Source organism: Sceloporus occidentalis, unplaced genomic scaffold, assembly GCF_023333645.1.
Source record: "Sceloporus occidentalis isolate IW3139 unplaced genomic scaffold, rSceOcc1.0.p SCAF_85, whole genome shotgun sequence".
In the NCBI taxonomy this organism is placed as follows: domain Eukaryota; kingdom Metazoa; phylum Chordata; class Lepidosauria; order Squamata; family Phrynosomatidae; genus Sceloporus; species Sceloporus occidentalis.
In genome coordinates this window covers 1,723,283-1,795,371 of record NW_028317065.1, presented here as the reverse complement: position 1 = coordinate 1,795,371, position 72,089 = coordinate 1,723,283, and the positions used below count along the sequence as shown (strand labels likewise).

Below are 72,089 nucleotides of genomic sequence, written 5' to 3'. Positions count from 1 at the left end.
CTACCACCAGCCTTTGCCACACTTTGTGTTAGTATTTTTTTGGTATTTTTTTTTACACAAATTGTACTTTGGGTATACATTTATAGCTCCAGGTATACGTCACTATCAAACAATACCCTAATATGTGTTCAATAACATCTCTCGAGTACAGTGATACCACCCATGCATGGGTTTGACTGCTGTTTGGGGTTAAAAGGCCACATTTGGGAAGTGCGCTTTTTTCCCCCTATTTTGGTCAGTCTGTGCCTATGCCCTATCTTTGAGCCTGGCCACTACAATTTACCTCATAAAACCATATATTTTTGAAAACTAGACACCCCAAGGTACTTAAAATGGTAGTATTTAACCCTTTCCATGCATCAGATTCTACCACCAGCCTTTGCCACACTTTGTGGTAGTATTTTTTTTTTTTTTTTTCTCACACAAATTGTACTTTGGGTATAAATTTATAGCTCCAGGTATACGTCACTATCAAACAACACCCTAATATGTGTTCAGGAACATCTCCCGAGTTCATTCATACCCCACATGTATGGGTTTGTCTGGTGTTTGAGGTTAAAATGCCACATTTTGGAAGTGCGCTTTTTTTTCCCCCATTTCGGTCAGTCTGTGCCTATGCCCTATCTTTGAGCCCGGCCACTCCAATTTACCCCATCAAACCATTCATTTTTTTAAATTAGACACCCCTTGGGTATTTGAAATGCTTTTATTTAAATTTTTCCACGTCAGGATTTTTGGGAAGATACAGCGCTAATTTTAGCACTTGCTCATAATAATAAACTTTATTTTTTTATTTTATTTATTTTACTCTTTTTGGACTTTTTTTTTACATTTTGCTGGAACTGGATAGTTCCTCTAAAGCATAATAATTTTTAAATGTTACCATGTTTTTTTTAAGCTTTTTCTTTTTTTTTTTTTTTTTTTTCTTTTTTTTTTAAAATATTTTACTAATCACATAGTGATTAGAAAGCTGGCCTCCATTGACTTGTATGGTTGAATGCAGTACCTGTATTCAACCAGCAAGTGGAGCCAGAGTTCTCTAGAAGGTCAGGAGACCGTCTAGCGAACTTTTTCAACTTTATTATTTTTTTTCCCGGACCGCCGCCATCTTGCGGATGGTGAAGACTGCGTGCAGCTGCGGCTGTGACCGCTCTCCGGAGCGGTCACAGTCCATCAAGAGGTAAGTGTTTGGTGTCGCTGGATGCCTCCTGATCGAGGCATTCCAGCGACACCATTGAAGTTTAGGAGGTGATCGTTGATCGCCTCCTAAACGCTTTTAAAACGGGCGTCCGCCGCCATACAATGTATGGCGGCTGTTGACGCCCCGGGGAGGGGCCAGACATGGCCCATCATGCCGATCTCGGTGTTGCTGAATGCCTCGACATCGAGGCATTACAGCAACACCGTTTAAGCTTAGAAAGTGATCATTGATCACTTTCTAAGCTTGTTTAAGTCTGATGACGTGTCAGGCACGTCATAGCTCGTTAAGTGACCGTTTTGCATGACGTGCCTGACCCGGCAATGGACGTTAAGGGGTTAAATCATAATGATCACAAATATCACCCAAATGGCCCTGATCAAAAGTTTACAAACTTGAATGTTTGGCCTTGTTACACGCACACAGTGACACACACAGGTTAAAATGGCAATTAAAGATTAATTTCTCACACATGTGGCTTTTTGAATTGCAATTAGTGTCTGTATAAATAGTCAATTAGTTTTTTTAGCTATCACATGGAGACTAGATACGGAGCCATGAGGAGCATAAAAGGACTGTCAAAAGACCTGCGTAACAAGGTAATAGAACTTTATAAAGATGGAAAAGGATATAAAAACATATCCAAAGCCTTGAAAATGCCAGTCAGTACTGTTCAGTCACAGAAGTGGAAAATTTGGGGATCTTTTGATAGCAAGCCAAGGTCAGGTAGACCAAGAAAGATTTCAGCCACAAATGCCGGAAGAATTGTTCTGGATACAAAGAAAATCCCACAGGTAACCTCAGGAGAAATACAGGCTGCTCTGGAAAAAAGATGGTGTGGTTGTTTCAAGGAGGACAATACGATGATACTTGAACAATATAGCGAAAATACCGTATTTGCCCGAATATAGGCCGCACTTTTCCCCCCCGCTTTAAGTCTTTAAACTGGGGGTGTGCCCTTTATTCGGGGTCTAGCGCCCAACGCCCGGGACATGCAGTTCCGGGCGCCGGGCAGGCAGCAGGGTTAGGATACAGATCCCACTCAGCAGTGCAGGGGACCTGCATCTTACCATCTGATACCCTCAGACAGCCTCCCCTGCCAGCACTTCCCACGGGGGGGGAGTGCCGGCACGGGAGGTTGCCTAAGCGCATCGTGCAGACGTGCAGCGGCGATGCGTGTAAACAGCCTCCGCTGCCGGCACGTCTGCACGAAGTGCTTTAACAATCCCTTGCCGGGAAATCCCACGGGGGGAGTCCCGGCAAGGGAGATTGTTAAAGCACATCGTGCAGATGTGCCGGCAGCGGAGGTTGTTTATGCCCGCATCGCCGCAGCCGGTGAACGTCTGCGCGATGTACATTAACAATCTTCCTTGCCGGTACTTCCCACGGCGGCACCGGAAGTTGAATACGTGTACTGCGTAGATGTCCCCACCGGCCCCACAAGACCCCGTGCAGTCTGCACCAGTAAGTCTGGCGGGGGGGGGCATCTTGGGGACAGCATATCTCGGGGGGGGTAGAGTGGCAGCATATTTCGGGGGGGATAGAGTGGCAGCATATCTGGGGGGGGCACATCTTCGGGACAGAGTGGCAGCATATCTTGGGGGGGGCAGAATTTTTTTTCTTTAAAAAAGCACCTAACTTTTAGGGTGCGGCCTATATTCGAGCCAGTACGGTAATTCCATCCCCACTGTTAAGCAAGCATGGTGGTGGCTCATGTTTTGGGTGGGTGTGAGCTCTAAAGCCACAGGGAATCTTGTGCAAATTGATGGCATGATGAACACAGCATGTTATCAGAAAATACTGGCAGACAATTTGCATTCTTCCTCATGAAAGCTGCTCATGGGATGCACTGGGACTTTCCAGCATGACAATGACCCTAAGCACAAGGCCAAGTTGAGCCTCCAGTGGTTACACCAGAAAAGGGAGAAGGTTCTGGAGTGGCCATCACATAATCCATAATATTATAGATCCACTCTGGGGAGATCTGAAACGCCAGTTCATGCAAGACGACCAAAGACTTTGCATGACCTGGAGGCATTTTACCATGACGAATGGGCAGCCATACCACCTGCAAGAATTTGGGGCCTCATAGACAACTATTGCAAAAGACTGCACGTTGTCAGGGGGCAATACACAGTATTAAGAACAAAGGTAATGCAGACTTTTGAACAGGGGTCATTTCATTGTTTTCTTTGTTGTCATGTTTTGCTTTACGAGTTTGCCGTTCTGTCGTTTGCCTGCTCACTCCTTTTTTGGTACATTGGTACATTAATTACCAATTCTCCAAGGGCATACAAACTTTTGATCACAACTTTTTGTTGGGATGTACAAATTTTATTAAAGGGGGGTTTGCTTAATATTCAGAGGCTTTTCACTAATTAAAGCATATAGTAAATGGTTAATAGATGTTGGAATTGCTGTACATGCCTGTTGCTTTTAGTCTGACCACTTTCATGGATTGCATCCATTTAACATGCTTCATTGTTTTGTGTTCATAAAGGGAAATTGTCCATTCTTGTGTTCTTCCCACATTCTTGTGTTCTTCCCACATTCTTGTGTTCTTCCCACATTCTTGTGTTCTTCCCACATTCTTGTGTTCTTCCTTAATATACTGTTCTAACATAAAACAGCTTACTTAACCCTGAAATTCACAGATACTCACTAAGCTGAGTTGCCAGTAAGGTTGTAGGGGTAACACAATTGACAACTGAAAACCACTTGAAAACATCCAACTAAGCCAACTTGCACAACAAAAGATATGAGTTGAGTTGATTGCTCTCTCTTTGGGGATTGTGTGCCCATGATTTTTGAACTTGCAGGCAACTGTTGTTATTTAGTATGTCAGTCATGTGAGTGGTTGAATTGATCGTCTGTTCTGTCAATCCATTTGAGTTTAAAGGAGTTCTTGGAAAAGTCCCTTCTTTGAAGGAATTGAGCTGATCTTGTCACATTGGAGCCCTTTTCATCTCTGCTAAATCTGTGCTTTTATACTTTGCTTAACTTTACTGGTTGTTGTACTTTTCTTAGTAAATCTAGGAGAGTTGGCAGTTGTTACCTAAAATTATTCTGTAATAAAGAATTTGTGCCTACTTTGTGGTAGGGATTGGTATTTTACGGAATTTATTAAAGCCTCTTTCTTGTTTCTTGGCATACAACTCTCATTAACAGTACAGACAGCAAATGTAAGTGCAATTATCTACAGTATAAGTAGTTTTTGTGATCTCCCTGCTCAGTTTATCCATCACGGATCTTGGCAGTAATTCTTGCCAATGGTAATTCTTGGTGACATTGAGAGGGCATTTCACATCATATCTTTTGGCATAATGCGATCCTTGGTAGTGGGACCCTTTTTTTTTTTCTTACCAACTTTAATCTGTAAAGTTTTTCTCACCACTTTTTTTTTTTCTCTCTCCCTCTTAATTTTCTCCTCCTTTATGTGTCCATATGTGTCCTCCAGTCTGATTGTAGCACGCGCACACACACACATATCATGCATGTACACTACTTGACCCCCCCTCCCCACATTTTGTTCCAAAAAATGTCCTTTATTTTCAGACCCGTAGGCTGTCATTGTCCATTGTTGCTTTCGTTAGTCAATGTGTCTGGCTCGGTGATTGAGACTGAGCCATTCTATTGTTTACCGCAGGCAGTATGATAAAGAGTCACAGGGTTTATCTAGGAAGTTGGGTAGGTAACGCAACTGGAATACTTAAAAGGACCAACATGCATCTGTGCAAAAAACATTATATTAAAGACCAGAACTGTTTAACCCCTCCACGTAGATGTAGGGGATATGTCACAAACAAAATGATCCTTGAGGATCAAAGAAGGTATATCAAGTTATGAGTGCATGGCCCTGAGCTGTCTGATTGAATGTGACAGTGCTGCCCTAATTAAGTCTTTACATTTGACAGGCATTTAATCATCAGTGATGACCTTGCAGGTCAATGCACTTGATAGTTTGAAAAAATTGACATTTACCCTATAACAAACAAAATAGAGGAAAATCCTAGGAATATAGGTTGGTTTCTAAATCAGGGCTAGTTAATGAATATATATTGAGTATTTTCTTTTTCAATTGGCTCTAACTCTGTACAAGTTATATACATGTAAATCAAAACATTTGGGTTTGTTATTTTTATTTTATTCATACAAAATATGTCTTGCGTTTTTAAATATGGATTCTAAAGAAAGCCTTACCTGTGCTGAAAAAACAATATATATTTGTGAGAAAGACATTATAGTTGAACAGAACCGTTGTAAAAATGTGAAAATTGTTCTGGTCCTGTAGAGTAAAAAATGGTCTTTGGGGGATTAAAAAAATAAAATAGCACACTACATTTCAAGAATTATTTTTATCTGTCCTGGCCATTAGAGTATTACAATTGAAAACTTTAGTGCTGTCAATGAAAACCTCAGAACACATGTTATAATCCATGTATAATAATGATCACTTAAGTAAATATGACAAATAATTTATATTGCTTTACTGGGATTTATTGCAGAGGCTATTTATTTATTTTGTTTGTAAAACATTTTAGAAGTCTGTCGGCATAACAAATCATGTTTATTGATTATTCTCTGTGGATTGCCTTAACCATTGGAAATCAAAAGTAATATATATATATATATATTTTTTATTGTCCCAACATACGTACATTCCGGAAAAATGTAATATTCATAGGTGAGAACCCATGGTGCTTTTCTAAGATACCTTCAAAACACATTCTCTCAACAGTACCTCTGAATTCAATAGTAAACATGACTACTGCTACTACTGTAGGCTTCCTTACTAGACTTGTGCATTCGTCTTCGGGCGAACATGAAAACGAGCACGAAGAGGCCGTTTTTTTGTTCGTTCCGAAGGAACGTAGAACAGAATACAGTGCCGGCAAACCGTAGGCGAAGACGAAGACTCACAATCATGAAGAATCGAAGATTCTTCGTGATCGTCTTCGTTTTTGCCGCGCACAGAGCCGGCCTTAGGTGTTCTGGCGCCCTGTGCGGACTACTCCTCTGGCGCCCCCCCATCCCAAAAAAAGAAAGGAATAAAAACTTGTAACAAAACTTGTAACAAAACCCCAATCACTATATACTATGCCAAACATTGATGTGGTCTAGGCCTACCACTTAATTGTCTGGCTTAGTAGTAGGGATGCACCGAAACGAATTCTGGACTGAAACCGAAAGTGCAGCATTTACCTGGCCAAAACCGAATATGACCCCCCCAACACCATAAAAAATCTAACACTTTTATTTAAAGTAAGTAACACACCAAAATAGGAGAAAACAATTAAATAATATTATATATAAAGTCCAAAAATAGTTACCGGCACTCCAGGGACTTTCCAAATAACCACACAAACAACTTCGGTTTTCAAGTCTATATATATCATATATATATGATTAACAGCAATCACATTCCTATCATGCCCAGGCATACCCAGATTCCAGGATTTACTCGCAGACTTGGCACGATAGGAGTATGATGCCCTATCTACCCCTTCTCACTCCCTTCTCCCTATCTACCCTCTTTCCCCTGTCTCACTCCCTTCTCCCTATATACGCCCTCCTAACTATCTACCCTTTCCCTCTTTGAGGTTCACTTACCTTTCAGGAGTCCTGCGGTGGGGGTGCAAGGCCTCTGCCTCCCAGCTCTGCCACTGTATGGAACAGTATAGAATGATGGGAGTTATGATGTACTTTTAGAGCATAATTAGATCATATACACCAATCCACACGTATACACCAATCCACACGTATACACCAATCCACACGTATACACCAATCCACACGTATACACCAATCCACACGTATACACCAATCCACACATATATACCAATCCACACACATACCAATCCACTCTCACTGAATGCTTTCCTACCTTTCCTCTTTTCTCCTTACAGCTCCTTTTCCTGCTCTTCGTTCTTCTTCTTCTTCAGTTCTTCTGTCTTCTTCCGGGTCAGAGGGCACGGACAACGGTGGGCGCGGCTTCAGTGTTGTGCGCCGGGATCTGACAGCAAATCCCGGCGCACAGCAGCTGTTGCCGCGCGGATCACAAGGGAGCGGTATCGGAGGTCTTTAACAGACCTCCGGCTCCCTTGAGTGATGTTAAGCCGGGTTCAAGGAAGATCCTTGAACCGGCTTAAAGTCACTCAAGGGAGCCGGAGGTCTGTTAAAGACCTCCGATATCGCTCCCTTGCGAGCCTGCTCCTCCAGCGGCGGACATTACTGTCCGTCTCTGGAGGGGTGCCGCTCGCCCCCCTGATGAGCGGCACCGGGTGCCGCTCGCCCCCCCCGCCGCTAGGTACGCTGCTGGCGGCAGCGGCGCCCCCTGGAGTGTGGCGCCCTGTGCGGTCGCACAGGTCGCACACCCCAAAGGCCGGCCCTGGCCGCGCAACCGCCAAAATTTCAAACAGGAGTGAGCTGATCCTCGTCTGTCCAATCAGCTCACTCTTGTGACGTAACGCTAAGGGTCTCGTCCAATGCCTGTGCTGCTGTTTTTTGAATTCTGAAGGCGCCTTTATAAGACCAGAGCTTGCCTGAGAGATCCATTCATTTTTCGCTGTGACTGCTTTGGCAACACTGCTGTGCTGCATCCGAGCGTTACAGAGAGAGATTGTTCTGTTCTGTGTGAGACTGGTAAGCCTTAGCCTGCCATTTCTCACTGTGTACTTCATCCTCACTTCAGTGCTACTTAATTAATATATTTAATAATAATAATTTGATTAATTTAATTTTTTTAAAATTAATTTGTCATCAACTTTAGTGTAAGTGCTGTTGAGTTGACAGTGCACCCAGTGCCTCAGTGGCACTGGGGTGCCCTTGCCCTGGGCTGGCACTAGTGCCTATTGCCTGTCCTGCTTAAATAAATTAAATAGAATTTATAAATTACAATTTAATAGAATCTATAATTTAATAGTTCATTATAATATTATATATATATATATATTTGTCAGTCATATATATATATATACTATAGTATACTAGTGTAGAGTGTACTGTAGACATTCATCTACTAGTGTCTAATTTAAAATCAGTAATATTAATTAATATAATTAATAATTGAATTCATTATAAAATTATATATATATTTGTCAGTTATAGTTAGTAATAGTATACTAGTGTAGAGTGTACTGTAGACATTCAGAACATCTACTAGTGTCTAATCTAAAATCAGTAATATCAATAATTCTCTAATTCTTTCTTATCTTAATAGTTAATTAAATTAGCTATAAATAAAAGTAATAATATTAATTAATTACTACTAGCGTATAGTTCAGCTAATCTTATTAGTACTGGTGCTGCAGCTCTATAGTTTGTGCTTTGTTTTAGCAACAGTAAGAGACCAAGTCAATTTTTCTTAATTAATCTTTCATTTTATTTCATTTGTTTTGCTCACCTCAGTCCATCAGTGAAGTGAACTTGTTGGGCTAGTGAGTGCAGCCGCATAAGTGCTGTGTTTTTTTTTGATCAGCAAGCAGTGACGTTAACTGTTTTGCAAAGATTTTCTCATTTATTTTACATTTTATTTCAATTTTATTAAAAGTACCCTTAGTGTTTTGCTCACCTCAGTCCATCAGTGAAGTGAACTTGTTGGGCTAGTGAGTGCAGCAAGCAGTGAAGATAACTGTTTTGCTGTGACATTTTATTTTATTTCTAATTCTTTTCAAGAAAAATTGACTGTGACGAGCTGTACTAAGCAAAGCTTCAAGCTACTAGCTGTAGTACTAAAATAATTCTAATCTTCTTTAATCTTAATCTATAATATATTATAAATAATAATATTCTAATTCATAATCTATAATATAAGTAATTCTAATTCTAAATTCTAATTCATAATCTATATTCTTCTATCTATAATACATAATATATAAGTAAATTAGTTCTAATCTATTAATATTATATAACTTAATATTAATTAATAAATCATATACTGAATCTGATTTAACCTCACTTTAGCTTAGTGGGTTTGAGAGCGTCTGCCTAGAGGTAGACTTATAGTAAGGAAATATAGCTTTAGGCTAGCATAGTGGTAGGCTAAGCTCTTAGGCCCGTGTAAATTCAAATTAAAAATAAAATACTGCTAGTTATTAAATAGTTAATCTTGAGTTAATAATTTCAATAACTTTAGGATTTTGGCAGATTGCACACAGCACAGTGCAGTAGTGCATAGTTTTACTTTTTAAGCAGTAGCACTGAAGAGAACTTCCTCTAATTTTTTTGTCTTTAATTCGTTTTTCCTTTTTTTTATTTTTATTTTTTTATTTTTTTTTTTATAGTTTTTTAAACACTACACTACACTACACTACACTACACTACACACACAACACAAAATTTGAAATGGATCCTCCTTTTGGGACTAAGGAGGGACAAGCTCCATCTACCACCACCACCACCACCACCACCAGCACCACCACCAGCACCACCACCAGCTCTAAGATGCAGCCTTTGCGTCAGTCTAGTCGGCCAAGTAGGCCAAGCTCTCGCTTATCATTTGGGGAAGCATTGCTTGAAGGATCATCAAGTAAAGGAAAGGCACCAAAAGCAGGCAGTAGTAGTGCGGCTAGGCCCACAAGCTCTATGGTTTTTTACGGAAAGCCTAAAGCACCAGAAGCACGTTCAAAGTTAAAGGGTAGCACAAGTAGTACCAGCCCAGTGACTAAAAAGAAGTGCCTTTTGCCCCAAGCAGCATCTTCCCCATCCACCAGCAGCATGCAAGGTACCAAGCAGAGCCAAATTAGCAGCAAGACTCAGAGGGGTCCCAAACCAAAGCGATCTCATTCCTTTGTAGGGAAAACCACCACCACCACCACCCCCGCCTCTACCACCACTAGTGCTGCGCCTACTGTTCCCACTGGTACCGCCACGCCATGTCCTCCTAGTACCTCTAGCAAGCCACCAAGTCCTTACAAAATTTTTGTAAAGACAGTTAGAGAGAGGGCTACACATAGTGGAACTCCACCTAGCGAGGTAGCAGAGGAGCCTGAGACTGAGAGGCCAAGTGCAGAGTCTATTCTTCCTGCTCGCACTACTACTAGTCACGAGTCTCACGACGATATCAGTCTTAGCTCCAGCCTAGCAGGAATTCCATTCGATCTGGCTAATGAAGAGCTAGACTATGAGCCAGAGGAAGTAGAGGAGATGAGTGGTCAGGAATCAGATTCCTCAGGGAGCAGTGTCCAAATGACTAGTGCACAATTTTCCCCTGAGCCTCCACCTTCTCCGCTACGATCATCACCATCACCACCACCAGCAGCAGCAGCAAAACCTAGCAAATCTAAAGCAATTAGCAGTCCCACTATGGCCAGTACTGTTACCACCAGTCCCACCACCACTAGTTCTGCCTCTGTTCATCCACCCCGAGCAGTAAGAGCAGCACCCAAGGCACACTCCAAGGCTATGCGCGCCCCAATTTGGGAGCACTTTGAAAATGTTGAAGAAGGGCGCTATGGAAAGTGCAAACATTGTGGGAAGCTAATAAGCAGAGGGAAAGTGTCTGGCCATTTTACCAGTGCTAGCATGAAGCATCACCTCAGCACTCAACACAACGCTGTGCTATTGGGGAAAGATGCAGAGGTAAAACTTAGTGCAGGCAGCATAGCTGGTGGCCGTGGAAAAACCCCAACAGCTTCTTCTTCTGAGCCAATAGCAGCAGCAGCAGCAGCAGCAGCAACTAGTGCTGGCAGCCAGAGACCAAGGCAGGTTGGAGCACTGCATGCCCAGCCCACCCTGGAAGAATTTGGGGCATTCCACTCCAAGAGAACGATGCCCAAACAGCAGGCCAATAAAGTAACGCGACTTATTGGTCAGTTCATTGCTGTTGGAGGGGCATCCTTCTCCATGATTGAAGGGGAGCCTTTCAAACAATTGATGGCGGCTGTGGCTCCACAATACACAGTTCCGTCACGTTCCACTTTCAGCAGGAACATTGTCCCCTCGCTGTATCGGTCCTGTGTTGCAGCAGTGAAAGAGGAGCTTTCCAAGGCTGCTGGTCAGTGTGTTCATTTCACTACAGATTTGTGGAGTGCACCTAGCGCCCAGCATGCCTTTCTTTCTTTGACAGCACACTGGTGGCAGCCCGGTGTGTCTAAGGAAGTTGCTGCAGCAGGCTACCGATCATTCCTTCTCCATGCAGAAGTGATGGATGAAAAGCACACTTCCCAAAATATTCTGCATGCGATTAGGAAAATGTTTAGCCTTTGGGTGGGAGCAGATGCGGGCACCAATGTTGAAGTTGGTTTTGTGGTAACTGACGGAGGTGCCAATATGGTGAAAGCGCTGCGAGATGGTCATATTGTTGGTGTGCGCTGTGCAGCCCACATCATCCATCTTGTAGTGAAGGCAGCAATGTCAGAAGGAACTAATGTGGCAGCAGTAGTTCTGTCCCGCTGCAGAAAGATCGCTGGGCACTTTCACCATAGTGTTAAGGCTAGCCAACTTTTGAGGGAAGAGCAAGAGAGGTCAGGTCTTCCCGTACACTGCCTACGTCAGGATGTCAGTACACGGTGGAACTCCACGTTAGACATGCTAGAGAGGATTTTGGAGCAGCAGAGGGCAATCCATAATCTTGCCTCAGAGCACAATATTGGGATTACCTCTCCATTGAATAGGGAGGATTGGACAGTGATCGCCCAGCTAGTGGCAGTCCTTAAACCATTCAGGGATGCCACAGAAAATTTAAGCTCAAACACTGCCAGTCTGGCCCAGGTAATCCCAGTGTTCTCCCATCTAGGCAGCAAGATGGATGTGTTCCTTGGAAACCGTGAGGCTGTTCAAGGTGGCACTCTACATCCTGACGTAGCAGCCATAGTCAGGAAGCTGAAGGATCTGCTAAAAGTACACCTTCGCAAGCGAATGGAAGAGAGTCCCGAAATGATGCTAGCGTGCCTTTGTGATCCAAGAATTAAGGGAAAGCTAGCTTTGAAATTCAATGTTCTCAGTAGCTACCGGGAGCAATTGGTCAACAAGGTGCGTGACTGGCAGCGTAAAATGGGAATGCTGTCCGAGGAGGGTGAGGTGCAGGAGGAGGAAGAGATGATGTGGTCTGCTACCCCTAGCAGCAGCATCAGCAGCAGTGCCACAAGCAGCACAACACAGCTGAGTGGAGCAGCTGCGTTTTGGGAAGAGGCACTTGGCAGTATAGTTGGACCATCTGACAGAGCTAGCAGCAGAAAGGAGAGTAGTGCTGCTGAAATGGTCAAACTTTACCTCTGTGAAGTTCCTTCTGCTCCTAATGTTGATCCTCTTAGCTACTGGGATGAAAAGAAGAGTGTGTGGCCTGCACTCTCATGGGTTGCGCAGCAGCTTCTATCATGTCCGCCAACCACTGTTCAAAGTGAGCGCGTGTTTTCTATGACTGGAAACATACTGAGTCCACAGCGCTCACGCATGGCACCTCATCTGATGGAGCAGATTGCCTTTCTTAAATTCAATCTGCCCAAATTGGGTTACCCAGCTCTTAGCTTGGAAAGTTAAATTTTTTCTCTCTAATGTTTAAGGTAGTTTCTCCCCCTGGTTGCACTTGCTGCGGTGTGGCAATGCCTGCTACCTCCGCTGGTGTAGCCAATTTACGCTAGGGCCTAGTGTCTGAGCTCTGTAAGTCCGCTCCCAAACGCCTAGGACTGACAGTCTTTGGATGCTTTGCCCTGGGGTGAAACAGGTGAGTGGGTCGTCAATTGCCCACTCATTCACCTTTTTCCGTTTCCAACGCTGCTGCTGGTGGTGGTGCCAGTATCTTTTGCCAGTTCGCTTCCTGGCTGAAATCATGCCTCAGATGTCCCTAATGGAAAGGGTAGTTTCTCCCCCCTGGTTGCACTTGCTGCGGTGTGGCAACGCCTGCTACCTCCGCCGGTGTAGCTAGCTTATGCTAGGGCCTTGTGTCTGAGTTCTGTAGGTCTGCTCCCAAACGCCAAGGACTGACAGTGCTTGGATGCTTTGCCCTGGGGTGAAACAGGTGAGCGGGTCGTCAATTGCCCACTCATTCGCCTTTCCCAATTCTGCTGCTGCTGGTGGTGGTGCCAGTGTCTCTCTTCAATGCCAGTTCGCTTCCTGGCTAGTGTCATGCCTCGAATGTCCCTGATGGTAAGGGTAGTTTCTCCCCCCTGGTTGCACTTGCTGCGGTGTGGCAACGCCTGCTACCTCCGCCGGTGTAGCCAGCTTACGCTAGGGCCTTGTGTCTGAGTTCTGTAGGTCTGCTCCCAAACGCCAAGGACTGACAGTGCTTGGATGCTTTGCCCTGGGGTGAAACAGGTGAGCGGGTCGTCAATTGCCCACTCATTCGCCTTTCCCAATTCTGCTGCTGCTGGTGGTGGTGCCAGTGTCTCTCTTCAATGCCAGTTCGCTTCCTGGCTAGTGTCATGCCTCGAATGTCCCTGATGGTAAGGGTAGTTTCTCCCCCCTGGTTGCACTTGTTGCGGTGTGGCAACGCCTGCTACCTCCGCCGGTGTAGCCAGCTTACGCTAGGGCCTTGTGTCTGAGTTCTGGAAGTCCGCTCCCAAACGCCAAGGACTGACAGTTTTTGGATGCTTTGCCCTGGGGTGAAACAGGTGAGCGGGTCGTCAATTGCCCACTCATTCGCCTTTTCCAATGCTGCTGCTGCTGCTGCTGGTGGTGGTGCCAGTGTCTCTTCGATGCCAGTTCGCTTCCTGGCTAGTGTCATGCCTCAAATGTCCCTTATGGTAAGGGCAGTTTCTCCCCCCTGGTTGCACTTGCTGCGGTGTGGCAACGCCTGCTACCTCCGCCAATGTAGCCAGCTTACGCTAGGGCCTTGTGTCTGAGCTCTGGAAGTCCGCTCCCAAACGCCAAGGACTGACAGTTTTTGGATGCTTTGCCCTGGGGTGAAACAGGTGAGTGGGTCGCCAATTGCCCACTCATTCGCCTTTCCCAATTCTGCTGCTGCTGCTGCTGGTGGTGGTGCCAGTGTCTCTTCGATGCCAGTTCGCTTCCTGGCTAGTGTCATGAATCAAATGTCCCTAATGGTAAGGGCAGTTTCTCCCCCCTGGCTGCCTCTGTCTGCGGTGTGGCAACGCCTGCTACCTCCGCCGGAGTGGCCAGCTTACGCTAGGGCCTTGTGTCTGAGCTCTGGAAGTCTGCTGCCAAACGTCTAAGACTGACAGTGTTTGGGTGCTTTGCCCTGGGGTGAAACAGGTGAGCGGGTCGCCAATTGCCCTCTCATTCGCCTTTCCAATTTTTCAATGCTGCTGGTGGTGGTGGTGGTGGTGGTGGTGGTGCCAGCATCTCTTCTCTGCCAGTTCGCTTCCTGGCTAGAGTCATGCCCAAAATGTCCCTAGTGGTAAGGGCAGTTTCTCCCCTCTGGCTGCGTCTGTTTGCGGTGTGGCAACGCCTGCTACCTCCGCCGGAGTGGCCAGCTTACGCTAGGGCCTTGTGTCTGAGCTCTGGAAGTCTGCTGCCAAACGTCTAAGACTGACAGTGTTTGGGTGCTTTGCCCTGGGGTGAAACAGGTGAGTGGGTCGCCAATTGCCCACTCATTCGCCTTTCCCAATTCTGCTGCTGCTGCTGGTGGTGGTGCCAGTGTCTCTTCGATGCCAGTTCGCTTCCTGGCTAGTGTCATGAATCAAATGTCCCTAATGGTAAGGGCAGTTTCTCCCCCCTGGCTGCCTCTGTCTGCGGTGTGGCAACGCCTGCTACCTCCGCCGGAGTGGCCAGCTTACGCTAGGGCCTTGTGTCTGAGCTCTGGAAGTCTGCTGCCAAACGTCTAAGACTGACAGTGTTTGGGTGCTTTGCCCTGGGGTGAAACAGGTGAGTGGGTCGCCAATTGCCCACTCATTCGCCTTTCCCAATTCTGCTGCTGCTGCTGGTGGTGGTGCCAGTGTCTCTTCGATGCCAGTTCGCTTCCTGGCTAGTGTCATGAATCAAATGTCCCTAATGGTAAGGGCAGTTTCTCCCCCCTGGCTGCCTCTGTCTGCGGTGTGGCAACGCCTGCTACCTCCGCCGGAGTGGCCAGCTTACGCTAGGGCCTTGTGTCTGAGCTCTGGAAGTCTGCTGCCAAACGTCTAAGACTGACAGTGTTTGGGTGCTTTGCCCTGGGGTGAAACAGGTGAGTGGGTCGCCAATTGCCCACTCATTCGCCTTTCCCATTTTTCAATGCTGCTGCTGGTGGTGGTGGTGGTGCCAGCATCTCTTCTCTGCCAGTTCGCTTCCTGGCTAGAGTCATGCCCAAAATGTCCCTAATTGTAAGGGCAGTTTCTCCCCCCTGGCTGCCTCTGTCTGCGGTGTGGCAACGCCTGCTACCTCCGCCGGAGTGGCCAGCTTACGCTAGGGCCTTGTGTCTGAGCTCTGGAAGTCTGCTGCCAAACGTCTAAGACTGACAGTGTTTGGGTGCTTTGCCCTGGGGTGAAACAGGTGAGTGGGTCGCCAATTGCCCACTCATTCGCCTTTTCAATGCTGCTGCTGGTGGTGGTGCCAGCATCTCTTCTCTGCCAGTTCGCTTCCTGGCTAGAGTCATGCCCAAAATGTCCCTAATGGTAAGGGCAGTTTCTCCCCCCTGGCTGCCTCTGTTTGCGGTGTGGCAACGCCTGCTACCTCCGCCGGAGTGGCCAGCTTACGCTAGGGCCTTGTGTCTGAGCTCTGGAAGTCTGCTGCCAAACGTCTAAGACTGACAGTGTTTGGGTGCTTTGCCCTGGGGTGAAACAGGTGAGCGGGTCGCCAATTGCCCACTCATTTGCCTTTCCCATTTCCTTTTCCATTTCATTATTTTCCTTCTGATACACAACCAACCAAACATAACACACACAATAACACATATAACACATATAACACACAGTGACATCACACATAACACACATACACACACACTTACAATGCACAAAACACAAGGACCTTTTCCTTGTTATTTGCCCTGGCCTTCACTCACTAATAGCATTACATTAACACTATAACTCACACTTCACCCTATAACATTTTTCCATCCACATACCTGCCAACAGACCCAACTTTTTCAGGGACAGTCCTGCTTTTTTCCAGTCCTGTCCCATCTAATTTAGCTAAACTAGGTATGCAAAATGCAAATACACATAGGTAGTTATAGCTCGGTAGGTAACGCTACTATAAACATTTAATAAATATAATCAAGTACTAAATAATAAATCTAACTTTAAAATACATTTAAATAAACCCCTATTTTTTTTTAAAAAAAAACATTAAAATTAAATTATTATTATTTAGACATAATCCATCTTTAACCAAACCAGTGCACTGCTACTAATCTTAAACATAACCGTACATTAACCCTAAGCTATTTTTTAGTTCTTGTCCAACATTTTTCCATCAGCATACCTGCCAACACACCCAAGATTTTGGTGGACAGTCCTGCTATTTTCCAGTCCTGTCCAATAAGTAAGTTGGGTTGTTGCAAAGTATGCCATTGTAAATAGGTAGCAAATGTTAGGCATGTAAAGTGGTCCAAAATCAATTTAAAAATGTAAAATATTCCCTATTCTTTTATTAAACATCTATGGACAGTACACCTCGGTATGTGTGTGCAACTCTATTGGTCGTTTCGGCAGGGGGCTCGCCTGCCATCAACGAATGAAGTGCATTCTGCAGTTCTGCAATTCACTCGTTGATGCCAGACCAGCCCCCTGCCGAAACGACCAATAGAGCTGCACACACGTACCTTCACGGCAGCTGCTGCTGCTGTGATGTGTTATTAACCCCGTATTAACCCCTGCTAGGCAACCAGGAGGAAAACGAAGATTAAACGAGCACGAAGAATGTCCGCGAATATTCGCCCGAAGAGAAGACAGGAACGGGCGAATATTCGCGGAATACGAAGATTTTTTTTTCCCCGAAGACGAGCACGAAGACGAACACGAAGAGCCCCCTGGTGCCCAAGTCTATTCATTACTCTCACGCTCTCTTTTACGCTCTCCCATAATGCCTCACTACCTTCACCAGCGACCGCTTACATATCTTTCCACAGCTCCTCTTCTTCTCTTTCCTTTTCTTGTTCTTCTAACTGGTATCAGCTTCATTGTCAAAGTACTTCTACGAAATTGCAGAGACTGTCCCCGTGGTGCTCAGTGTCTCCGCTCCTTTGCGGAAGTACTCCAAGAGGCCATAATATTGAAGACCGATTCACAGAAAAAGAGAGGTGCTAATAGGTTTCCCTTTCCAAAACGCACAGCCTCTCGCCTGTTCCTCAAATCAGGGGAGGTGGTGTGCGTGGAGGCTCTGCCCTTTTTGCAAAAATTCCTGAATAATGGAGCTGATACCTGGGAAAAGTGGGCGAAGAGAGAAAGCAGGAGAACAAGAAGAGGCAAGGAAAGGAGTGAAGCTGCAGAAAAGGAGACAGGGGCACAGATGCAGTCGCTGGAAAAGGTTGGGAGGCATTTGCAGAGAGTGTCTGAGAGAATGAATGAGAGTGTGGTTGCAACAAAAACGTTTGTTTTGGTTGTTTGTTTTTTTCTTATATTCAGGTCTTTATTTCATTAAGGTTCAAATTTTGGGGGGGATTGTCTTATAATCAATAAAATATATTACTGTAGTTTCATTTGGCATCATTGATGCACAGGTGATTTCAGATTTGTTTTTCTAAATCCAGATTTGCCCCAAATGACATGTTTGTTAGTGTATAATGCTCCTGTTAATTATGGAACCCCTTCAAAGTCAACTGTAACTGCATATAACCGCTCAAGATATCTCGTAGGAGACCTAGCAACGCCTTATATTGATGGCAGACGAACCCCTTGCAGGTGACCAATAGAGTCGTTCGTACAGACTTTTAAAATCCTGGTGCCGCAACTTGGCTCCAAGAGTTAAAGGTCTGTAGAAACAACCAATAGAGTCGCTCGTACAGACCCTTTAACTCATCTCCCTAGGCCAAGTTGCGAACCTACGGATTTCGACTCTTGGAGCGGGGAGACCCCAGGCCAAGTTGCGCTGTCAGGAGTTTAAGGGCCGTGCATGTGAGCCTATTGGTAGCCTGCAGGGGCCTCCTCTGGCATCAACCAATAGGCTCACCCGCACGGCTTTCAAAATCCTGGTGCTGCAACTTGGCTCCAAGAGTTAAATGTCCGTACAAACGACCAATAGAGTCGCTCGTACGGACCTTTTAACTCGTCTCCCCAGCCCAAGTTGTGAACCTACAGATTTCTGCTCCCGTTAACCCCAGCGATGCTGCGTAGATAAGTTAGGCTAGATGGGGAAGGGACCAGAGAGATTAGTAGATGAACGCAGTGGCGGAACTACCGGGGTCGCAGGGGTCGCGACTGCGACCGGGCCCCGGCGGCAGGGGGGCCCAAGCCAAGGGGCCGCCCGAAATCTTTTTTCCGTTTTTTTTTTAAATAAGGCAGGGGCGTCCAACATGCGGCCCGTGAGACCTCGAGGTGCGGCCCGCGTAAGATCGGCAGCCAGGGCAACCGATCTTACGCGAGCCGCACCTCAAGCCCTGCTACTTACTTGTGGGAGGGTCTTCTGTGCTTTAGCAGAGAAGGCAGAGGGAGGCCGCGCCCCCTGCTGAAGTCTGTGAGCGGCATCGAGGAGCTGCAGTGCAGGTAAGGGGGTGGGGAGGGTGTTTGAATGAGTGTGTGTGATTGAGGGAATGAATCTGTGAATGAATGATTATATGAATAAATGAGTGTGTGTGTGATAGCATGGATGTGTAAGTGCTGGAACCTAGGCATGATGGGACTGTGATTGCTGTTAGCAATCACACTCCTATCATGCCAAGTCAGCCAGTACATGCTGAAACCTGGCCAGCTGCACCCCTTGTGTAGTGATGCTCCCAGCAGTATGGGGTCTGCACTTACAGCCACCCTGTACCAGCATGTACTGGCTGACTTGGCATGATAGGAGTGTGATTGCTAACAGCAATCACAGTCCCATAATGCCTAGGTTCCAGCATTTACTGGATGGATGTGTAAGTGCTGGAACCTAGGCATGATGGGACTGTGATTGCTGTTAGCAATCACACTCCTATCATGCCAAGTCAGCCAGTACATGCTGAAACCTGGCTAGCTGCCCCCCTTGTGTATTGATGCTGCCAGCAGTATGGGGTCTGCACATCACTTACAGCCACCCTGTACCAGCGTGTATTGGCTGACTTGGCATGATAGGAGTGTGATTGCTAACAGCAATCACAGCGAGCACGGTCCCATCATGCCTAGGTACCAGCATTTACCTATCATGCCAAGTCATATTGCTAATTTTGTCCAATTGTGTGTTACCTACTTTTATTAAACATGTGAGTTTTTATTATTATTTTTAAAGGTGGGGGTCATTTTCGGTTTTGGCTAAGTGAACCCTGAATGTTTTGGTCCAGAATTTTCATTTTAGTTCATCCCTAGAATAAATCTAGGGAATCCTGAATTTGTAGTCGCAAAACTTTCAAGGCCCAGAAATCAGTGAGAGGAAGAGTAAAGGTTTTGTGTCATTTTACTTTATTTTAATCTGCATATTTTATTAAAGGCCATGTTTTTTGTCACAGTAAAAAATTAGTGCGGCCCGCGCACGTATACAATTCTGATGAAGTGGCCCACTGCAGAAAAAACTTGGACACCCCTGGATTATGCCCTTTGTACATGCACCCCTTTTTCTTTGATTTTCTTACAGATATGATTCAATATGTACATTGAATTTGTTGAATTTGTTGAAAAAAAATTGTTGGGTAAAAATCATGTTTTTTTGAGGGGGTGGGGGGGCCCTTAACAGATTCTCGCACCCGGGCCCTGAGGCGTCTAGTTACGCCCCTGGATGAACGTGAATATTCTTCGTGTTGTGTGTCTTCGTATACGTTTTGCCGCCGCCGCCGCCGCCATGCACTTTTCGTGTTCATTTTCATGTTTGCCTGAAAACGACTGCACAAGTCTAGTTTCTACTATGACTGCTCAAGAACCTTTTCACCACTAGTTTTCTGGTGTGTGTTAGGTAGCTAATTTCTGGCGGTGACTGAATACTAAGAGGCTCAACTGTTGCTGCACATCCTAATACTAGGGTCCATCTAGACACAAGTATGTTGCAGTGGGGTGTAGTGCATGCATTAGAGGTTACCCTATAATTTTGTACAGTGTTATTTGTATGATGAAGGCAAAACCCTAGTGTATGTGGAGCTGGAGCAAATGGTTTTATGGTTCAAAAAAAAGAATTTAGACTGAAATCAGTCCTTTACAAGTACTGATTAAAAGGGTTAATCCATTGAGTGCAAGGTGTTTACTAAGGTGTTAACCTAAACTGTCGTATAGGAAGATGTTTAACCAGGGTTTCTGCAGATATACTGGTTGTTTTTACTGTGTTTGGAAACAGAATGAGATGCACATATGTTGCCTTTCACATTCACTATGATAACTATGAAGGTTGCATGAAGTACCTGGAGAATGATTAAAAAAATGTTGTTACACTGGTAGCGTTTACAATGGAGAACTGCAAGAGCGACAGTGACTATTTTTGTCCCTATCTGTGTAGACAAAATTAATGATCTAATAGGCCATTTATCAGGACACATACATGAGAGCACAAGCAGCATCATGTTCATTAATACACCAAGGTTTGTAGCTTGGCAACCTGCCTGTTATTCTTCTGATATACTAGCATGGATGATTGTAAACATGTCAAAATATATATATATATATATATATATATATATATATACGCTTTAACATTGCAAGCAGACCATCGGCTAACTAATGATGATCCATGGAAAATGTCTATAATGAAAAGAAAAAATGTGATGCCCAAATTCTTGCACGAATTAGGCACAAATTCATGGATTTTATTAGAGAATAAGTTATGTTCTGGTCCCCTTCTCCGTGGCCTTCTCTTCTGTTGGGCCCAAAGAATGGGTGCTGGTTGACAGACAAATTACAACTGTAAGATCTGTTAGAAATGCTGAAGTAACTTGAGGGGGCGAAGCAGATATTTTTTTTTTTTTGCCACAACACCAACAAGCTGAAAATGTTTCCAGTGCAGATGTTTAAAACAGATGATCCTGGAGAGATTGAAAGAAACTCTCTATATAAAAATAAGCACCTATTTTCTTTTTTGTGAGGGTATGTCACCAAGAGTGCCTAATGCCAAGAGTTGGAGGCTGCTGTAACTAATCCCACTAGTAAGTGTAAGATTCCTCTGGAGGATATGGTTCACTTTGGAGGGCTTTTCAGTCATCTGTGTCTGGCTTTCAACTTTTGGTCTCTAGTGCCCATTTAGTAAAATAATGGCTTCCACCAGTAAATGATGACTTTGTGCACAACTTATGAGTACTGAGTGTACTTTCTTTGTGCCTTGGCTACTGCGGGATGAGAACCAGAACCTTTGATTTCATGGTGGTTACTCATAGAACACTTTGGGTAAAATCCTTGGCTGCTGCTTTATTTACTTGGGAATAATTTGCTGTAAACTGTTAGCGTTCAAGTTTGAGCAGTCAAGTCAATCCCTCCCAGTTTTCATCAGTTTGTATCCATGGAGTAGTGAATCTCTATGCAGGTTACTTGTGCCTTCATTGAGCTCAAAAATACATCAACCATTTTAAGTGTCCAGTCATTGAGGTTTGTGGGCATTTGTTCATGCACAGCTCTCTTAGGGTCCTTCTGCAGTGTTTCAATCGGGTTGAGGTCTGAACTTTGACTGGGCCTTTTCTTTTCTAGCCCTTCTGTTGTAGATTTGCTGGTGTGCTTGGGATCATTGTCCTGTTGCATGGCCTAATTTCGGCCAAGCTTTAGGTGTCGGACAGATGGCCTCAGATGGCATTGTTTCTTTTATTACTTACATAATAGTAGCACCATACTAACGATAAAGACATTAATAACAATGTGGTTAATAGTTTCCTATATTATAGTCTATTGGGTACAAGTGATAAAGTAGCAATCTAAGTAATTACAAGATGTGAAATTACAGGATTTAAACTAGAATATAGTCTTGAGTCCTTGAGTGGTTCTTTACTTAAGTGGTATAAAATAGATACAGTTACAGTCCAGCTGATAATCTGTCTTGCTATAATTGCTAACATATTATTGTTGATTGTACTCGCATTCTATCTACATGAACATAAAGCTTCTGCTCCCCTAGCGGTGGTGTTATCTCTGGAAGTCCTGCTGCAATGTCTAACTGTGTCTTCGGAGGTAATGGGCTTCCACAAAACTTACCATCTAGCTCTTTCAGTGAACCAGCCGTGCAGTAGGCTGTGTGCCAGCCTGTCCAGCAGTGCATGAGCACATGGTTTTGTGTCTGCTCACGTGGACATGAGATCATTGACCCCTGGCTGACCCCATGTGACGCCATAATTGAAAACCTGGATCACGAGATGGGGCAGATGTGGATGTGACCTATGTCCAAGCACAGGTGGTGGTGTTGGCTCCTCCTTAGCCCAATCCTATGCTTTCTCAAACCCTCTGTCTACCTTCTTCTCACTATGGTGGAGATTTGTCTCGCTACAGGGGGTTTCTGAACAATTGTGCCATTAATTTTGAGATGTTCCTTCATTTATTCTAGTCAGATAGAACCTAAGAAGGATAAGTAATTTCACTACTCACAGGCAGAGTTTTGGCTTGGGCCACCCCACTATAGGAACGTAACATCCCACTGGTCAACAACTGTAATGGCTTTGTTGCTACCTTCAGACAAGTGTTTGACTTGCCCATCTGAAGCCATACTGCCTCTTCCAGTCTCTTTTCCCTGCACCAAGGCTACCATTATTTTTTAGGACCTTGGCTGCTGAGGTCTTCTGGGATAATGAGGCATTAGTAACCCCCCTTACCAATGGACTGTCTGATTGTCTAAAAGATTATTTAGTAGCTCAAGAGTTTTTATCTGACTTGGAGGCCGTGACTGCTTAGATCGCTGCATAGACCTTCAGCTTCAAGGATGCCAATTTCTATGAGAACAACAAAATAAACAAGTTTCCAAGATGGGCTCTCCAGACCCTCCTGAGAACTCTAGGTTGAATAGAGGTACTGCCTTCAACCATGCAAGTCAATGGAGCCTACCTTTATAATCACAATGTGATTAGTAAAATAAGAAAAAAAAACATTTGGTAAAAAAAATTAATTCCCAGCTGATGTCACCATCAGGGGTACCTTCCAGTTCCAACAAAATCTAAAAGTATTTATAAAAAAAAAAAAGTTTATTTTTATTAGCAATTCCTAAAATTGATGCTATATCTTCAAAATAATTCTTGCAAGGAAAGAGTTCAAATACTGGCATGTTAAATGACCATAGGGTAAAAAATTTATGATTTTATGGGGTAAATTGAATTGGCTGGGTTCAAAGATGTCTCAAAAATAGGACATGTGGAATAAAAAAGGAGAGGCTCAGCACTTCAATAGTGAGGTGAGTTTATTTCACACACCTAACTATTGAAGTGCTGAGCCTCTGCTTCTTTATTCCACATATTTGAGGGACTGGTGGTACCCTGGCTCGTGTACCTCCCCATAACTGAGTGCCGTATTCTCACCTTTCGTTTTTGTGAAAAATAGGACATGGGCACAGACTGATCAGATGTCCAAATTCCCCCGAAAATGCACACCTCACATCTGGCCTTTTCTTCCTAATGTAAGATTAACACAAAAAATACTACTTTGATAAAAGCTGATGGTAAAATTAGTGCAGGGTGAGAGTTAAAAAAACTAGCATTTGAAATACCCTGGGGTGTCTAGTTTTCAAAGATATATTTGATGGGGTAAATTGAACTGACCGGCTTCAAAGATCTCTGATATGTGGGCAGAATTTTCAACGTGTCAAAATTCCAATTTGAAAAATAAACACGTCCCAAATGTGGCCTATTACCCCCCCAACAACCTGACAAACATATGCATGGGTGATATCACCGTATTTGGGAGATTTTGCTAAACACATATTGGGGTTTTGTTTCGCAGTGGCATATACCAGGAGCTGTAATTTCATACCAGAAGTAAAATGTGTGTGAAAAAATAACTACTACAAAGTTTTGACAAAGACTGGTGATAGAATTAGTGCATGGAAAGATGTCCCAAATAGTGCATGAGCGGGATTTCCAGATTTGGGGGAAAACGCTACTTGTACTTATTTCCCTATAACTTGCAAAAGAAAATTTGGGTATTTCTAAACTCAGGACACATAGTAGAATCAATTAAGCAGTTTTTTCATTGGCTTTTATAGATGACTAAAAAAAAATTCTAGTAAAAGTCAGAAAATGTCCTTTTTTCCCCTTAAATTTTCAGCATATTTTAAATTTTATAGTAAATTATATGATACAATCAAAATAATGGGATTTAAAGAAAGCCCTTCTTGTCCTGAAATGAGAGAGAAATAGTAAACGATCAGACAAGAAAAAACAAATATCCTGGTATAGGGAGAAAAGTATTTTTTTAAATGTAGTAAGTGCAAGGCTTGTTCTAAACAATTTAGAAAAAGATATTAATTCACAGACACTGGGACCATAGAAACATAGTAAGTGACAACAGATAAGAACCATTTGGCCCATCCAGTCTGTCCAACTGACCACTTAGGTACATCATTTCACCACTCCATGAGTGGTGTACATGTTGCAGTGTGGATGTGGTACCCACTATCTGTGGTAAATTAGCAGGGCAATGAAAGAAATGATTCTGGATTGTTTACATTTGAAAGAAAGCTGATAAGGATTCAGTACCATTTCAAGCATTGCAAATTAAAACAGAGATGTTTTTTTTAAATGTTTGTACCCTTCATGACAAAGGGTTTAACATATCTGCGGTGCTCATGTTTAGCTGTAATGGACCCACACAAGTTATATATTGTTGTTTTTTTTCAGTAGAAGAAAGAGTTTCTTTAAATACCATTATTTTGATCATATCGGATAATTTACTAAAAAATATATACAATATGGTGAAAAACTGAAAAAAATAGGTATTTTTCTGAATACAAACGGTATTGAAAAAAACTGCTAAATAGATTCTTCTATTTAAAAAAACAAAAACTGTCTGTGCTTCACACCCTAATACAGTTGGCAACAAATATATAAACATAATATAAATGATCGGCACCTGGGACAGGGACATTGTCCCAGCACACATACTTCTAGAAGTAGAAGAAGGCACATACGTAATTCCCCTAGGGCAGGGGCGTCCAACATGCGGTGACCTCGAGGTGCGGCCCGCTTGAGATCGGCAGCCAGGATCACAAGCCCTGCCGCTTACTTGTGGGAGGGTCTATTCTCTGCTCCAGTCCTGCCTCCTCTGTGGGGAGAACGAGGGAGGCTGCGCCCCCTGCTGAAGACTGTGAGCGGCATCGAGAGCTGTAGTTAGCAATGTGTTGTGTGAGAGTGTGTTAGCAATCACACTCCTATCATGCTAAGTCAGCCAGTACATGCTGAAACCTGGCTAGCTGTCCCCCTTGTGTATTGATGCTGCCAGCAGTATGGGGTCTGCACTTACAGCCACCCTGTACCAGCATGTACTGGCTGACTTGGCATGATAGGAGTGTGATTGCTAACAGCAATCTGCTAACAGCAATCACAGTCCCATCATCAGGTTCCAGCATTTACTGGTTGCCTGGGTATAAAAAGAGTGTGTTTGCTGTTAGCAATCACACTCCTATCATGCCAAGTCAGCCAGTACATGCTGAAACCTGGCTAGCTGCCCCCCTTGTGTATTCATGCTGCCAGCAGTATGGGGTCTGCACTTACAGCCACCCTGTACCAGCATGTACTGGCTGACTTGGCATGATAGGACTGTGATTGCTAACAGCAATCACAGTCCCATCATGCCTAGGTTCCAGCATTTACTGGTTGCCTGGGTATAAAAAGAGTGTGTTTGCTGTTAGCAATCCCACTCCTGTCATGCCAAGTCATATTGTTGATTTTTTTTTTTGTCCAATTGTGGTGTGTTACTTTTAATAAAAGTGTGGTTACACACTAAAATTGGACAAAAATTACTGGTACAATCCCCAGCCAACCAGTACATGCTGGAATCTGGGTATGCCTGAGATTGCTGTTAACAATCATAATTTATAATTTTTTTTTTACAATTTTGGTGTGTAACTTACTTTTAATAAAAGTATGTGGGGGGGGGGTCATTTTCAGTTTTGGCTAAGTGAACCCTGAATTTCCGGTTTTGGTCCAAAATTTTCATTTCGTGTATCCCTAAAATAAATAGAACTATTTTATTTTTACTTATCCAGAATCCTGAATTTGTAGACAGAAAACTTTCTAGGCCCAGAAATCAGTGAGAGGAAAAGTAAAGGTTTTGTGTCATTTACTTTATTTTAATCTGCATATTTTATTAAAGGCCATATTTTCACGCAGTGAAAAATGAGTGCGGCCCTCGCACGGATACAATTCTGATGAAGTGGCCCACTGCAGAAAAAACTTGGACACCCCTGCCCTAGGGGCTCAAGTGCACCCAATCAACTTGGGGTAGTTGTTCCGCCTCATAAAAATTATGACCCTTGCAGTTAATACAAGTTTTTGTCACAGTATTTTCTTTTCTTTGTCAACCATTTCAAAATTTGACTGCAGTCTCATGTAATTGTTCAGTGAGGTATCAATATAGATACTGCCAAAATGAAAAGTCCATGAGAAGCTAAAAAAACAAGTGGCAGTGACAGTGTGATTAAAACAAAATCACATTTTTGAATGTTGTAAAACTGTCATTGCAAATAGAATCCTGTTGCTTTGAGCCAGGTGTCCAGTCTATTTTGCCACAATAAGAGGAACAAGAAGCGTTTAGCAGGTGCTGTCTGCTAGCTTACTGAGATTTGTATTTCTCTGTCTACCACGTGCTGCAATACTGAGTGGAGAACTGTGATGTTTCATAAATCATTCTAACAGAGAGGACAGCCACTAGAACAGCGATTCTCAACCTGTGGGTCGCGACCCCTTTGGGGGTCAAACGACCCTTTCACAGGGATTGCCTAAGGCCATTGGAAAACACATATTTCACAATATATAATTACATAATTTTATGTTTGGGGGTCACCACAACATGAGGAACTGTATTAAAGGGTTCGCGGCATTAGGAAGGTTGAGAACCACTGCACTAGAGGAAACAAGTACAGGCGGACATATTTCTGTACGGTCAGACCATGAAAAAAAGAGAGGGGCTTATAATAAGATTTGAGGGGGTTTTCAGAAAAGAGCATGGCATGGGACTGGAGCCTTAAAGCATTTCAGCACCTCTCATAAATATAACAAGATCAGCAAGCACTTGTTCCTGTCTCTTTGTCCTGGACCACACCTGCTGGAGAGGTGAGAGGTAAGTGGGGGTGAGCAGGATGGGGGTATGTATCTGTGTGTGAGCATGAATGTTTAATTGTGTGTGTGTGAGCATGAATGTTTAATTGTGTGTGTGTGTGTGTGTGAGAGAGCATGGGTGTGTAGTTGTGTGTGAGCATAGGTGTGTAATTTTTGTGTGTGTGTAATTTGTGTGTGAGCATGGGTGTGTAATTTATGTGTGTGAAAGAGCACAGATGTCTAATTTTGTGAGAGCATGGATGTCTGTGTGTGAGCATGGGTGTGCAATTTGTTTGTGTGAACATGGATGTGTAATTTGTATGTGTGAGTAAGTATGAGTAAGTGTGTGTAATTTGTGCAACTATGTTTTACATGTGTATGTTGGAAGGGGGGGCAAGGGGCAAAGAAGGCACAGACAAGCTTGGGGGCAGTGATGGCCAAACAAGCTGTTTGGGGGGACTGACAAGCTGGGGGCAAAGATCTGTGACATGTTGCTTGGTGAAGTTGGGGGGGGGGATCTTTATTTCTACCAGGGCCCTGTGGTTTCTAGTTATGCCCCTGAATATATCACTATGCTGAGCTGGTTATTGCCCGACTGTGGTTTGCACAGTTCTTGTGCCCTTCTGTTTTGTTGTAAAATATACCAGAAAAGTACACTGTCTGTATAACAACCAGCCAATCACTGGTAAGGTACATCGCTTGTCGTGATTGGCTGGTTGTTGTATGCTGGGTAGAGGGGTAGTCTTATACGGCGAGTATAGCCCAAACTCTATATTTTAAGTTGGGGGTTCTCTTATATGCCCAGTCGTCTTATACGCCGGAATATTCGGTAGTAAAATATTTAGAAAAGTAAATGGTTTGATGGGGTAAATTGGAGTGGCCGGATTCAAAGATAGGGTATATACACACTGACCAAAATGGAAAAATAAGCGCACTTCTCATTTAGCCGCAAAGAACCAGACAAACCCATGCATGGGTGGTATCACTGTACTCAAGAGATGTTGCTGAACACATATTGGTATGTTGTGTGACATATACCAGCAGATGTACATTCATACCTGAAGTACAACGTGTGTGGGAAAACCCCCCCACAAAAAATACCATCACAAATTTTGACAAAGGCTGGTGGTAAAATTAGTGCATGGAAAGGGTTAAAATACCGGTATATGAAATACCCTAGTTTAAAAAAAATAAATATATATGATTTGATGGGGTAAAATGAACTGACCGGCTTCAAAGATGTCCCAAATAGGGCATAGTGGAAGAAGGACCAAATGTCAAAGCACCGAAGTAAAAAAATGCGCACTTCACGAATGTGGCATTTCACCTCCCAAACAGGCCGAGAAACCGTGCATAGGGGTGTTACTGTACGTGGGAGATGTTGATGAACACTTAGTGGAGTGTTGTTTGACATATACTAGTAGCTGTTAATTCACACCTGAAGAATAATTTGTGTGATAAAAAAACACAAAATCATTTACTACCACAAAGTTTGACAAAGGTTTGTAGTAAAATCTTGTGCATGGAAAGAGTTAAAATACCGGCATGTTAAATGCCCATGGAGTGTCTAGTTTTTAAAAACGTTTGGTTTAATGGGGTAAATTGCATTGGCCGGCTTTGCAGATGTCCCAAATAGCACATGGGGCAGAATGACCTGATTTGGAAAAAAATAGTAAAATGCTACTTGTACATATTGCCCTATAACTTGCAGGAAAAAAAAGCATAAAAACATTTGGGTGTTTTTAAACTCGGGTGTTTTTAAAAGTAGTAGAATCTATTTAGCAGGTTTTTTCATTAGCTTTTTTGGATGTTTCTGAAGAAAGCTCTTGTCCTGAAAAAACAGTATAAAACTTGTGTGGGTACACTAATTAGGAGAGGAGAAAATGACACGACCAGCCTTGGGCACGAGGGGTACAAAAAATAAAAAACAGTCTGGTCCTTAAGGGGTTAAAAACATTCTTAATTTACAGCATTTTTCACTCCTGCCTAAAACTTTTGCACAGTGCTGCGTGTGTGTATGTATGTATGTATGTATATGTGTGTGTGTATATAATATATTATTGCAGACAATTTTGGCTTCTGGCACAAAGCTGAACTCATCTCTTTTCTTTGCGCCAATATTTTCGAAGAGAGATTTGAGGCTGTACCAAAACACCCACATAGTGTACATTTGTGTTTTTACACACTTTTTCCTATTAGTTCTTGGTTTTTTTTGTTCTCAGTGTGTTGCATACTTTGGCAAGTATGGCATTTTTCTCGTCTAAGACAGTGATTTTAGTTAGCTTAACCCTTTGTGGTATTTGCTTCCTTATAAAATTTTGTATTTTGTTATAGTTCACTTGTAGTATTATGTACAATTCTTTCACAAATCCCTAATTATTACCACCCAGGCTGAAATCAGAATCATTAGTTAATGCAAGTTATGTTTTGATCATATAACATACTGTATATTGCTCAGAATGCTCCAAAAGCCAGCCTCACCTCTAGACTTCTTATTCTGTATATCCAAACAGAGATTAGCCAGGAAGACAGTTGGCAAGTAACTTCTCATCGTCATAGGTGATGTCATTACGAAGTGTGTGGAAAATTATTTATATGTATGTGATGAAATATTCCAGTCTTTTAAGTGTCCTAGCTTTAATGATTATACCTGGAAAGTTCACTGGGCAGGTTACCTGGAGCTCTTCCTCTTCTGGGGGAACCACTTTATTCAGGTGCTGGGCAAGCCACCCAGGTATAGAGAGTGGAAGGGAACATGGGCAGGGCTTTATCCAGAGAGTACCTAGGTTAGTTAACGACCCATTAACCCAGTAATGATACCATTTTTGTATGTTGCATTAGCCATCTTACTCACCCTAAGGTATTTGTAACAATGCATGTATAGATGAATAGTAACGTTGTAAACAACAGCACTACACGTGCTTCTAACCAATCTTCACTGAGGTATTTTGGAAAGTGAAGAGAAATTTGCATTAAATAATATGATTTGGTGGATATGAGAAATTAAAAAACATTTTTGACGAACATGCATATGACTGAAGTGTGCGTTGATGGTATTTCAGATCAGGACTGCATTTTAGTTTTATCTTGGGTGTGACAATTCAAATCTATGAATTGCTTAATTAAATCTGTCTTAAACTTTTAAAGGCTCTTGTAGCAGGAAAGACTGCAGTCAGCTTATGGTTGGAGGGGTGAAATGGTATCAGAAGTGCCATGAAGGAACTGCGTGTTAAATAAATATTTTTATGGTGCTCCAAAATGTTGCATAGCTTACATTTCGCTTAATACAAGTTTTTTGTTTTTGTAGAATATGATGGAGATTGGTGGTCTACCACTCGAACTGTGGCGTCTAATTCTTGCCTACCTGCCTTTGCGTGACTTGGGCCGCTGTGGATTGGTCTGCAGGTCCTGGTATGATTTGATCCTCAGCCTTGATAATACACGGTGGCGGCAGCTCTGCTTATGCTGTGTAGAGTGCAGACACCCTAACTGGCCCATACAGCCAAACGTGGAGCCCAGGTCATGGAGGAATGCTTTTAAACAGCATTATGTAGCATCTAAAACATGGACTAAAAACACACAGGACTTGGAATCCTCCAACTGCCTGTATTTATTCCGTAGGAAGAAGGACAGAAGGGTCCTCTGTGTCGGGTATGGGTGTGAGTATGAAAACCTCAGGACTGCTGTAGCTTCAGCTAATATATATGACCGTATCCTGCTGCAACCAGGCGTGTATGAAGAACAAAATGAGATCATTCTGAAAGTTCCTGTAGAGATTATGGGCCAGGGTAAGCTTGGTGACGTAGCTTTGCTTGTCTGTATTGACCAGCAGTGCCCAACTTCTCGGCTATGCAATTTGGTCTTTATGCCTGCTTGGTTCTCTCCAGTAATGTTCAAGGTAAGTTTGCTTTCATTTCACATCAGCATGTACAAAGCTATCCACATGCAGATTGGTGTACACAATTAACTTATTGTTATTAAAGTATTGGCCTGTGGTATTTTATACTGGAAATAAACTATAATTAAGATAGTGTTTACATAAAAATATAGTGTTTACATGATATTTTCCCTATGCCCATTGGAGAGGAAGAGAAATGGGCAGCAGGTAATATTGTTGAAGAATGTGTAACACCCAACCAACTCTCCAGACAGAGTCACAAAGTGAGAGCAAAAGAGTATTTTAAATACTCTTATCACCTACCAGCCTTCTCCAGTGTCTAGGAAATTTTAGTTACTGTTCCTGTGTACACTGCTAAATTTTGCACTTTTGTAACTAAATGAGGCATGAGAAACACCATTTCAGGTACCCAAACCCTTCCAAGAAATAATTGTTTATTTAAGTGACATTTTGCATCATTCATGATTTTTAATGACTTAATTTTTATGTGACAAAAAAAAGCCAGATTGTTGCTATAGAAGCTGAAAAAGGTTCCTAGAAGGATCTAGGAGCCAGCCAAAAAATTAAGCCAATTTTTTTTTAATCATATTTTTAAAGTTTCGATCATATGACCCCTCTCCTTTCTGTTTAAGATGATGCTTCAACATCATAGGTCACCTTTAATATATCACACACATATCTATCTATCTATCTATCTATCTATCTATCTAAATTAAGAAATGTGCCATATTCTAAAGATAGCAATAACTTACAAAACATATGTAATTAATAAATAAAAGGTTTTCATAAAATATGCAGCACACACCCCTCAAGCCTGCCCTACTTTCCATCTCCCAGGAACTGTAGGCTCAACCTAGACACGCACACTCACTATAACACCATACACTGACATCCACACACACTCATGCTAACACCATATGCTAACACACACAATCTAACAACTAGGGCTGAAACAACTAATCGATAAAATCGATAATAATCGATAATGCAAATCATTGACAAATGCTCTGAAAAACTCCTCTCCTTTATATAATCCGATCTCAAACAGAGATCGGATTATAACACTAGAATCCAGATCCCCCGCAATGCTGCAGGGGACCTGGATTCCTCTCACTGTCAGCCGGTGGGTGTCGGTGCGATGCGCACAGACAACTTCCGCCTCTCCCCTCCACTTCCGCTCCTACGATGCAGTGGCAGCATCACATGATGTAGAAGCCCCAGCGTAAGTTAAGGTGAGTAACGGAGGCTGTCTGTGCACATCGTGCAGACCCCCACCGGGTGACAGAGAATCGAGGTCTCCTGCAGAGGATCATCCTCTCTGTCAGCTGGTAGGGGTCTGCACGATGCGCACAGACAGCCTCCGTTACTGCCCTTCACTTACGCTGAGGCTTCTATGAAGCTGCAGTGAAAGTGCCTGTCAGCAACGGAGGTTCACAAAACACCAGTCCGGAGAGAGGGAGGGTGGAGGAGTCAAAGGGGTGTATTGGAGCCACCCTCCCATACACCACTCTGGCTCCTCCCTCTCCCATACACCACTCTGCCTCTCTACCCGGCTCCCTGGTGTCTTGTGAACCTCCGTTGCTGACAGGAGGCAGGGTGGTGTATGGGAGGGGGGAGGAGGCAGGGTGGTGTATGGGAGGGGGGAGGAGGCAGAGTGGTGTATGGGAGGGGGATGAGGCAGAGTGGTGTATGGGAGGGGGATGAGGCAGAGTGGTGTATGGGAGGGGGAGGAGGCAGGGTGGTGTATGGGAGGGGGGAGCAGGCAGGGTGGTGTATGGGAGGGGGGAGGAGGCAAAGTGGTGTATGGGAGGGGGGAGGAGACAGGGTGGTGTATGTGAGGGGGGAGGAGGCAGAGTGGTGTATGGGTGAATTATAGTGGTGTATGGGGGGATAATGAATTTCAGGGTAGCAGAGTGGTGTATGGGGGTATAATGAATTTCAGAGTGGCATATCTGGGGGAGGCAGAGTGGTGAATCAGGGAGTATAATGAATTTCAGGGTGGTGCAGGGCATTTATGGGGGCGGAGTGGCATATAGGGAGGTATAAGGCATAAATGGGGGCGAGTGGCATATTGGAAGTTATAAGGCATATCAGGGGGCACAGTGGCATATAGGAGGTAGAAGGCATATCAGGGGGGCATAAGACATATCTGGGGGTAAAAGGTATATCAGGGGGCTCAGTTGCATATCACTGGCATATAAGGAGTATAAGGCATATCGGGGCACAGTGGCATATCAGGGGGCACAGTGGAATCTCTGGCATATAGGAGGTATAAGGCATATATGGGGGCAGAGTGGCAAGCTGGGGGTCAGATGTGCATAACTGGGGGCAGTTTGGTAAATAAAAGAAAATACAAACAAGGCTTTTTTTCTCATAGTTTTTATTAAATATGAAAAATAGTTAACCTATGAATTAATATTTACTAATAACTTTGTATTAAAACCTAGTTTGAGAAACACTGTGTTTGGGTTCTTGTAGCTTTTATTATTATGTCAGTAAAATAGAGAGAGAGGTGAATAGTGAATAGAGAGAGAGAGGCCATTGTGATAAAGAGATGAAAGTGTAAATTGTACATTTTTATTACATTATTTTAAATTAAAAAGTTTGCATTTTTTTTAATCCGATTAATTGTTTAATCGAAAAAATAATCGGCCAACTAATCGATTATTAAAATAATCGTTAGTTGCAGCCCTACTAACAACATACAGGAACAAATACACATCCTAACAGCATACACTTATAAGATTACACATACATTCTAACACCATATATTCACATACATGGTAACACCATACACTAAAATACACTTACACTCACGCACAACCGCTAACACCATACTTTAATGGACACACTCTAACACTGTATGACATACACACTCATGCTAATGCAATTTTGTAACACACACAACACCTTATGCAAATACATGCTAACATCACACTCTTTTACACGTGCGTGCACACACTAACAACACACACATATATACAGGCTTGTCCTGAGGAAAGTCCATGAGGTGGACTGAAACGTTGACCTCTTGGCATCTTGCAGATAAAAATGAAGCATTATAGAAGGCCGTGAGTGCTGGCTTCACTACTTTTAGAACTTTTTGAACTAGGAATATAGTATTTGTCACCTTATTTATGTTTAGGTATGAGTGCAGGGCTATTTATTTTGTATGTGTGTATATATATATATATATATATATATATATATATATAATTATACACTTACTCTAACATTATACTTAATTCATCTGGCACTAAAATACAGAAGACATGTTGACTGGCACTATACATTTCATAAGCCCTGTCTCTAGCACTATGCATATACACATACACACTGACTCGAGCACTATACATATAGACACTGACTCTAAGACACTTACACTTACTCCCTCTCACCTCGTGGAGACCTGCCACGCCACTGCCTGTCTTCAACCTCTGGGCCACGTAATTCATAGCACATGACCTGCTGGGTCATGGCACCCGCTTCACCGTGTCCCTGCAGCCAAGAAGGGGAGCCTGGGTTCCCAGTGTTAGCCCTGGCCCGTCCTCCCTGGGCACCAGGAAGTGATTTTTAGTGGCCATGGCATGGTGCTGGGGGTTGTCGAGCCACAAGTTAAACTATAATTGAATTGCTTATTTTACTGTCTTTCATGGTTTATCTGAAATGCTTGCTTGCTTACTCATCCATTGTTTCTTAGTTCATCATACGTTAGACTGAAGAATACTACAATAAACTATTGATAATAGTGCCCTACTAGTGTTAACTGTTATATTTTCTCAGCTTTTTGCTCTGACTACAGAAGAAAACATGATGTACTGTGTCATTGGATTGTATGCTTGTATTTGGAAATATGTTATGATTTCCTGAATATAGGTGAAAGGAGATCAGTTAAAGTGTGGATGCAGTCATGGCTGGAATGTGTCCCTGTATATTAATTACAGGATTAGTACAGAAAATAAATGTTTACTTCGTGTGAATAATACAACATTATTTTAAGAAAGAATAGTTTGTGGGCATTTTGTGTATTTAATATAAAACCGAAGCCTCCTCAGTACTATACATAATAAGGCTATATGCATAAAAGCTAAACCAGCTAAACCTTTTCTCTGTCTAGATGCCTGTGTGTCTTTACTTGAATTTATTAAGAGCTAATACTTAGGAATTAATTTGGTAATTTTGATATTGTTGTAGGAGATAATGAATGAATGAATTTGCATTTAATAATATTCCAGTGCTTGATAGTTTAGCACTTTATTATTTAACTTTGAAACTACTGTTCTTTCACCATTTTCTTATGTTATTAAAGTAATACTGTATTGTGGATTTCTATGCATGTGGGGATTTAGTATGTATAGAATACTATGATATAATAAATACAATTGAGTACTGTTTTCCTGTTTTTTTTTTTTTTTAATGAATTTGTTTTCTTCTTCGATAAAAATTCTCTCCCCAGACATCGGTAGGCCATGTTCAGTTTGACAATTGCAACTTTGAGAATGGACAGCTACAGATCCATGCTCCAGGCACATGCCAAATTAAGTTTTGCACTTTCAACCAGTCCAGCATACACTTTCACAACGTGGCTCTCTGCGTACTTGAAAACTGTGAATTTGTCAGCAGCGAAAATGCTTCTGTGACAGTGGAAGGGTCTCCAACCTCAGAGAAAAACTGGGCCTGTAAACATCTATCAGTTTTTGCCAAATCTAAGAGTGTCTTGTTAAATGCACCCGAAACCTCACTTTGTAGAACTGACAACAGTACTGACTGTTTGAATAATGGCTCCTCTGGTGCCAATATCAGAACCTGTGAAATCCTAGTTAATGGAGACCAAAGTCATTTGTTCCCACTTGCAAAATCGCAAATACAGGATGAAAAAGAAAATGACATAAGGGGGAATTTTTACACACGCAAGGAAGGAGGAGCCATGACTATTGATACAGATTACAGTGATAGCGAACTGAGCACAGTCAGTGACAATGAAGATGACGATCAGTCGGTCTACAAACTGTCATATCACTCGCATGGCCTGAGTCACATACTAGCCAAATCAATACAATCCAAACCACAGACTAATGGACTCCTTGCTTTGCAGAGGGACCTGGCATTGAAAAGTTTGCAACATGAGTTGCAAAGGGACAAGGAATTACAAACTATTGTTAGCACGGTTCAAGGATGTCTTATACGGAAGTGCCTTTTTAGAGATGGTAAGGGGGGAGTCTTTATTTGCTCCCAAGGGCAAGCTAGACTGGAAGAAAGCATCTTCAGGGACTTGACGTATGCAGTACGCTGCATACAAAATAGCAAGGTAAGTTATATATTGTTAAACATACAAACCCGCTAAGAATCTCTATGCTATCTTTTTCTTTGAGCATGGTGTTGTATAAAGTAATGTAGTTTAGCAATGAGTCAGGGTGTTTGTCTTCTAGACTGGGCTAGAACTCACACACACAGTCAATCTGATAAGTATAACTATTCCCCCTAATTGACTCATTCCATGTTTCTGGAAACTGATCTGTCTGGGTATAGTTAGAGCGAGGAGTGAGTTGCTGGTCTACGTCATTGTAAAGAAAATGAAAACACGCTATGTTCTGTTTTACAGCTGTGTTTTTGAAGCGATAGTGATCAACACCCAGCAGTACTTACGTATACTATGTTAGAGTACATTTCAATCAACAAAAGCCATGTATACACATTATTTCTGAACTGCTGTTCTTTGGGAGTTGACAGTTAATGTGTAAGTTACAATGCTGTCTCCTTCATTGAAAATGCAGATGAAACAGAACCCTAAAACTCTTTATCAGAAAAGCTTAGCCTGCTACAGGCCTGGTAATATCAGGTAGTAATCAGAGCAGCACTCCAGAGTAGGATTATAAGCGTACATTTGGCTTCCAGAAGAGGACTGGACTGAAGCTGCATCGCAATCAGATACAATACTTATAGGAAAGCTGTAGCTGAGGCAATGAATAATTTGCTAGATGTCATGTGGGATTTTCTATTGGTGGTTAAGTAAGAGAACCAAGTCATAAAATGTAATGCAGCTTGAGTATCTCTTATCTGAAATGTTTATGACCAGAAATATTTCGTATAAGGGCTAATTTTGGATAAACAGACCTGTATGTTCACTTGTATCTGCTCCGTTGTTCAGGCTTCTCCCAGCAGACCCAGAAGGGTCCCTGTCTTTTGTTCAGGTTTTCCCTAGAGCACCTCTGGTCTGGAAATGGGAGCCAAAAAGTGCTCTGGGAAGCCTGAACAACAGAGCAGACAGCAGGGAGAAGCCGATAACGAGGCAGGGAAAGGGTCTACTGACTACAGGAGAGGTCAGACACCTCTTTTCTGCCACCTCAGTCGTGAGTATTTAACTTATCTGAAAAGACATTTTGCATAAGGGATACTCAAACTTTAGCAATATTAGTCGGCATGTACAGTAGATAAATAACTCTATCTATGCCCTAATGTCACCTTAGAAATCCAAACAGTTAGGTATTTGTTTTTCATGCACTATGCCATCCTCATTGGCATATAAAAATATATTTGTTCATCACTAGGACTAATTATCCACCTTGACACTCATTTCTAGGTCATTATGTTGAAGAATGATGTATACCACTGTAAAGCATCAGGTGTGTTTTTGCGTCTGGCAGCAGGAGGCCTTATTGCTGACAATAACATCCATTCCAACACCGAAGCAGGGGTGGATATCAGGAAAGGAGCCAATCCTGTAATACTGGTACGTGAGTGCAACACCTGACGCCCTGCCCTTCATGGCTATTGTATTTCCTACTCATTTAACAGCAGATACTACACTTAAGCTTTATTCATAAAGGAAACCATCATTTTGGGAATATATTAAACCCTTGCTTGTAATATTACATATTGACATAACAATTTTGTTACATACCTGAGTTGATGGCACAGGCTGACAGGTAAACTAAAAATTGATAGATTTTTTTTTCAATACATTCATAACGTCGAGTTTACTCTACTTCAGTCTATACGATAAGTAACTATATTTTCTTTATCTTTTCTTTGTGCCCACAGTGTAATAGGATACACAGTGGCCTCCGCTCAGGCATTGTTGTCTTGGGCAACGGGAAAGGCAACATCCGTAGCAATCAGATCTATGGAAATAAAGAAGCTGGCATTTATATTCTCTACAATGGGAACCCTGTTGTGAGGTGAGTTATTAAACCTTCAAAATGCCCTTTCCTTCTTCAGGTGTCCATTGAAGATGAGGAGTGCATTATTTTCACAAACAAGACTCCAAAGTAGCATTATCTATATACTCAAATTTATTTTATGCTTTCTTATTATCCCCAGGGAGGCCACTTTACTTTTTGTGTATTAAACAAAAAATAATCTGCTTGTTATCTTGTAACTGCATTAATAAGGTCAAGGACTGTTGAGTGGCAGCATAACCATCCAAACCTAGTGATTTGGTACAATGTCCATAAATTGTTTGAGCTACCCCCCACACATTGAAGCACCGTTCCTTGGGTTTATGGGTTTTTGTTTGTTCTAGTGACGAGAGAGGAGAGGGAGAGCTACAGTTCTCATTGTTAAAGTGATTTTTTTTAATCCATCTATGAAGTAACCAGTGTTTTTACAGTGCGATATATGCACCTTGTAGCCAAATTCCAATAATGGTGTTAATAAACCGTAATCCAAAACCTTTACACCTCTGCATCGCTAGGTTCTCTTCGCTAAAGAGAAGATGGCAGGAGAATTGTGACTTCAACACTGTTGCTTCATTAATCATTGCGATTGGCAAACATTGGTAGGTTCCTCCAGCTGGAAGGGCTAAGATGGCCATCTGTAAGGCATAATTTAATGGGGCCTTTAAAGAAAATGCACTGATTTAGCTATACATTTTACAGCGAGGGTCAAGCTCTTCTTAAGAGCCAAGGTTTATTGGAGTTGGGCCTTTGTAATGTATACTGAAGTCAAGGAGGTCTATTCACTAAAGGAACAGTTGGCAGGCGAGTTTGCAGGGGAGTTGTGATTCAGCTCTTTGAATACACTGTATACACTGATCAGCCATAACATTATGACCGCCTACTTAATATTGTGTAGGTCCCCCTTTTGCCACCAAAACAGCCCTGATCCATTGAGGCATGGACTCCACTAGACCTCTGAATGTGTGCTGTGGTATCTGGCACCAAGACGTAAGCAGCTCCTTTAAGTTCTGTAAGTTGCGAGGTGGCACCTCTATGCATGCATCCTGGTGCCACGTGTTCTCCAGGTAAGAGACGCACACACACTTGGCCATCCACGTGATGTAAAAGAAAACTTAATTCTTTACAGACCAGGCCACCTTCTTCCATTCCTCCCTGGTCCAGTACTTATGCTCACGTGCCCATTGTAGGCACTTTCGGCAGTAGACAGAGGTCGGGATGGGCACCTTAAATGGTCTGTGGCTATGCAGTCCCATATGCAACAAACCACGATGCACTGTGTGTTCTTACACCTTTATATCAGAACCAGCAATAACTTTTTCAGCAGTTTGAGCTACAGTAGCTCGTCTGTTAGATTTGACCAGATGGGCCAGCTTCCACCCCCCACGTGTATCGATAAGCCTTGGCTGCCCATGACCCTGTCGCCGGTTCACCAATTTCCTTTCCTTGCACCACTTTTGATGGGTACTGACCACTGCAGACTGGGAACACCCCACAAGAGCTGCAGTTTTGGAGATGCTCTGACCCAGTCTTCTAATCATCACAATTTGGCCCTTGTCAAAGTCTCTTAGATCCTTATGCTTGCCCATTTTGTTTTCGTTCTAACACATCAACTTTGAGGATGAAATGTTACTTGCTGTCTAATATATATCACCCACTGACAGGTGCCATGATAAAAAGATTATCAGTGTTATTCACTTCACCTCTCAGTGGTCATGTTATGGCTAATCGGTTTATGATAAACGTAAAGTAAGGGAGTTGAAACCCCAGCTGTCCTACCAACTTTCACTTTAGTCAATAAACCACAACTCGGCTGGGAATAAACCTTGCTGAGAATGAGTTAAGTAGATAGAGAAAGATCCGTTGTGGTGGTACATTTTGTTGTCACACAAAAGGTGACCTAGAACTGTGGACACAATCTCTGCGACTGGTTGTTGATAGTTTCATTTGTTGCATTATATATATTGCGTTTTGATGGTGAGATCTTTTGGTTTTAGAAACTGAAGTTTCTGCTGCTACTCGTACTGATTACCTGGAATTGGAGTGTTACTGGGCATGTAAAAGATGTGTACATTGAAATGCCATGTGTTTTAGCAGAGGTAGCCAGAGAAGGAGTGGAATGAAACCAAAGACTAAAGAGTACCTATTTATACCTACACCTACTAAAATGCAGTTAGAATACTTGCATTACTTGGAGTTGACATATGCATTTAGGTGGATTCCTACCGTGTATGTGCATTTCAATACTCTTATAGTGCATAAATCTGTATGAGACAAGTATTTGTAATAGTTTTTGGTTTTGCAAAATTCAATTCAAATATCCTGATTCCCAGTGCCCAATTATAATTGTATGATTTTTGGATCAATCTTGGATTAATGCTTCAGTGACTGCTCCATTAAAAAAAATCTTAATAATAAAAATGGAAAAATGCCTGCGTGCAATGAGGCCTTGAATGTTTTTAGTTTGGAAGTACCAGAATGATTACCTAGAATATAAAAATATATTCTCAAATTTTTAAATGCTTTGGAATTGTAAATATACAATGCTAAATTGAAAGCAGCTATGCACAAAATATAAAACTTATTTTTTTGAGAGTATAATCAACATATGTTGCAACAGCTAAATTTACGTGAACTCTATTTGTGAAAGCAAGTTATATGAAGATGGCATGAAAACCCATTAAACAGACAAATATCTGAAAAAGCCAGGCGACACACAGTATTTTAGGCTTTTTTTGTAGCTAGCGAATAAAGTCAGCCGTAAGCCGACATAAAAGAAATACGAACGTTTTTGCTTTAGCATGAAGAATGCATACAAGAATAATAATGTGGGAATCATTTACTTGGAAAAATATAGGAATCACATATTGTTCCTGCACAATTATCTATTGTAACACCCCTGCTGTTGTAAAGTAAATCAGCACCCTGCTGGGGCAATCAATTCTACCTTCTTCCATGACTGAACAACAACTCTGAATTGGCAGGGGGCCTACATACTGGTGTTTTTGGTCCTGTAACAAAAATATTTCTAGCAATAACAAGACCACTATTTCCATGAATAAAGCAGACCCCCATTGGTCTTTCTGTACTGGTATCGCTTAAATTTTGAAATGCAGTATAATTTTTTGTATCAAAAGTGAGTTTTCAAAGATTATAATCTTTGTGACAACTTTTTTTGTGTATGTTTAGTTGACTTGTGCATTTGGATTTGTACAAATTTGTTTTTTTGTACAAAGCCACGAAAACAAGCCCCCCCCCAACAAAGCAAAAAAGCTAAATTTTCATCCAAAATTTGCTGGCTCTTTCACTTGCATTCTCTCACACTCTCATTCCCGTTCTCTCTCACACACTCACAAGTGTTTCCCTTTCTTCTCTGCTGACTGCTTCTGCCACCTGTTTCCACATCTTCTTGTTCTTGTTCTTCATCTTCTACCTTCTGTCTTTCATCTTATCACCTTTATCTTCGTCCATATCTTCACGGACATAACCTGAGTGCGAGTGAAAGAGCCTGCCAAAATTGCAGCCCTTCCGGTACTGTCCTTGGAGGAGTGGATTTTGACAAAAGTGTCCCTAAGAGGGACTGAAGTTCCTCTTAGGGTAAAATGACAGAGCTTGCGATGACGTCCTTTCCTATGATCCTTCTTCCCTGATTGGAGATTAGGTGAAAAGAGGACGTCAACGGAAGCGCCACCATTTTACCCTAAGAGAACTTCCACCCAAATCACGCCACTTTTGCTGACATCCTCTCCTTAAGGAGGTCACCAGAAGTGTTGCCATTTTGGCAGGTTCTTTCACTCTCTCACAGTCTCATTCCTGTTCTCTTTCCATTCTCTCTAAATGTTTCCCTACCCTCACTTCCTCATCTTCTTGTTCTTCGTCTTCTGTCTTCTACCTATTTTATCTTCTATCTTTGTCAACATCTTGGCGGACATTACCTTCCACCAAAATAGAAGTGCTTTTGCTGACGTCCTCTCCCCCAAGGACCACACTGGAAGCGCTACCATTTTGGCCGAAGTTTGCACCAGGTTGCTTCCACGGAGATGCGAACAATGATAGAAGATAAAGAAGAGAACATTAAGGGACAGAAGATAGAAAATAGAGGATGAAGAACAAGAATACGCGGAAGTTATTTGGTCGAAGAGAAAGTGGTTGGCAAAGAAGATTCAGAAACATTGAGAGAATGAACAGGAGTAAATGTGAGCACAGAGCAACCATTTCAGTCCTGAATAAAAAATTCTAAAAAACCAATGGGCCAAAAATGAACCGAAAACTTTGTCCGAATCATTTTGATTGCCTGTTTGCAAATGTCTAATGTTTAGGTCAGTCATCTTGTCCCAGTCAACTGGATAAACAGACCAAAAATATATTTGTCCTAAACCCTAGAGGTCTCCTTTTGTTAATTAAAGTCTATGAGGAATGGGACCTCAATAGCATAAGAAGGACTTTATTAGCATTGCTATGAAGAATCCACTCAGTGTTTGTTGTCATAAGACATCCACTTTTAAAAGATGTAGTTTGCAGTATTTACATAAATACACTCTACAAGGAAGAGGGAGTATTATTAGGTTTCTACAACTTTTAGTAAATCAGTCTGAGTTGTTTGACAAGTCCATGCATAGGTATTTGTTCTATGATATACAGCAGCAGCTCTGGTACTCACAAATAACATAAAGGCACTACTGCTGTGGCACTTGTTTTTTCGCTGTCTTGTTGTCTAAAATATCAAAAGGCTCCTTTAAGGGACTGTTTAGTGAACTTAAGTAAACTGCAATTTACTGGAATCAATGGGAGTGCTTTCTACACATTTGAAAGGATTGGGGGGATTTATAAGAGCCCCTGGAACTCAGGGACGAGCCGTCACTGGAGTTGGTTAGCTGTGAGTATGCCATGTGTGCACACTAGCAAGCTCCTGCAAGTGATGATGCTGGGAAGCCATGAAAATAGTGCAAATGCCTGAATCTGATAAATGCATCCATTCCTTTTCAAAGCTACAAAAAAAGAATTTAAAAGGGACATCATATGCAGTAAACTTGCCTGACTGTCCCTTTTAATAACTGGAAACATATTACATATTTTTACTTTTTTGCTATATTGTTTATAACAAGAAACCTTTATGTCATGGAGGTTGAGCCGCTGTCTTATATGTTGTAAAGCGTTTAAAGTACTTTCGGAGCTACATGGCTGCCTAGAGATTTGGTAATGATGTTGTAACGTTATTAAAAGATTCTGACATGGAAAAACCATAGTTTTTGTTTCAGGCCTCACTATTGTATTTGCTAATAATAACTCAGGTTTAATATAGCTATGTCCTTCCTGGTCAGTTCAAATGCTGCAAATGTAACATCCCCAAAGGTCAGTACAAGCTATGTATTCCTTCATTCACATAGTACAAGCTATGTATTCCTTCATTCGCTTATGGAATAGCCCATAAATGTAGAAAGTAATCAAGTTTGTTTTGGGGGAAAAAGTAAAGAGACTGAGGACATTTAGTTGTTTTCACAGCTATATTCTGAGTCGCAATCGTGGATTTACAAAGTGTTTTTTAGTTAAAGGAAATGCAATGTCCTTTGTTTTTCTTTGTGGGTGTAGGGTTTTCCTTACTGATTCATGCCCTTAAGTCAGGGGTCGACAATCATGTTTTTATTTTCTTGGCCTTGCAATACACTAACATACATTTACACACTCTGACACCACACCGTAACTGACACAAGCTAACATCTTATACTCACAAACACCTTACAGTAACACACACAAATGCTAACATTCTTTGCTCATGTACACACATGCTAACACTATACAATAACACACACACTCTAACACTATATGCCGAGAGACATACCCATGCTAATGCCATACTGTGACATAAGCAACACTATACACGCAAGCACCACATCCCAAGCACAGCCTTCTTGAATTTGTGAATAAGACCTTAGCAGCTGAAGTTAGACAAAGCTTAGAACCTTTTTTATTAATAGAATTTAAAGGGGCTGCAAAGAACAAACAGAACATTGAGTGCCCACGTTACATTTCCACTGCTACAGAGCTAGACATTACATGGCTTTTTGACTATTCGGTAGGGTTGATATTTTCAAGGTTTGGGACTGATAAACCCCAGTGCACAAAGTGAGATCCACACACACAGTTTTCCACACATTACAGGGTAACACTTGGGACAAACTGTTGTCTGCAAGTTGTGCATTTTCTGCTCCGTGTTTTTTAAGCCTAGTTTCTAATTTTCATGCAATGAGCAACTTAATCTTAAAGGTTCTGTTCCACTTGATATTGTTAAGCAACTGTGTTTCAGTAGATATTTAACTTTATCCTTCCATAGTTTTTGTGACATTATAATACTCAGAACTATATTTGTGCTTCTGAATAATCTCTATGGTGATGGATTTAAGCATGACAATTTAAGTTCAGCGGTGGGGGTAAAGGTGACCTTTTTTATAACCACAATTAACAGTGGTCTGAGCTGTCAAAGCAAATGGTTTTAGTCGGTATCTAGGCATACAATGCAGTAACCGAAAAAAGAAGAGCCAAGATAAGGAGCAAGCCAAAACTACCATACAGCAAATAAGTGTCAGAGGGGAAGTAAAAAGCACAAGAACCTGCAAATGGGAGTACAGATTGAACATGTTATAAATCACTTAGGATAGAGCCAAGTAGAGTGAAAGAACAAGCTGCTAAAGCTTTTCTTGGTGGTCGGAGAAAGCTAATGCAGTTCTCCAACTATGAAGTTCCTGGTTCTCATTCTTTTGAGATCTGACAGTTCTTTTTAAATTGTAAAAATTATAAAATCGTAGTGGGTGTATGACAGACATCAACCTATCATTGAGTGCTTTGGTATCGCATGGCAATTAAGTGTTACCAGCAAAAACTGTGGATAAAGCAAAATCTACATGATTTAATACTTATTTTGGTAAGGGTTTGAACATTCAGCAGTGCTAGAAATGGTGTTTCTAATGCTGTGTGTTTTTTTAAGTGTTTCAAATCTGAAACTAGATGGTATTGATGTTGAATTAACCTTTCAGTTTACAAGAGTTTGCTTTCCCTGCAGCGTTATAAACTTCCCTTTCTCCTGTAGCAGGAGGGTTGTCATTGTCCTGGGAACTCTCACATTCATATTGTTCTACTCAATCCTGGCGAAGATCACAAAACAAATCTGTTTTGCCCTCCCAATTCACCGGTGTACTCATCATATCCTTGTATGTTCTACTTTGGATTATTTGACCTTTTACGGAAAATACAAGTATATCAGAAATCCAGTGGCGACTCTAGAAACAATATATAGGGGGGGCACACAAGATACCACAGTCAAACTGGGGGGGCATTCATAATTTCCACCATTAAATCATACCACTGAAAAAACTATATATATATTGCCAAAAGTAATGTGCTATGGAATTATACTTTTGTTATTGGACTAAAATAATACTTGATCATTCAACATGGGAAGCCTGAAGCCACAAATGAGTGCGACTAATCCTTGAAATAAATATTATAACACAATACATAACTTTTCCACTAAATGATTTCAGGGCCTTGAACGTTTTGTCCCTTGAAGTCACTACAACTTCAGGAGGGCATTTTATCTCTGGATAAATATAAATTAAATAATTCCTACTATAAGTTAAGTGCCAGGAAACAAATGACCACCCAGACACACACCCCAGGACAGGCTCTGCCACACCGACAACCAAACACACACACACACCAGGACAGGCTCTGCCACACAGGCACCCAAACACATCAGGACAGGTTCTGCCACACTGACACCCAAACACACACCCTAGGACAGGCTCTGCCACACTGACAACCGAACACACACACCAGGACAGACTCTGCCACACCCGCACCCAAACACACACCAGGAGAGGCTCTGCCATAGCAAAACCTATACACCACCCCCCCCCCAGAACAGGCTCTGCTACACTGATAACCAAAAACACACAAACAGCCGGACACAATCTACGTCACAGACGTCTACATCAGGGTGGATTTTTCACACTGCATTGTCGTTTATATCCCCCTTAGTGTTTTGGCCCCTTGTGTATTGATGCCCCTGCTGCCCATATATATTATTAGCCCCAGTTGCCGATATATATTAATATTAGTCCCTGCTGCCGATAGCAGGTATAGATCAACACATTAACACACAAACCAAGCTTTGCATGTATAGATCAACTGAAAATCACTTGTGATCTCAGCACTGAAGGTATAGATCAAATAAACTGAATCAGACATACAAACCCTGTATTTGCGGGTATACAATAATATATAAAACGTAGCATTGCAGGTATAGATCAAATAAATACATGGAAACAGCATTGCAGGTATTAATCAACTGAATAAGACATACAAACACTGTATTTGCAGGTATACATAAATAATGTATGGAAATATGTAGATATGGATCTACAGAATAACACAAAAACCCAGCTTTGCAGGTATAGATCAATTGGAATTCACATAAAAACACGGCATTAAAGGTATATTTAAAACCCCCTAAATTACAGGCATAGATCACAGGTTGGACACCCCAAAGCCAGCCCTGGCATCCACACTGCCCACATAGAACCTGACCAGCACCCAGATAACGCACATAAGATTTGCCATCTTTGTCCCCATATAGCACAGCACAAGTCAACTTTGTCCCCAAACAGTCCTGCCTGTGCCATCTTTGTTCCATGTATACCCGCCTGTGCCATCTTGGTCCCCAAGGTTCAAAAATCCTGCTAGTTAAATATACAAACAATTTTACAGTCACTCACTAATTCACACTTTCATTCAGACAATTCATTGACACATTAACTCATGCTCTCCCTCATTCAGACAATTCACCCACATATTAACTCATGCTCTCCCTCATTCAAACAACTCATCCACATATTAACTCATGCTCTCCCTCATTCAGACAACTCATCCAAATATTAACTCATGCTCTCCCTCATTCAGACAACTCATGCTCATATTAACTCATGCTCTACCTCATTCACGCAATGCATCTCACCTTTGGGTCCAGCGACGGGAGCACGAGGCTTCTGTCTTCCTTCTCTGCTGCGGTGCCCGCTGCTTCACTGCTGAGCGCCAAAATATGACGTGATATTTCGGCGCTCAGCATGAAATGCCGGCCCACGACGGAGGTAGAGGCCTCGTGGAGGAGAATGGGGGGCGCCGAGCGGTTGCTAGGCACCCCTCTTCTCCGCATTAAAAAAATTAAAAAAAAAAGACGGGATTTAAAGTCGCATTGTTACTTTATTCCAAATTCGGTAGGGGGGCAACAGTGGGGGCAAGGATTAACCTTGCCCCACTGTAGCGACGCTACTGCAGAAATCATATCCTTGAAAGGTTGCATTTCAGAAGTACAGCTTACTTTTAGGACGGGTCTATCAAAACCATTGAATAAATAGAGGAACCATGTTGAACAGCAGAAGAAATGGGAGGGAAAAGGGAAATATATGTTGATATTGCCACTAAACATATATATGTAAGAATGTGAAGGTTCCTGTATGCCGTGTTTCCCCACACGGAAACAAAAAGGCTAATTTTATTATGTATAGAATGTGAACAAATGTCCTCAGACAAAAAATATTGCTCACTGGCAGGGTTATGATTATGTACCTCAAGATCTGTGTTAGATGATAGTACTTGAAATAATGTAGAGGTATTAGCCTACACAAAGTTTTAATGATATGGTTAGTTGATTGAGCATTCACAGTTCAATTTAGTCTTAACTTATACGCATCAGGCAGACTTGTTTGAAGAGGCAAGCAATTTTCCACTTCTAACCTTTTAAGAAGAAGGCTAATACTCTACTATGCATGTAAACTTCAAAAACCCTTTAGGTTTCCTTAAGTTAGACTGGGCTTTACAAACAAATTTATCTTAATTTGCCCCAGTCACACAACCCATTATTTTTGCACAAACTGTATCATAAACTGAACCTGTAATCTGAAGAATTACCTCACCCAGGGTTTGACAAATCCTGGGCGCCAGTTCGCAATGGCAACTGGAAATCACTACCTGGCGCCTGGGAAGTATGGCTAGCTGTGGCTCGCCTCCCCCAGCTTTCTGGGTTACCAGTTGCTCTCACAATCTTGACTTAGAATATGAAGAAGAACATATCAGTAGATTCAACAGGTACATAGAGAAAATTGTTGCATACGCTAATTTTAATCTCCGTAGGCTGAAAGATTGGCGATTGTAGTGGTCTAATTGCAACTTTTTCAGTGTCGGAATAATTCTATTTGAAAGGTACTATTCTTTTGGTAATAGATTCAATACAACCAAACCTATAGTTATTGCGGATTTTTTTTCTGCACATCAGGCCTATTTTGATTATTTCTATTCCTTGGAAATGAATAATCAAGAACAAGATAACTAGAAGAGGGGAGTGCATGCTGACAACAATAGTAAAGGGATTGTCACATTGCCTAGTTATTCCTTCTATATTTATAAAAGGCTGCATCTTATCCTGTGGTACATCATAATACCCTTTGAAAGTGGTAGTACATAGAATGCTTGATTAAAAGAAAATGAAAACACAGAAGGAATATTCTACAAGATATACCGGTACTCCTAGCACAATCCCCCAGTATAGCTGAGATTTTCTAAAGTGAATTCCAAATTGCTATGTCCCATTCTTGAAATAAGCAAGCCTGGGTGAATTGTATGATTACAGTAACCGAAGAGAGCTGTTGTCTACACAACGTTTGAGACTACTAAATCAATTTATTAAAACTATCCATATCTGATCATCTTTTGGTTTCTCATTACAATGGTTTTGAAAATACTGTGTTATGAAGGGAATAAGAGTCCTGTACCCAAAGTATGGCAAAACCTGCATTAAAGATTGTCTGTGTGATTACCAATCATATTCATACACGGGAGGATAATAATCTAAAATGAGATTCATACAAGGGAGGATAATATATCAATCATATATGTCCTTCTTTTTTTCTCATTCCCAACTATTTGTGATTACCAATTACATTCATACAATGGAAGATAAAATATTGATTATATAGATGCAGAAAGTATAGGTGACTGCTCCCTTGATGTACATATAAGGTTGGTTTGTTATGTATGTTTGTGTGTGTGTGTGTGTGTGTGTGTGTGTGTGTGTATATATATATATATATATATATATATATATATATATATATATATATATATATATATGTATATGTATATATATACACACATATATATTTTATATAATGCCTAGGAAAAGATGTAAAGTCACATCAGTGGTCTCTTCAAAGCTTATGTGGCTTCATGTCTTTTTCCACATTGGACCAGTAAGAGGTATCAGTAAGGCGAACAGTAAAATGTAGGATTTGAAAAATGAGGGGTCTTGATGCACTGATGCTAGAAGATGAGTTTAACATATGTGTGTATTGTTCTGCAGCGGCAATCATATTTTTCAAGGACGTGCTGCTGGAATTGCGGTAAATGAAAATGGAAGAGGCCAAATAACAGGTATTGTTGACAGTGCAGCATAAATAAAAGGATAAGCTACTAGTAGCATTGTCGATCTCTTTGTAAGTGCTGTGATATGTAACTTTTAAATATAGTATATATTTTCTTTGCAATAACTGATATAACATCAAAAATCGTAGGGATGGCTCGTTATGTGTCTAGAGTGATGATGGGAGTCATTGAGGTCATGGTCACAGACACAGGGGACAAAGAACAGAAGATCAAACTCCCATAATAATTTTAGATCAAACACTTTCAAGTCTCAGAAGTGGGCTACGTCCATGGAAAGTAAAAGTCTGCCAATCATGGGCTAATGGTAACAAGAAAAAAGCCTAACATTAATTTCAAGGTTTCTATAATGGTTGGTACAAGTACACATCCATGCTCCCATACACACACACAATACTAGACATCCATGTTCACACACAATTACACATCTATGCTCGCATACATACATAAATACAATCGCATACATTCTATCTCCCGCCCGCCCCCGCTTACCTTTCACCGCTCTAGCAGCTTTTTTTCTGGCTGCTCACACACTGTGTGGGCAGCCTCTGTTTCATAGTGGGGTCACGTGACGTAGTGTGACCCTAATATGTTCCTGTCTCCCTGTGCCCGTTCATAATAGTTTAGGAAGAGCCCTTCTGACCAGGATTGGTGCAATCTAGTTTGGAAGGGCCTTTTTCTTAACTATTTTGAATCAGTATGAGGAGACATGAAAAAGGGGTCACAGGGGTTGCCTTCGGGCCCCCTAGAGGGGGAGGAGGGAGGAATTGGCTCAGACACCTTTTTTGTGAGGGTATACACAACAAATGTGAAAATATGCTGCTCATTGCCTAATGCATACGGTCCTTGATGTTTCTAAAGAAATAGATGCTGGTCTACAGCATAAGTTCTAAGTACTTCTTGGCTAATTGCCACATTCTCAAAGTTTATTATTGAAACCATAAAACAATGAGATATTTCCATATATTTTCTGACTGTGTATGTAATATTACTAATAAGACAATTTAATGTCCTTGACAGAAAACGTGATCCGTGAAAATCAGTGGGGTGGAGTAGATATCAGAAGAGGTGGTGATCCAGTCCTGAGGAGTAATCTTATATGCTGTGGGTATTCAGATGGAGTTGTAGTGGGAGAGCGAGGGAAAGGTCTTATAGAAGGAAACACCATTTACGGTAAGTAAAAGCTTACTGGTTGTGCTTGTGTGTATTGTGATACTGTGTTCTGTGTTAGATGGAATCCTAATAGTGTATATAGAATGTAGTAAAATCTTCTGCTTATCCCATTACCTTACATTACATTTATTTTTATAGCACCAGCAGATTAGAATTAGAGGAGGTGGGATACATTTAAAATCACAAACAATAACAAACTGGTACAGTAGGAGAAGAGGGCCCTGCTCTTGGAAGCTTACACTCCGGTCGGTTGTAGGGAAAGTGAAATAGTAGGAGAGGACTGGTTGGATGAGGATGAGTTGATTGAGTCAGGATGAGCTGTGGAGGTTGTTGGTTGTTCAGATGGCTTAGACAGCATGCTGGCTGGGAGTGTTCTGGTGAAAGGTTGTATGCTTCCCAAAATAGGTGGGTTTACTGAGAGCTTTTGGAATTTGTATATGTGGAAGAAAATCTTACAGAATGGGGAATAGGAGGGATAAAGCATGTGTGAAATCCTGGATGCCGGTAAAAAATGAGTTATGAGTGTATTTTGGATAGGAGGGTAGAGATATAAGGGGTGCAGGGTTGTTAAGGGCTCTGTAGGCCAGTGTAAGGAGTTTATATTCCAGTAAAGTACCAGCTGTTAATATGATGAATCGGATTTGGGTAGGGGCCTATGTGTGACCTTATACATCCCCTTTTGTTTCTGGTTGCTAAAAACTTTAGCTCTCTTAGCAGTTCTAAGTTAGTTAAAGACTGTGGTGCTTGCTTTTGTTAGTGCCTTGCCTCCTCCTTTACTGTACCCTGCATTTGTGATTAGAAATAAAATGGTTTAAAATTGTTAAGCTAGTTACAAACAAAAAGAAAACTATTTTAGACCAGTTTATTTCATGGATACAATGGATCCATGCAAACTCATGGATCCTTTCAAACAGTATGAGCAACCCAATGCACATTTTTGCCACAGTTATAGATGTAATCATCAGGGGTGCACAGGAGAACTCGAACAATATAACCCTACAGTCCACCCCTGATGGTTTCATGTGTACCTATGGCAAAACATGCATTCTCTAAAGTCATTGACTAAAAAGAAGCACCAAACATGAAGTAGTTGGATAGGAAAAAAATTACGGTATCTTCAAAGTGTGCTTGGGTTTCACTCAACAGGAAGATTGCATAAGATCCATAATTGATTTTGGTATCTGTGTGTCTATTCAATGTTATTCTTCTCTATTAACACCACCAGAGAACTAATTGCCCTATGCACAGCTGGCATGGAAATTATTCTAAACCCATCAGTCCAGCTTCAAGCCTCCGGTGCTATATCAGTGCTGCAACATTCTGCAGTAAATAGATTACCAACTTTGAGCAGAGGACCAGATTTACAAAAAGCTTTATTCACCATGGAAGAAAGCCTTTAATAAATGTTCCTGTCAGCTTGTACACAATTATAAACATTACCGTGGCCCTGCAACACAGATGTGAGGGATAACTCTAGTGAACCAAGGTTTGAAAGGATTACAGTAGCTAAACTGGTGCATGGTTTACAAGATACTTTACATGATTTATAATCACAGAGGGGAATAAGTGGAAAATAGCCAAAGGTACAGGTTAGTGTGGTTAGCAGTATAAGCATGTCTGGTGTTAGCATACGGGTATACTGGATTTAAGACTATACCAAGGGTGAAATAAAGTTTAGAATTAAGAGATAGGGAAGAGCCATGTGTTGCTTTCTATCATCCATTGCATGTGTGTCCTTATTGTTACATGATATCAAATAGCACGCATCGTGCAGGTCTCATTACTAATTCTAAGAAAGAACAATCCAATATAATACACATTTCAGGCTAATTGTAACCTGAAAAAGCCAACACATTCACATAATTTATAACAAATGTAAAACTTTAATTTGTATTATTATATTTCTAAAGAATGGATCTGGGGGAAAAAGTTCATCATTCAGTGGGTATATATTTCAATGGGGACTGCCGCACATTTACAACTCACAGGCCTGCTCATACTAATCAAGCTTCCAGGGCAACAGAAATTATGTGCTTTCTTGAGCAGAAAGAGGGGATATTAAAAGAATTATTCATCTACACAAGCACAGAAATAGGTAGTGGCATAAAATGAACAATGCACACTGTTTACATCAGGAAAAATATGGTTGCACTAGATATGCCAGATGCTTCTTATCTGCTGTTTATTTCTATGTTTTAACACATTATATTATCCTGTGATCACTTATTGGAACTCTAAGTAGACATTATGTTCTTCTGGTGCCAAATTCACATTTTTTACTTTTTAGTTTCAATGTTTTTTTAAGGGATATTAACATGGCCTAGTGTCCTTAACACTAACTGTTCACTAAGGCTTTTGTGTGGGAAGAGGTTTAGTGGCTTAAAAAGTCACAAGCCCCAAAAATAAGGCAGGAGAGAGGAAAAAACTATGTAGAGCTGAACAATAGGATAAGATAGAATGTGGATGCACTTTTTTATTAATATAAATTTACACGTATTAAAAAAGACATTGTAACCTGGCACTTCCCCTATTGGGGGGGGGACCTTTTGGTAAAACATCCTCAGTTCTAAATGTTTATCGTATGCATACAAAATGGAAAATAATGATAGGTCTTGTGCAAGTGTATGCTTTGTCTACATACCCCTCAAAATATATATCTCTAAGGAATTACACAAAGATTCCCTTTCATGTCTGTCAAACATCACAATGTTGACCTGAATCACACTGGTTCTTTCATTACAAAATCAATTTAAAGCTCTCTGTAGAGGTTCCTTCCCACAGAGGATTTTTTTTTCTTTTTTATTAAGTGTTTAAGCATAGACAGATCCTAATGTTACCCTACGATAAGAACTACTGATTTCAAGACCTTTTGTATATTATGTACATTAATACATAGGTGCAGTTCTGAGCTTCTTGATGGGATGGCTGCCAGCTAGATCCCCACACATAAACATCATAAAGCAATTTGTTTCTTAATCAAAAGCATATCACAAGGCATGTCTCAGTTTGTAATAACTATTCCCTTTCCAGTTGAAGAAGTTGATTTCAATCAAATTTTTTTATTTTGGTTTCATAATTGGCAACATAGAAATGCAACTCATGTTTACAGAGAACTCTCCTGTTTTAATGTATTCTTTTCTCCAATACAAGTAGACACAAAATACAAATTGCCAGCAAACATGGATAGATATGCTGTAAGCAACTAAGACACCTTTCTCTTCTTTTGAGTTTTCCTGCTAGTATAAACAAGGATTGGTCCATTGTTGCTCAGCATCATGATACCTGATGCAATGATTTTGCGCAGATAATGTACCTGATTACCTTTGGTGACTTCTATGCTCTGTATTTTGTCTTAATTTCCCTACAGAGATGGAACTTCACTGGCTAAACAAATATTGGCATTTGACATAATTTGACTCTTAGTATGCAAAATTAGTTAGGATTTGGACACCCGTCTAGGACGGGCTTCCATCAGGAATTTTGCGGCCGAGTACAGATATATGTGCCTGGGCCCCCGTCAGCGTTGTGACCACTTCTCTTTCCCACTCCCCTATTTCCATTTAACTCAGTGTCCCTGCCTCCCTCCAAGTTTCCATACCTATAACCGCTCTGCGCATAAACACGTGTTACAAGCAAGAAAGCTAGGGACACTAAAGCTCTGTGAAGGGCCGGGCCCCTTACAGCCATATTGGCAGCACATTCCTGATTGCGTCCCTGAGTACATGGAAAGGGTTAAATACCAGCATTTAAAATAACTTGGGGTGTCTAGTTTTAAAAAATATATGGTTTGATGGGATAAATTGCATTGGCCGGCTTCAAAGAAACCCCGAAATAGCATTGTGATGGGAACGACCTGTACCCCGACTGGGTACTCCTGCCAATTGTTGCTTTCTTCTCCCCATGGCCACCAGGATACCAGCGATTAAGGCTTCACCACCAGACAGAACTAGCGTTGCAGAGAGAAGGGGGGACGCCGCTGCAACAGGGCTGCTTTACCACTGTGGCTAGCCGAAGCTGAGCTGCACCATGTGGCTGTTGTCCTGAAAATGACAATAAATGATCCTAGCAGCCCAGAGCTGCGCCGGCATTGTGGCTAGCCGAAGCTGAGGCTATTGTCCTAAAAAGAACAGTAAGGGATCATAGCAGCCCACCCCAAGCATCAGACGGCACTCATGTTGGGGTGAAAACAGGACTCACTTTCTTTGGAAACACACAGCCTTATATACAGTCCGGCAGTGCAACGGACATAAATCACATTAACCTATTCTCGCCCCCTGCCCAGACAGCCCGGCGCATTCTCAGGGCACCAGGCCCCACAATGTCCGTATATCCTTAAGTCTTCATTCTTGGGGGTGATCACAAAGGAGTGGCAGCGATCCCGGGGTACCAATGGATAGCTCGGGGTCCTGAGGATATCCCGTCCAAAAAGTGACGCAATCGGCCAAGGGGACCCAGAGCGGCAGCAGTTCAAAGTTTCCTCGGGACGGACCGCGAAGTAGCCGGCGTGCGTGCAGTAACCGTGCCGGCGGATCTCCGCTTTCCTGGAAGTCCCAGCGACCGGGACTCTACAGGAGGCTCCCTCTCCAAACCACCCCTGGTCCGTACCCCACCACCTGTGGGTTAACTCCATGAAAGGGCACTCTGGTGGGGTCGATGGTGTCCGGGATACGAGGTGTTAAAGTCCGGGGGTAGGGCATGTGAAACTCGGACAGGAAATACAGAAATCAAACAATAACTAATATAAGCGCCATTTATTAACCCTGGATTGTCACAATAACTACTACAGACCACATCTATTAACCCTGGGCCGCCACAAGCATAGGGGGTAGAATTACCAGATTTGGAAAAATGGTCTTGAAATAGCAAAACTTTACTTGCAGAAAAAAGCAAAAAAAATAAAATTGGGTATTTCTAAACTCAGGACCAATAGTAGAAACTATTTAGCAGGTTTTTTTATTAGTTTTTTTAGATAAGTGAAATTTTTATTTTATTTTTTTATAGAAAATTAGATGATATGATCCAAAAAAAGATATATCTGAAGAAAGCCCTTCTTGTCCTGAAAAAAATAACATATAACTTGCATGGGTACACTAAATGGGAGAGGAAAAATTACATCTAAACACAAGCACCACAAAAATGTTAAACCAGCCATTGTCACAAAGGGTACAAAGAAAAACAGCCTGGTCCTTAAGGGGTTAATGCAGTGTTTATCTATCTGTTCCATGTTATATCGAATAAGCTTAATTGAGTCTAAAGATGAAACATCACATTGTGTGATGTGGAAAGCCAGCAATGTGTTTGCTGGATGATCAAACAAAAGACGAGTTTGCAAACTGCCTGCGTTCTCTGAGACAAAATTCTCAATTTCACCTAATGGATTAACTGTGATTTGGAGAAAAATCATTCAGCCATCTGTGTTTCAACAGTTTCTTATACCAGCATGCAATATCTAAATAGGCATGCTATTTCATTGTTGTAACAAGGATGCCACAGAAAATTATATTGGGTGATGTCAAAAAGCAGTTTTGTCTGATTCATTTCCTTTGTCTTTCAGACTAGATCAGAATAAATATTCTATTCGCCTCTTGAGTCGCCATTTCTAAACGCTTTCAGTTCTTGAATAAATGCAAGCAGCTAAAGCAATGTGTGCAAACAAACTCATTTCCAAGCGCCAGAAACATTTGAGTAACTGTAAAATAGCACCTTTGCCTGTCTTTCCTATAATGGTGATTTTGGGAACCATTCCCAAAAAGTCATTATTTGAAATGGCTCTTCAAATATAAAGGTTTTCTAAAGACTTCTTATGTATTACATTCATGAATTGTTTGTGATAAGTTAAAAGGTTGCAGTTAGGGGCTCTACATCGGTATGTTGAATTAAAATGGAAATAGGGGTTCCTTTAGTTAACAGTGCTTCATTATAAAAAAAAAAATGCTGAAAAACACAAATAGATGTTTAGAAATAGACCTTTATAAGTGTTGTCCACAAAAGTTTCTCCTCCAGGAAGCTGGCCCTGCCTAATGCATCGTTTAGTCAGTGTGGCCATTATTTGACTGTATTATATGGGTCCCAGGGAGTCCCAATACAATTGACTGGTTCATATAATCCAAATGTCCACATTGGAGAGAAGGATTAGGTCCCTAGTTAATGTGACTAAGTTTGCATATATGTATACATAAGATGTCAACAACACAATGAATGTGACCAAAACACACTGTTAGTACTGAAACCACAGCAATATGAGGAGGAGATGGAAAGATGGTATCGGCTTGAATAACATCTTATAAAAGACGGTTCATAGCATATGTCTGTGAAGTCTGAGTATCTACATCAGAAAAAAAAACAGGCAGCCTAGATGGACCGAATGGTTCTTATCTGCCCTCAAATTTCTGTGTGGTCCAACTGTATTGTGTCTACAGAAACAACTGGTAGCACACAGAGACAGGGCATATAAAGAGGAAAAGGACACGGAAATATATTTAATAGAACTTATTTATTTCACACTGTTCTAGATGTAAGGTTTAAAATGATTCATGCAACCATAATACAGGTTTCTATGTTTAAATTATGCGCTAAAAAGATTTGGTAAAAAAGTGGTGATGAAAATTATAAGTTTAAAAAGGAACTGTTTTTAACATCCCCTTTCTAAAAAAAATGACATTGGCATACATTGTTAGATTCAATCATGTTTAGAAACTGCATAAAGCTGTTTCTCTGAATCCTTGTTTACATTAAGAATTCAGGAAGATATTTTTTTCTTACCATACAACACTTCTCATGAGATTCATTAGCACCAGAAAATGAATGATTAATATAAGCTTGTTTTGTTTGTAATTTTCCCCTGGGGTTGTAAGAAGCCAACAGTGGATACACTCTGGAGGTGTTGTAATTCTACTGGGTCCACTTTGGTGGGTGATCGTGCAGAATTACAACACCTTCAGTGTTTATCTGTCGTTGGCGAGTGGACAAATCTGAGAGCTAAAAATAACCAGGAAAATCTATACCAGAATAAATAAGCAAACACATTATTAAATGGTAATGTCTTGGGTTATAACCAAATTATTCTTGTGTTTAAAGACACTGTCACAACAGGAGGATTATTGAAGTACTGAGCACTAAAGAGTGTTAGTCAGATACAGTTTTTATATATATATATATATATATATATATATATATATATATATATATATATATATTATAATTTCAGGATGTAGACCTTGAAATTTGTGAATCCTTTGTGGGTTAGAATATAAAAATGTACTTTTCTCTAGGTAACAAAGGATGCGGTGTGTGGATTATGTCATCAAGTCTCCCACATATCACTGGCAACCAGATTGGGCACAACAGCATCTACGGTGTGGCGGTTTTCTGCCGCAAAGATGATGCAAGTGACTATCTTGCCAACCAGGCAGGGAATGAAAACTTCAATGATGAAGGAGAAGCAGCTAACTGGGAAAATGATCTGGAAATTGAAGATGATCGCTTTTCCTCAAGAAGGCCAATAAATGTTGCACTTATTGAATCCAATAGCATTAACCATAATGGAGGTAAGAATGCACTGTTTTCTTTTGAATAAATTGTGCAACATGTTCTTTTTTGGAGTAGTGGGCTGATGCTGATGGGGGCCCAGTGAATCCATGAATGTGAGGACATTTGGAAATGCACCAACTCCTTCCTTTAGTGAAGTCATTGGTACAACTGAGAAGAAGGCCCCTGAGGTCCATAGAGAAATATAGATCTCTGGTGCCCCCTGCAGGGAAAGGTATTGCAGCAGATGCCAAACTGTATGCTATTAAACTCCCTTCAGTCAGTCACTGTTTTTCTTTCTTTCTTATAGGTAAGTAGAATGTAAAATGGAGACTGTAGAAGGTAAAATATATAATGTCAATACTCTTTCAAAAGGAAGCTACGTTGTCACAATTATCATAGAAACTTATTAATATGATTTAAGTCAAGTTCATAGCCAGCTCAATGTAAGTAGAGTGTGTAAATTCCTCATACATATATATATATATTTTCTTGGATCAAAACTGTCATACCTGAAAAAAAATCATAACTGAACAGTGCATATAATATTATATATTTATATATAATATTTTGTTTATAATGATGTTATAACCTTTACCTTTGGTTGAGGCAGCAAGTTAAAATGCAATATAACATCCAGGTGTCAGCGATGTGACATCAAGAGGTTATAAGTGTTATTTCCTCATGTTTTCTGTATGCACATGAGTTCTGCTGATGTAAGTATGATCACAAACCCTGGATTTTGTTTATTTCTAGCAATGCCTGATCGGAAATTAACTAAATCAATTCTTTATTTTTTTTTCATGTGTCCATAGAATGTGATGTCAAAAAAAGACTGACTTAATACATTTTGCCTTTTATAATACCATATCTGCTGGTTTGGAGAAAAAGGATATTGAGTTTGTGCTCTTGTTCTTTTAGAGGAAATTAAACAGCAGAACCAGACAACAGATACATGTTATTGGATGTCTCAGGACAAGATCACACTTTAGAGGTGTATTTGGCATCAATGTACCTAATTTATGTATGAGAAAATACAACCCCAGGGAAGAAATTTCCCTTGATTTCCATTATGAGACTCTCAATTTTGATTTTTTTCATAAAGCACTTTATAATTGCAAACAGAATATAAACAAAAGTATTGTTTTTCCCACTTTCTACCTATAGATTTTACAGTATGCAAGCCTATTTCCCTCGGTATCTCACTGTTTATGTCTGGGGTCTGTTCACTCAAAAGTTAAGAGTTCACTTAAGTGACATGCCACTACTTGCAAGGCCCATTTTTTAGTCCATGCAACTTTTTCAATTGCAATCATGGTTTAACGCATGTTGACTTACAACTCACATGTCCTTGACTGCAAAATGTCTAACCTCCAGAATTGTTATACCGTATCGGCTCGGATATAGGCCGCACCCGAATATAGGCCGCACCCTAAAAGTTAGGTGCCTTTTTAAGAAAAAAATGTCTTAGTAAAAAAAAAACCACTTAGCGGAACAGATATGCTGCCACTCTGCCCCGCGAGATATGCTGCCACTCTGCCCTTCCCAGATATGCTGCCACTCTGCCCCCCCGAGATATGTTGCCCTCTATCCCCCCTGAGATATGCACTCTGCCCCCGAGATGTGCTCCCCCCCGAGATATGCTGCCACTCTATCCCCCCCTGAGATATCCTGCCACTCTGCCCCCAAGAGGTCCCCCCCCCTAGACTTACCGGTGCAGACTCCCCGGGGTCTTGCAGGGCCGGCGGGGGACATCTACGCAGTACGCGTATTCAACTTCCGGTGCTGGCACTTCCGCCGTGGGAAGTGCCGGCAAGGAAGATTTTTAGCGTACATCGTGCAGACGTTCACCGGCTGCGGCGATGCAAGCGTTAACAACCTCTCGCTGCTGGCACGTCTGCACGATGTGCTTTAACAATCTCCCTTGCCGGGACTCCCCCCGTCAAGGGAGATTGTTAAAGCACATCGTGCAGACGTGCCGGCAGTGAAGGTTGTTTACGCACATCGCCGCTGCCGGTGAACGTCTGCACGTGCCGGGACTCCCCCCATTGAATGTGCTGGCAGGGGAGGCTGTCTCAGCGGATCGGAGAGTAGGATGCAGGTCCCCTAACCCTGCTGCCTGCCCGGCACGTGGAACTGCATGTCCTGGGCGTCGGGCGATACGAATTGCGCATTCCTGCACTGGACCCCGAATATAGGCCGCACCCCCACTTTAAAGACTTAAAGTGGGGGAAAAAAGTGCGGCCTATATTCGAGCCAGTACAGTATTTTTAATGTGCATTGGAGTCAATTTTCCATGGTCTCTCCTGTGTTTTACTGAATGCGAATATGAGCTTCTATTATATTGTTATTTAATATCAATTCTGTTTCATTTAACTCCTACCCCAGTTGGATCTACTGAAACATAAGAATTGTAAGCAGGAAAGATACTTCACACAAATGCTTAGTAGCTATCATAGGAGTTGAGCTCCCCTTGAAATCATTGGGGAGAAGAGGTAACCAACAATACTGAGCATGTGCAAGAAGAGTACTTATGCATGCTTTGTGTTTTAATCAGAGAGAGCTAGCAAGGCGTTAAGAGACAGAAATCACATTTTATAACTAGAATAACTAAAGGATGTCTGCAAAATTGGCTTCAGTATTTGACATGAAAGTATTGGTGGAGTGGACCTTTAAACACCACCAAGCCTGTTCACTCAGTCTGGCATTTTCTTTATTACAATGGGTGGATAGTGTCTTTTTTTCTCTTTTAGTCCATATTTTATTCTATACTATCTTATTTAACAAGCTGTCTTCAGTTTGAATAGGGTATTGTTTTTCTATTACATGTATTCACAATTCTAATTTCTCACTGACTTTGTACTGTTATTGCTAGTCTGTTATTCGCCCACACCAACTTTCATCCAATTCTAAAAGTAATAACAAGTCAGGGATAAACTAATCCACTTTAACAAGTGGTAAACACTGCTTCTGAACACCAAGTCTCTCTGGATGTCCTTTATAAAGAGGAAGACAAACACTATGTAATTTGAAATGCACTAGAAGCATTATATAACCAACAGACATTATAATCCCAGTATACGCACTGTTTATCTGTTAACAGGCAGCCATTATTTTGTGTATAGTAGGACTGGTATCAGAGAGCTCTGGTTATTACTAAGTCTCTGCATGAAGGAACATAGTCTGGTTTGTTAGCGCTGTTTTTTTTTTTTTATATAAGAAAAAATAAATATATGCTATATATATATTGTTATACCATTAATATCTGTACAGTGAGTCCATGGTTGAGAATCAGAGAAAGAGAAATCTCTGCTGAGAGGTCTCTCTACTTCACACTGGTCTGCCATGGACTGACTGTCTCTTCCAGTCCTCCAGGCTAACAGTATGCTTTCCTTAGTAATGTAAGAATCCAACAGAATTTGTATATATTTTTTTTTCTTGGTTAGTGTATAATTCTAAAATTGTTGCCACATTATCTTAATTCTTTTTATCAACTCTATTGATTATGTCAACAAGCTGCTGGACTATACATCAAGAGCAATGAAGCACTTAACATCATAGCCAATGCTATACATGCCAACCAAGATAGTGGAGTTGCAGTGTTTCAGAGTACCCAGCTGGCACGAATTGGAAACAATAGCATCTCATGCAACAGGCTGAGTGGTGTCCATGTGGAAACCGGATGCAGGGTGGAGCTACGGGGGAATGGCATCTATGATAACAAAAGCCATGGCATTGTTTCTAAGGGTGACGGGACCATCATAGAAAATGACATTATAGGAAACCGTGGCTGCGGGCTTCAGCTCATACAGACGGCTGACATGAAGGTATTAGTGCTGCATGTTATAAGAAAAGCACATATATCCTAAGTTTAACGTTGAACATTTGTACTTTGCTTACAGTAAGCCATGCTCAAAGCTACTGGGCCTAGTCCCAAAGCTGGTCTTACAACCTTACCAACCAATGGAATAGTACACTAAGTAGGACCACTTTGGAACTTTGCCTCAGAAATGTTCCTTATAGATAACAACCACCATCTTAGTTAGACTGATTTAGCGTGCAGTACACATTTTTTGCTGTCAGTTCGCAGTGGACCACATATGTGTATATTTGGACCCTATAAAACCAATTCTGTTTTATAATAAGAGCTATTGATTTCGAAGGCTTGATGAAGCCATATAAAGGCATAGTGATTCCATGTTGACAGTCATGTAATTGGTATGTATTTTAGAACACCAGGCTTTAACTTGGCTTAAATGTTTTTACAGCAAGAATAGTTTTTATGTTTTTAGTAAAAAGGAAAAAGGAAGCATACTTCAGTAGGCCTCTTGCATATTGTCGATAGAGCTCCTATTCTAATCAATGGGAACAAAGCTCTATAAAAATGGATCCCAACAAGCATAAAAAAATAAAAATGCAATTTAGGGGTATAGGCTGTTACTGTAGGTTCTATAGTAGCCAAGTGCCAGTAACTTTATAGAAATCGAAATCCTAAAAAGGAACTTTGTGGGAAGCATCTGTTCTTAAATATTATAATCCATTATTGTTGTTTTTTCTTCAGAAACCAAAAGCTTTAGGCTCACTGAACCAGTGTTAATTTCCAAATGTCTTCTAGGTTACCAGAAACAGGATTCAGTCAGTAAATGATTATGGCATTGCACTTCTTGACCAAGCCAAAGGACTTGTACAGGAAAATATTGTTTTTCAAGGAAAATTGGGAAAAAACATCTTGCAACAAGTTTCCAGCAATGAAGACTGTATTGTACAGAATAACAAACTACTGACCTTTAAGAGAAAGTAAGACTGTATAATTTAAATATAGGGTGGCACATAAAAAACACATACAGATACAACATGAGCTGAAGACCCTGTCTGTGAGCTTGCAACCACACCTTATGGCAGGATCAAAAAGTTCCTAGGCTTATGAGGGCTCCTCTTGTAAGCTTACATTCTGAAGTTAGAATACTAGTAGTTCAAACAAAAGGAGGGGGATGATTATATTTAAATATTTAAACAATTCCCTGCAGTACAAGGGGGGATTAAACCAACACCTATTTAGCTACAGTCATGTGAAAACAAAAATATGTCCTCTTTAATTCTATGGTTTTAGATATCAGGGCATAATGACAGTAATCTCTTACTTATAGGTAAACACAACCTCAAATGAACAACAACACAACATATTACATTGTGTCATGATTTATTACAAAAATAAAGCCAAAATGGAGAAGCAATGTGTGAAAAACGAAATGCTAGATGCTAAGTAGCAAATGTGATGCTAATCAAATGTCCTTGATTAATTGATCATGAGCAAGTGTGACCACCTTTATAAAAGCCAACTTTTAGCAGGTCAGGTATGTGTTAACACAATGCCAAGGAGGAAAGACATCAGCACTTATAGAAGCAATTGTTGTTGTCCATCAATTTAGGAAGAGTTATAATGCCATTTCCAAACAATTTAAATTCCATCATTCTACAGTGAGAAAGATTATTAAAAAATGGAAAACATTGAAGACCGTTGCCAATCTACCCAGGAGTGGACACCCCAATAAATTCACTTCAAGGTCAGACTGCAATGCTCAGAGAAATTGCAAAAAACACAAGAGTTACATCTCAGACTCTACGGGCTTCAGTTACCATGTTAAAGTTCATAAAAGACTACGTATGTTTGGAAGGGTTGGCAGGAAAGAGCCTCTTCTCTCTAAGAAGAACATGGCAGCACGGCTTAGGTTGGCATCTGAATAAACTATAAGACTTCTGGAACAATGTCCTTTGGGCAGACGAGATGTGGAAACAAACAAGGCATATCAGTACAAACACCACATACCAACTGTCAAGCAGTGTGGTGGAGGGGTGATGATTTGTGCATGTTTTGCATCCACAGTACCTGAAAACCATTGAGTCGACCATGAACTCCTCTGTATATCAAAGTATTCTAGAGTTAAATGTGAGGCCATCTGTTTGACAGCTAATGCTTAGCCGAGATTGGGTCATGCAGCAAGACAACAATCCCAAGCACACCAGCAAATCTACAACAGAATGGGTGAAAAAGAAAAGATTCAAGGTGCTGCAATGGCTTAGTCAAACTCCAAACCTTAACCCGATTGAAATGCTGTGGTGGGACCTAAAGAGAGCTGTACATAAACAAATGCCCGCAAACCTTAATGAAGTGAAGCAACTTTGTAAAGAAGAGTGGGCCAAAATTTCCCCAGAACGACGTGAGAGATTAAAGTCATACAGAAAATTATAACTTTAAGTTATTATCGCTAAAAGTGGTTCTACAACCATTGAATCTTAATGTGTACTTAGTTTTCCACACATGGCTTCTCCCTTTTGGCTTTATTTTTGTTGAATAAATCATGATACAGTATATTATATCATTTGATTTTGTTCATCTGAAGTTGTAGTTACCTAATTTTTAGACCTGCTAAGGAACAGATGATTGTTATTATGAGGGTGTACTTTCTTTTCACATGACTGTAAAGGCATTCATTTAAACTTGTGGGTTATGTATAAAAAGTAATTCTGTTCATACCACCTTAGCAACCACAGAAATGTTCTTGCTGATTGGACTGTTAGTCACTATGGTGATAAAACCACGTTTACAACTTTGCACCAGAATTACTTAATATACATAACCCCATTGTCTATGCATCAACAGTAGTAAACTAATCAAATTATGCATCAGTTAGTGGTTAATCAATATGAGTTGATTGAGTGTTATAAGTGGAAAATAATATCAGAAATATAAACTCCTATTAAAAATTATATATTTTGATTTTGTAAATTAATTTCAGAGGGTGGTTCATATAGATGTAAATACATACCAATTATAAAGTAAACCTTTTTTTTTGGCAGATCTGATGTAACTTGGAAATTAGAAAATCCTCCTGCCAGGCCATACATTGAAGGATGTACAAGAGGGGTATCCAGCACCCAAAGCAGCCAAAGGGTGGCAACAGTGACAACCAGAATTGCAGCAAGAGTGGAAGGACGCTGTCACAACAATGGCAGTATCTTTTGTACAATCCTGTGACGATGTACGCCCAATCATTTACATGAACTAACGTTTGTTTTGGGATTCTGATGTATGAACACTTTAACAGATCTTATCGAAAAATATAACTAAGACATTGTAAACTATAAGCCTCACAAATTCTAATGATCGACTGAATATTGAAGTATGTAGTACAGCAAAACATTAAGGCTAACATGCAATTTGTTCCTCTGTGATGGTATAATCTGGAACCCTTTTAATTGTATAAGTGAAATTTCAATTCTAAGATATTATGTAAGAGAATGCAACATATCAAATAATCTCTTGTGCAATTGAATATACATTTTTCTTTGAACCTATTTAAACTTACATTTCCCTTGCAGAGAATTACATCACATGCCGTTTCCAGTATCTTAAGTTCTATTAAGGTTTGGGGACCAGGGCATTTATATTATTGTAAAGGTTATAAGTTGCACCTGCAACCTGTAGCTTTCCTATCAACTGCTCGCAAAAATATATTTCTTTCCCCAGGTAACTAAGTTAATAAATAATAGTTCCTTTTTCCCCCCCAAATTGTATATTACACTTGAAGTATAACATTGCATAGCCTATATTGGTGTTAATACCGGTATTTTATTTTTGTATCTCTCATGTGGTACATAGTTGGAATTAAAATTAATACTACTAAAATAGACTGTCCCAAACATGACATGTCGGAATGGAACTGTAGGTGTATTTTGCCTTTTATGAAATGTTTTGTGCATCTTGCTATAAACTTGTGCACCAAAATATGTGCGCTTGCAAAATGTTTTAACCATTTTGTTTTTCTAGATGGTTCTCTAGCTGGAGTGTCAATATTTTGTTATTTGCCACAGGGATCTTAGTGTTGCCTGCCATCGTCCAATACATATACAGCATGTGAAAAGTCATGTCCTCAAAGCAGCTGGCTCCTGAGATCTTCTTTGAAAGCAAATGTGTTGGTACTGGCCTTTTTTGTAGTTATTCAAATACATGTGACAATTGAGTTGGATACATCAAAATAAATGGGGAAAATAGACTGTACATTTTAAAATATAATTAACATGAAAGTCATACAAAGCAAACATAATACCTGCAGCTTGGACAAGGTGTAACAAAGAAACAAAGAATCTAACAGCAAATAAGGACCATTCAGCCCATCTAGTCTGCTTATTTTTTCCTGATGCAAGGATTTACACCTTAATCACTCCTTGGCCATGCCTTAGCTTTATGTCTACCCAATGCATGTTTAAATGCCCCCACTGTATTAGCCTCTACCATTTCTGATGGGAGGCTGTTAAATGTATGTACCACCCTTTCGGTAAAGTATAAAAGTAAAAAAAAAACTGACGCTCTACTAATGTTATTTTAAGAGAAGCATCATTATTAACAGAAAATCAACAGTACGGTCTCTTATGGTATAGGGTAGCCCAGCAGAAACAACTTTAATGGCATGATATAGGCAGAAAATGGGGGGAGCGTGAGCAGAAACGTTCAATAAAATGATTGAAATAGGGAAGCGCACACCTCAACTATTTAATTAGTAGGGTACCATATGCATGTGCATATTACTGGCAGTCGCAATCTTCAATTGATGGTCCAGTGCTAAAAAGACTACAACTGTACCTATGGTACCTATGCTTTCCCTATTTTATGATCTCATTTAATATCTTCTAGCGAAGATATTAACGTGTCATCTGAAAAATGTGTATATTAAATGTATTGATTGTCTACATGTCATGTGTACCCATGACTAGAACGGTAATTTAGTAATTAGGAAATCCACTTAGTATGTCTGTTTTAGTAACATGTCTGCATGACACACCAACAGTATAAAAGAAAGACCAACAAAAGGTCATAGAAATGTTAGGATTTTGCTGTTTAACCCAGGTGGAATATTAAAGTTATGAGATTTCATCCTTACAATGTTCTGATTAAGTTACAAAATCAAACAAAAGGTGAAATGAGGATCAATGACACAAGAATAGGATAAATTTGTGCAAATCGATCATCTAAAAGGTCCTCCATAACACTAGTGTTCTAGTGTTAAGCAAACGACACATAAACAGATCTTTAAACGTATTATTTCATCAAAATAGTTTCATCGCACAAAACAACACTAAAACCTTTTCAACAATCCACCAGAGGTTGTGTGCTATCTCTACTTGTGTCACATGACAACACTGAATTGAGCATTCCCAGAGAAAATCTTAATCTGGGCAAATTTGCCAAGGATAAAGAATTATAGTAGTAAGGTGATGCTTCTAATGCAGCTTTCAGTTATTATAGTGTTATACAGGCAGTCTGCATACTCTGCATACATTTATTCACGGGTAATGCCTCTCGTTTTAGACTTAATCTAAAGTAACATCATGGCTGCTGAGGGTTATACTGCCTTTTCATTAGTATGGTTTTGCGGCACTAAATTTGATTTTTCCATATGTTCTCATACTATAGTATCATGGACATACTTTATAAAATATACACTTCTACTAAGGTTATTGATTTATATAGCACCATGATACTCCACAGCATCATATAATGGGTAAACAGGGCATAACAAGAGCTTTGTAGGGCCCTGATCCAACCAATCTACACTCTATCTGTATTTTAGAACGCTGTACACATTAGATGCTTTAGACTGTATATTTTTCGGCCTTTTCTTTACATTGTTAGTAAAGCTGATTCAACATTTGTATGCATGGTCAGTTCTATAAGAAACCTGCGTTTGTAGCCTAGAATGTAACCTCATTGATATAATTTGTTACTATGGAAAAGTTATACTCCGCTACATGATTACACATTACATCACTTTTTTTTCTTGGAAGCTTCCAAGGTGTTAGCGTAAGGATTGCCTGTACTCAGCACCATATGTGGAATATCACCTTTAGAGATAAAACATTTTGAATAGATGTCTCTCTGAATAGGAACACTATATTGCATGTATTGTTGTTTTAGAGGACTCTTTATCGAGGAGAGTGTCTCTTTATAGGACTCCTGTTATGTAATCATAGTCTTCAAGCCTCTCAAATCATCCTGCCTTTACACAGACATTTTGCTTTGTATTTATCAATATTGCTTCCTTACACAATACCTTTTGTCCATGGTCTATCAGTTTCTGTCTTATCACAAAGCATAAGATACAGGAGAATATTAACCTGAAAGAAAACCGAGGCATTTATGTTTCAATTGTATACATTAGGTCGATAAACTCACAAGCTGCATTTGCTTGTCAAGTAGCGTATGATGAAGTTTAATATACAGAAGCACTCTACAAATGTATATATTAACTATATCAAACACCTGTTTTTTTTTGTTTGTAAATAGGTTTGTGAAGAAGTGTATATAATAAAAATACTATATTTTATAATTGCACTGGACTTTTTTCTGCCTTTAAGAAGCGGTTTACATGTTACCATATTTCTATGTAAGACTATATTTGGTTCAAAATATTACACAAATTATATTCAAGGTTGCCTTTCATTTAGACCTCTTCTGTTGCCCCATGAGTGTGGTGGACGATTATCTTAAGATGACTTGAAAAACCCCATGCCTGGGCAACAGAATCCTGGTAACCGTTTGATGCGAGTCCCTTGGTGCCTGCATAAGATCCTGGCCATTTAGGGAGTGCAACCGTAAATACATGTTCTACTGAATCGAGAGTCCGTAAAGTAATGTTTAGTTCTGTGTTGGCTTCAGATCTGTTGGAAAACCAAACTATGTCTCTGGATTTTACTTTCTGTCCACTTCCCATAGTCCAGTTTCATGTGTAGGTCAGAGTTTATTCACTAATCAGAGAGTTGTTGTTGTTAAAAGAAACATTTCATTTTAGATTATTGATTGTGAAAGACCAATTTGGAGCATTACATTAGAGAAGCTCAAGAGTTTTTTTTCACCTACCAAGGCAATCCCCCTGGCTGGCAAATATATTCACCCACTTCAGACAAGGCATTGGTCCACCGCTTCCTCAGGGTAGGAAGCACAGCTGGGGTTGGCTCTGGGTGGGCAAAGCTATACAGGCTCCTTAGAGCAGGAGCAGATGACATCTCTCTTCCAGTGCCTACTCTCATCTCTCTCTCATCAGAGAATGCATAGCAGGGCTCAAGATGGGTTTTTGTAAAGTAAACCTTCAACAAAGGGCTCTAGAAACTGAGCATGGCTAATGCAGGGTGCAGCCTGTAGTGGATTTGAATTCAGCACCAATTTCAGGGCCTGTGTGGGCCCATATGTCTTGGAGGCCCTGGAACAATTTTGCTATGTGCTTATGGGCTACAGTACGTATTTGTGAAATATAAGTGCTGTTTGGGCACAAAGATGCCAAGTCCTATCTGGGTGCTGGGCAGGTCTTGTGGATGTAACATGGGTGCTGGGTAAAGTCCTATGTGTACAATCTAGGTGCCAGTCGGCTGATCTATATTTGCAAGGCGGGGTTTGTGTGTTATTCAGTTGATCTATACCTGGAATGTTATATTTCCATGCAGGGGCGTACCTAGAGTATTTGGCACCCGGGGCGGATCCTGTAAGTGGCACCCCCCCCCACCAAATGTAAAGACATTATGTTAAGAATATTTATTGCACCAATTTGTAAACTGTATGTCAACTGTAAACAACAAGAAATCTGAAAAAATAAATTAATAACTTATAAGTAAAATAAACACATATAATAGTACTTTCTTTAATAACCCTCCAAAAAAACCAGCGTCCACATTGCCCACATAGAACCTGACCAGCACCCAAATTACACACACATAGGACGTGCCATCTTTGCCCCCAAACAGCCCAGCATGAGTCAGCATTGTTCCCAAACACGCTACCTGTGCCATCTTTGTCCCATAAACACCCTGCCTGTGCCATTTTTGTCCCATAAACACCCTGCTTATACCATCTTTGCCTTTTTGACAAATCAACTATACACCTATGATTAACACAAACACTTTTACAGTCACTCACTAATTCACTTTCATTCACACAATTCATTCACACAATCATTTATTCTTTCACACAAATTATTTACACATATTCATTGATGCATTGTCACAAATTCTTTAATTCTCTCACTCATTCAAACAATTCATCCACACATTAATCCATTCATTTTCGCTCTCTCATTCTGACTCTTTATTTCAATATTCTTGCTACCCTCCTTTCTCCCTATCTACCCATGCTCACCCCCTTCTGCCCTATCTACCCCTTCTCACTCCCTTCTCCCTATCTACCCCCTATCCCCCCGTCTCACTCCCTTCTCCCTATCTACCCTCTCCCCCCTTTGAAGTTCACTTACCTTTCAGGAGTCCTGCGGTGGGGGTGCAAGGCCTCTGTCTCCCAGCTCTGCCACTGTATGGAACAGTATAGAGTGATGGGAGTTATGATGTACTTTAGAGCATAATTATAATGAAAAAGACATTGGAAATGGTACAGCATAACACCCATCACTCTCATACATTTACCAATCCACACTTACCAATCCACAGATTCCACACATACCAATCCACAGATTCCACACTTACCAATCCACACATACCAATCCACAGATTCCACGCATACCAATCCACACATACCAATCCACAGATTCCACACATACCAATCCACACATACCAATCCACATTTACCAATCCACAGAATCCACATTTACCAATCCACACATACCAATCCACAGATTCCACGCATACCAATCCACACACACCAATCCACAGATTCCACGCATACCAATCCACACATACCAATCCACAGATTCCACACATACCAATCCACAGATTCCACACATACCAATCCACATTTACTAATCCACACATACCAATCCACAGATTCCACACATACCAATCCACAGATTCCACACATACCAATCCACAGATTCCAATCCACACATACCAATCCACAGATTCCACACATACCAATCCACAGATTCCACACATACCAATCCACAGATTCCACACATACCAATCCACTCTCACTGAATGATTTCCTACCTTTCCTCTTTTCTTCTTACAGCAGTAAGCTCCTTTTCTTCCTCTTCGCTCCTCTTCTTCTGTCTTCTTCGCTCCTCTTCTTCTGTCTTCTTCCGGGTTCAGAGGGCACGGACGGCGGTGGGCGCGGCTTCAGTGTTGTGCGCCGGGATCTGACAACAAACCCCGGCGCACAGCAGCAGTTGCCGCGTGGATCGCGAGGGAGCGGTATCGGAGGTCTTTAACAGACCTCCGGCTCCCTTGAGTGATTTTAAGCCGGTTCAAGGGAACCGGCTTAAAATCACTCAAGGGAGCCGGAGGTCTGTTAAAGACCTCCGATACCGCTCCCTTGCGAGCCTTCTCCTCCAGCGGCGGACATTACTGTCCGTCTCTGGAGGGGTGCCGGGTGCCGGCAAGTTGGCACCCCCCTGATGAGCGGCACTCGGTGCGGACCGCCCCCCGCCCCCCGCTAGGTACTCTACTGTTTCCATGTGTTATTTACTCTACCTGCAAATACAAGATTTGTATGTC

The 72,089-nt window shown here is 41.1% G+C and overlaps 1 protein-coding gene across 1 annotated transcript; it reads left to right on the top strand.

The window, feature by feature from the left end:
- Positions 1–30,648: 30,648 nt before the first annotated feature.
- On the top strand, positions 30,649–65,637 carry LOC149285059 (F-box only protein 10-like). The gene is made up of 10 exons (XM_089495847.1): positions 30,649–31,236; positions 35,693–36,544; positions 37,817–37,966; positions 38,278–38,414; positions 49,822–49,892; positions 50,922–51,074; positions 58,346–58,621; positions 62,118–62,428; positions 63,217–63,398; positions 65,460–65,637. Exons 1-10 carry the CDS (start codon positions 30,649–30,651, stop codon positions 65,635–65,637), a joined length of 2,898 nt encoding a protein of 965 aa, XP_089351973.1.
- The last annotated feature ends 6,452 nt before the right edge of the window (positions 65,638–72,089 follow it).

What these genes read in the sequence shown, in the direction of transcription:
- LOC149285059 (XM_089495847.1), top strand. Translation starts at nt 30,649, where the DNA reads ATGATGGAGATTGGTGGTCTACCACTCGAACTGTGGCGTCTAATTCTT. An exon ending in TAGCATTAACCATAATGGAG is followed by an intron (nt 58,622 to 62,117) that starts GTAAGAATGCAC and finishes TATGTCAACAAG; the next exon opens with CTGCTGGACTATACATCAAG. An exon ending in CTACTGACCTTTAAGAGAAA is followed by an intron (nt 63,399 to 65,459) that starts GTAAGACTGTAT and finishes TTTTTTTGGCAG; the next exon opens with ATCTGATGTAACTTGGAAAT.